Here is a 72,089-nt window from a genome sequence, read left to right as displayed (position 1 = left end):
ACAGCCCAACACTGTGGCATTTAATTTCAAAAGAGGGAACTATACAAAATTGAGGGGGTTAGTTAAACAAAAGTTAAAAGGTACAGTGACTAAAGTGAAATCCCTGCAAGTTGCATGGACCCTTTTTAAAGACACCATAATAGAGGCCCAACTTCAATGTATACCCCAAATTAAGAAACACAGTAAAAGAACTAAAAAAGAGCCACCGTGGCTGAACAACCATGTAAAAGAAGCAGTAAGAGAAAAAGACTTCCTTTAAAAAGTGGAAGTCAAATCCTAGTGAGGCAAATAGAAAGGAGCACAAACACTCCCAGTTTAAGTGCAAGAGTGTAATAAGAAAAGCCAAAGAGGAGTTTGAAGAACGGCTAGCCAAAAACTCCAAAGGTAATAACAAAATGTTTTTTAAGTACATCAGAAGCAGGAAGCCTGCTAAACAACCAGTGGGGCCCCTTGATGATCGAGATACAAAAGGAGAGCTTAGACACGATAAAGTCATTGCGGAGAAACTAAATGGATTCTTTGCTTCAGTCTTCATGGCTGAGGATGTTAGGGAGATTCCAAACCTGGAGCTGGCTTTTGTAGGTGACATATCTGAGGAACTCTCACAGATTGAAGTGTCACTAGAGGAGGTTTTGGAATTAATTAATAAACTCAACATTAACAAGTCACTGGGACCAGATGGCATTCACCCAAGAACTCAAATGTGAAGTTGCGGAACTATTAACTAAGGTTTGTAACCTGTCCTTTAAATTGGCTTTGGTACCCAATGACTGGAAGTTAGCTAATGTAACACCAATATTTAAAAAGGGCTCTAGAGGTGATCCTGGCAATTATAGACCGGTAAGTCTAACATGGGTACCAGGCAAATTAGTCGAAACAATAGTTAAGAATAAAATTGTCAGACACATAGAAAAACATAAACTGTTGAGCAATAGTCAACATGGTTTCTGCAAAGGGAAATCGTGTCTTACTAATCTATTAGAGTTCTTTGAAGGGGTCAACAAACATGTGGACAAGGGGGATCCAGTGGACATAGTGTACTTAGATTTCCAGAAAGCCTTTGACAAGGTCCCTCACCAAAGGCTCTTACGTAAATTAAGCTGTCATGGGATAAAAGGGAAGGTCCTTTCATGGATTGAGAACTGGTTAAAAGACAGGGAACAAAGGGTAGGAATTAATGGTAAATTCTCAGAATGGAGAGGGGTAACTAGTGGTGTTCCCCAAGGGTCAGTCCTAGGACCAATTCTATTCAATTTATTCATAAATGATCTGGAGAAAGGGGTAAACAGTGAGGTGGCAAAGTTTGCAGATGATACTAAACTACTCAAGATAGTTAAGACCAAAAAGATCTCACAAAACTAAGTGATTGGGCAACAAAATGGCAAATGAAATTTAATGTGGATAAATGTAAAGTAATGCACATTGGGAAAAATAACCCCAGCTATACATACAATATGATGGGGGCTAATTTAGCTGCAACGAGTCAGGAAAAAGATCTTGGCGTCATCGTGGATAGTTTTCTGAAGATGTCCACGCAGTGTGCAGAGGCGGTCAAAAAAGCAAACAGGATGTCAGGAATCATCAAAAAGGGGATAGAAAATAAGACTGAGAATATATTATTGCCCTTATATAAAACCATGGTACGCCCACATCTCGAATACTGTGTGCAGATGTGGTCTCCTCACCTCAAAAAAGATATTCTAGCACTAGAAAAGGTTCAGAAAAGGGCAACTAAAATGATTAGGGGTTTGGAGAGGGTCCCATATGAGGAAAGATTAAAGAGGCTAGGCCTCTTCATCTTGGAAAAGAGGCGACTAAGAGGGGATATGATAGAGGTATATAAAATCATGAGTGATGTGGAGAAAGTGGATAAGGAAAAGTTATTTACTTATTCCCATAATACAAGAACTAGAGGTCACCAAATGAAATTAATAGGTAGCAGGTTTAAAACAAATAAAAGGAAGTTCTTCTTCACCCAGCGCACAGCCATCTTGTGGAACTCCTTACCTGAGGAGGTTGAAAGGCTGGGACTATAACAGTGTTTAAAAGGGAACTGGATAAATTCATGGTGGCTAAGTCCATAAATGGCTATTAGCCAGGAAGGGTAAAGAATGGTGTCCCTAGCCTCTGTTCATCAGAGGATGGAGATGGATGGCAGGAGAGAGATCACTTGATCATTGCCTGTTAACTTCACTCCCTCTGGGCATCTGGCATTGGCCACTGTCGGTAGACAGATACTGGGCTAGATGGACCTTTGGTCTGACCCAGTATGGCCGTTCTTATGTTCTTATGCATCCGTGGATCACTGGTAACTCGCTCCCAGGGCAGGTCATTCAGCAGGAATTTTGGATGTGCACAAAACACAGACAGGATTGGTTCCTATATGGTTACAGAACTGCAGTAAAGTGGAACAATTTTCAGCTTGTGTGATTGGAGGATATCTGGATGCATATTATAAGACTGTCCTCCATAAATGAGGAAAAGCTGAAGTGCCTTTATTATTCTTTTGTTCCGTTCTTTCTTTCTATGGGGAATTTGCCAATGCAATATCAGTGTCTTCCTTTTAAACAAACAAAAACCAAAAAAAAGGCCATGGCTGTTGAAAATAGCAATTCCAGTCCTAATAACCACTGGGAAGCATTTCTTGCTCAATTTTATCCTACCTTTTCTACAGCAAGTTACAGTGGATCAGTATATTTGATTTGGGAGAAATGAAGTAACAGCTGCCCAAACTGAGCTTGAGCACTCCTGAATTTTGAGGTGTTCAAATCTGGAAGGCAGGTGCTGTGTATGTGTTGGGGTGGGGGGAGGGCGCTGTGGGCTCCACAGAGGAGCCAGGCAGCATGTATGCAGCAGCGTGTCTGGCGCTGCGCAGAGCCAGACATGCTGGTCTGAGTGGCACGGTAAGGGGGCTGGGGGGTTGAAGAAGGGGTAGGGGGTTCGGGGGGGCAGTCAGGAGCAGGGAGAAGGAGGGGTTAGTTGGGTCAGAGGTTCAGGAGGGCAGTCGGGACAGGCAGCGGTTGGATAGGCATCGGAGTCCCAGGGGTTTGTCAGAGGACAGGTAGGGGGTGGGATCCTGGGGAGAAGTTGGGGGGGTCTCAGGAGGGTGCAGTTGGGGACAAGAAAGGAAGCTCAGATAGGGGGTGGGTCCTGGGGGGCAGTTAGGGGCAGAGGTCCCGGGAGGGGGTGATCAGGTGACAGGGAGCAGGAAGGGGGAGTTGGATGGGTTGGGGTTTCTGGGGGGGCAGTCAGAGGGAGTGGATGGTGGCAGGGTGGGGCTTCCTTCCCCCTGGAGTGTCCTGTTTTTTGAATGATAAAATATGGTCTCCCTACCATTCACAGCACTCACAGCATGCTGCGCATGAGGTCCCCCTCCTTCCTTTCCAGTTGGTAGTGACCAAGGGAATGCTGGGAAATGTAGTTCTTTCCCTTCTCCAAGACTGTCTCTATATGCAGGGAGCTAACCAAGGAACTACAGCTCCCAGAGCCCCCTGGTGGTTCTTAGCTCCCATCCACCCCTGCAAATGGGCTGCCCCAAGCAGTTCCTTGCTTTGCTGGTGCCTAGAGCCGCTCCTGACCCCAGGTTAAGAACCACTGCACTAAACTGATAAGATCTGCATTTTAATTTAATTTTAAATGAAGTTTCTTAAACATTTTAAAAAACTTGTTTACTTTACATACAACAATAGTTTATAGACGTATAGAGAGAGGCCTTCTAAAAACATTAAAATGTATTCCCGGCATGCGAAACCTTAAATTAGAGTGAATAAATGAAGACTTGGCACACCACTTCTGAAAGGTTGCTGACCCCTGGGCCCGATCATGTCCTGTTCATGAGTGGGAGATGCCCTGTGTGCAGATCTCCCCCCTGCCTGCATAGAAGAGCATTCACCAACCGTTGTGGCATTGTATCCCCTCATAGCTCCAGGACCTAGCACAGGGGCAGGAATCTGAGCAGGGACAGACTAACATTCCAGTTCTCCTTCACTAGCAGATTCTACCATACAGCACCCCAGGGGAACATTCTAAGTAATGAGCAAACTGGGTTTGTAAATATCCTAGAAACATGTCTATTTATATTGGTTTTTAGAAGTACCTAAATCTTGGGCCCAATCTGCCTGACCAATGTCTCTTTAGATATTGACTAACTTAAAGATTTGCTTCCATCCATCTTCCTGTCAAAACCAGGATTGTTCCCTGCTTTCTAGTGTTCGCCTCGGTCTCCTTTTAAATATCCCGTGCAGTGAGGCCTGCAATTCTTCCCTCAGCTAGGTCATTGTGTAGCCTAAGAAGCCTTTTAGGAAGCCCAATGTAAAGCCTGGATCCCTGCAAGGAGTTCTGTGTGGGAGGATCCTGGTTCTCACATGGAAGGACCTGTGGTAGGATTGGGTGCTTCATGTTTTCCCATTGCTTGTAATCATGCCCCACTGCACCACCCTGCGCTCTTCTTCCCTCCTGGGGGATTGATCCTTCTTCCCCTGAACTCAATTGCAAAGTTCCCATTGACTTCAATAGGAGCAAGATCTAGCATTTTGTAAACTGTCTGGGGCCTGGACTGCTTCTTTGTGCTATTTACAGGGCCTCGTGTAATGGGTATGTTTACATGGCAATCATGGGGTGTGATTGCAGCTCATGTAGACAAACCTGAGCTAGTTTTACCTAGCCAGCCCAGCTCAGATACCTGAGCAGTGAAGCTGCGTCACGTCAGCAGGGGTTGCACCAGCCCTCCGAAAACCCCACATACTTGCAGGGCTAGCCCACGATGCATAACTAGTTAGATTAAAGCTAGCTCAGGTGTTTCTACATGAGCTGCAGTCACACCTTGTGATTGCAGTTAGGTGTATTTATAGGGGCTCACACAAGAGGTGTGTCTACATGGCAGCCAGGGGAGCATTTGCAGCTGCTGTAGATACCTGCATATATAGACGTAGACACAGCATACATACACCAACAGAAGTTCTTCTGCCTGAATAGGAACATTCCCTCCCAGAATGACGCCGACACTTCTGTCTGTGTCTACATTGGGGGTTTTGTTGGCATAGCTCGGCCAGGGTAAGTTTTACATGTAGACCAAATCTTGGACAACAATAAAAAAATCTGGCCCCAGGAGGGGAGAGGAAGGTTGATTCAGTGTTTAGGGCACTAGCCTAGGATTTGGGAGATCTAGGCTCAAGTGCCTGCTCTCAGTCTTCCTGTGTAACTTTGTCTGACGGGGTGGCACTACCCTACCTTGCAGGGATGTTGTGAGATAAATACATTACAGACTGTGAGATGCTACATTACTGTGGTCATGTAAGTACCACACATAGATAGGAGGGGAGCTACGTTAAAGGAAGGGGAACTTAGGCTGAATATATCAGGAATTTCTTCCTACCAGTGGTGCTATTGGATCTGCAGGATGAACCATTCTGAGTTTCCTTCCCATGAGGGACAGGCTGCCAAGAAGGTTGGGTGTGGCATCCAAACCCTGGATATCTCTGGGGGAAGGAGATAGCAACCCGCCAGAAGGGTCTCCCTGCCTTATGGGCGGCTCATTCTCCTTGGGTGCCAAAAACTATTGTCGGCTGAGGTGCAGACATGGAATGGTATTAAATGCTGCTGGGAGTAATTTGAATGCCAGTGCTGTGGGTGTGTGGTGGGGGGGAAGCATGCTGTGGAGATGGGCTGTTTCTTTGCTCTCTGCTGCACATCCCTTCTGCATCTACTGAGCCTCTCCACATGGGTGGGAGGTGGTGGGGGGAGCACACTCTGTGGAGCTTTTGTTCACCCCAGTAAATGTGCAGGAGGGAGCCCCTTGTTAAAACTCTGTCCCCAAACTGAAGGAAAGGTTCCTGGCACCTGGCAGAGTCGCCTCTCTCTGGGTACTGCTGAGATTTCCCTGCCATAGAAGACTTGTCGAGGAGGCCCACAAAAATGCTTCCCAAGAGTAAGTGGTCTTTGCATTTGCACAGCAGCAGATTTGTCTTCACCCCTATCTTCAGCCACACAGACTGAGCACAGGACTAGACTAGCCACCTACTCAGGGTACTATGGGTAAAATAGGACAGATCGCCAGTCCTTTTCCCTCCCTGCCCATGAATACGTGTGTCTTTGGGACATGGGCATCTAGAACAGCCCAAGGAGGGACTCTGCAGGTAACCCACCCACCCCGGTTTCTTTCCCCTCTTTACACACTAGTGGAGAGGAACAGAGATCGCAGTCTGTGAGTCTACAAAGGGGAGGTGGAAGCCATTTAAACTAGACTGGACAAAGCCTGTATAGGAGGAAGAATGGCCCAATGGTTAAGATGTTAGCCTGGGACTTGGGAGGCCTGGGGTCAATTCCTTGTTCTGTTACAGCTGTGAAAAGGAGATAATGGTACTGTACTGTACCCTTACAGGTTGCTGATAAATAAATTAGATTGTGAGGCATTCAGTTACTACAGCAATGGGGCTATACAAGTCCCTTAGATAGAGCCATGTCCTGGTACTGCCGACCCCAAGCCTTCCAATAGTGTGAGGCAAGCTTAAAAATCCTGATTTATTTTTTAAATCCCTGTTGGGTTCCCTTTCTTTACCTCCTGCATTTTGAGCCCATAAGTTACACATGGGTCAAAGTGTGGTTCAGCTTTTCTCCTCCATCATGAGGGCTAGAAATTTAAAAAAAGAAGAAGAAATCTGAGATTCTTCTTCGAGTGATTGCTCATATCCATTCCAGGTAGGTGTACGTGCCGCGCATGCACGTCTGCCGGAAACTTTTTACCCTAGCAACTCCAGTAGGCCGGCAGGTCGCCCCCTAGAGTGGCGCCACTATGGCACTAGATATATACCCCTGCCGGCCCGCCCGCTCCTCAGTTCCTTCTTACCGCCGTGTCGGTTGCTGGAACTGTGGAGTGTGGCTTGCTGACCTCCACGTCCCTAGCTCTCCTGTTCGTCTTCGTCGTTTGATTGTAGATAGTTCTTAGTTGAGTTGTACATAGTTCTTTAGTCTAGTAGTTAGTTAGAATCTTGTAAATAGTTATCGGACGTTGCCTGCGGGTGGGCCGTTGCCCTCCCCGGCACCCGGCACCGGGCCCATGCCTGGCTCGCCGGGTTTCAAGCAGTGCTCGGCGTGCAAAAAGCCGATGCCTACGAGCGATCCCCACGACGCGTGCCTTAAGTGCCTGGGGGAATCGCACATCAGCGACAAGTGCCGCATTTGCAAGGCCTTTAAGCCTCGCACCAAAAAGGAGAGAGACCAAAGACTTCGCGCTCTCCTCATGGAAGCGGCCCTGTCTCCGGCACCGGCGACGCAGTCAGCCAGTTCTACTACGGCACCAGACTGCGCCGGCACCGGCAAGACTCCCCGGCACCGACCATCTCCGGCACCAGGAGCAGATCTACGTTCCTCGGCGTCTGCGACACCATCAAGGCAGGCCCGAGCGGACCGCCCGGCACCTACCTTAGCCGCGGCACCGCCTGCAGGACTGCTGTCGACTCCAGGCTCCGAAGGTCCGTCGAGTCCAGCTCCACCTAGCTCCCCCGTAAGATCAGGGGTCGAGCTAAGGGTCCCATCAACGCCGGAGACTTTCGACTCAGCTCGGGACTTAATTGCACTTACGGAGCCATCTCAGCCTCAGCCGGCACCCCCGAGATGCATAACTTCCAGGGGTAAGCCGATGCTTCGAGCGCTGTCTCCCGAGTCCCGGCACCGATCACCCCGGAGGTGCGAACGCTCACGCTCGGGGCGCCGCTCGGAGTCCCGGCACCGGTCGCCCAGACGGTACCGGTCGTACTCGCGGCACCGATCACCATCCGCACGGTCCCGGTCGGGCTCATCTCACCACCGGCACCGAGACTCCAGGAGCCGTTCGCCTCGGCGTTCGGCCCCGCGGTCGACCTCCCGGCACTGAACCTGTGGCAGGTCCCGAACCCAGTCGACCTCCCGGCACCGCGCTGGTGGTAGGTCCCGGTCTCCGCTGCCGGCCCAGCACCGCATTCACAGAAGGTCGCGGTCCCGCTCCCGGCACCATCATCGCTCCCGCTCCCGGTCGGGATCTCGGCACAGATCATCACGCCGTTCCCGGTCCCGATCCCGGTACCGATGTGGGTTGCGGCACCGAGCCTCGGCACCGAGGGGAGCGTCAATCACGGCGCATAGGGCTGCATATCAACCAAGCTCGGCGCCCCCCTGGCCTTCTAGGGAGCCGTCGGTTTCCTCCCACACTGACAGTGTCTATGCCATGGCACAGGACAGGCACGCGGCCCTTTTCCAAGATCCTCCTCCACAAGAACGAGGGCCTCCACAGTGGGGGTTTTGGACCCCATGGGCATACTCTCAGGCCCAGGGTTCACAACACATTACCCCCCGCCCTATGGCGGAGCGCAGACCACCAGAAGCGGCGTCGTCTAGACCCCCTCACTCCCCGGAGACGGATGGTACTCACCGGGACCCAGAGCTCCCTCCGGAAATGGAGGTGCAGCCCCTCATGGAACCCCCCGTGGACACCTTGTTGCCGGGGGTCTCCTCGTCCTCGTCACCGGATGAAGCAGTGGCGGGCACCTCGTCCTCCAGTCCCCCCCCCACTGGATTTGAGGGCGCACCAGGACCTCCTCCGCCGAGTGGCACAGAACCTGAACTTGCAGGTGGAGGAGGTGTCAGAAGTTGAGGACCCAGTGGTGAGCATCCTTTCATCCGATGCTCCCACCAGGGTGGCCCTGCCCTTCGTAAAAACGATCCAGACTAATGCCACTAACATCTGGCAGTCACCGGCCTCCATCCCTCCGACGGCTAGAGGGGTGGAGCGAAAATACATGGCCCACTCAAAGGGCTATGAATACTTATATGTTCACCCGACCCCCTGCTCGTTGGTGGTCCAGTCAGTGAACGATAGGGAGCGCCATGGGCAAGAGGCCCCAGCGCCGAAGTCGAAGGAGGCGAGGCGGATGGACCTCCTGGGCCGCAAGGTCTATTCGGCGGGGGCGCTGCAGCTCCGGGTCTCAAACCAACAGGCCCTCCTCAGCTGCTACTCCTTCAATTCCTGGGTAGCGGCGGGGAAGTTTGTGGAGCTCTTGCCCCAGGATGCACGCCAGGAATTTTCCACCATCCTGGACGAGGGCAAGAAAGTAGCAAGAACATCGCTACAGGCCTCCCTTGATGCTGCTGACTCGGCCGCTCGGACCCTAGCTTCGGGGCTTACGATGCGCCGGATTTCTTGGCTGCAGGTCTCTGGCCTTCTGCCGGAGCTCCAGCACACAATCCAGGACCTCCCCTTCGAAGGCCAGGGCCTGTTTTCAGATAAAACAGACCCTAGATTGAAGGATCTAAAAGACAACAGGGTCATCATAAGGTCACTGGGCATGCACACCCCGGCGACACAACGTAGGCCGTTCAGGCAACAAAACCAGCAGCAGCAGCAGCGGCCATACTCTCAATTCCACCCACGGCAGGACCTTTCGAGGCGCCGAGGCAGGAACAACCGCCGTAGGCAGTCTGGTGGGCAAACGGGGCAGAACCAAGGCTCCACCAAGGCCCCTCCAGGACCTAAGCCTTCATTTTGAAGGTGCGCCCAGGGGCGCAGTACCAGTTTCCCCTCCGGATCCTTCCCTGCAGTTTTCCAACCGCCTTTCCTTTTTCCTCCCGGCGTGGACCCAAATAACGTCGGACCGTTGGGTCCTGCGTACGGTGCAGGCCGGTTATCGCCTGCAGTTTTCTTCGCCCTCACCCTCCCACCCACCTTCCCCGTCCCTCTTCAGGGACCCCTCTCACGAGCAATTCCTCCGTCAGGAGGTGCACGCGCTCCTTGCCAAGGGAGCCATAGAGGCGGTTCCGGACAACGAGAAGGGCAAGGGGTTTTATTCCCGTTACTTTCTAATCCCCAAATCCAAGGGCGGCCTCAGGCCCATTCTCGACCTGCGGGAACTCAACAAGTATATCGTGAAGTTTAAGTTCCGCATGGTATCCCTTGGAACCATTATCCCTTCCCTGGATCCCGGAGACTGGTACGCCACCCTCGATATGCAGGACGCCTACTTTCATATCTCGATTGCCCCCCAACACAGGCGTTTCCTCCGCTTTGTGGCCGACCGCCACCATTACCAATTTGCAGTCCTTCCGTTTGGCCTCTCTACGGCCCTGAGAGTCTTTACAAAATGCATGGCAGTTGTTGTCGCACATCTTCGACGTTGCTGCATCCACGTCTTCCCCTACTTGGACGACTGGCTGATCCGAGGCACGTCGGCGTTACAGGTCCGTGACCATGTCGACAGGATCTGCACCCTCTTTGCGACCCTGGGCCTCGTAAGCAATGTGGACAAGTCTACTCTACTTCCCACGCAGCGGATAGAGTTTATCGGGGCCGTTCTAGATTCTACCCTGGCCAAGGCCTTGTTACCCTTGCCCAGGTTCCAGTCCTTGTCGGACATCATTCTACGTTTGTGAGCGGCCCCGATGACCTCTCTACGAACGTGCCTGGCCCTCCTAGGCCACATGGCAGCCTGCACGTTTGTAACAGCATTTGCTCGACTCCGCATGAGACCTCTTCAATCATAGCTCATTGCGCAGTATCGGCCTGCCAGACAGTCGTTGGACACAGTCGTCACCGTCCCTCAGAGTGTGCTGGACTCTCTTCGATGGTGGCTGGACCAATCGGTAGTCTGTGCGGGGCTTCCGTTCCATCCGCCCCAGCCTTCGGCATCCTTGACCACGGACGCCTCCGATCTGGGATGGGGGGCTCACTGCGGCACCCAGAGAACCCAGGGCTTGTGGACACCACAAGAGATCAACCTCCATATCAACGTACGGGAGTTGAGGGCGGTCCGCCTTGCTTGTCAAGCGTTTGTCCATCTCCTTCAAGGTCGTTGTGTCGCGGTCTTCACCGACAACACAACGACCATGTTTTACATCAGCGAGCAGGGCGGCACCAGGTCCTCTCCTCTCTGTCTCGAGGCAATACGTCTCTGGGAGTTTTGCATAGCCCATTCGATTCACCTTTCCGCCTCCTATCTCCCGGGAGTGCGGAACACCCTGGCGGATCAGCTGAGCAGATCCTTCCATTCACACGAGTGGTCCCTCCGTCCGGACGTCGCCCTCTCACTCTTCCAGAGGTGGGGTCATCCCCGGGTGGCCCTCTTCGCGTCCAGGGTGAACAGGAAGTGTCGAACATTCTGCTCCTTCCAGGGTCGGGAGCCAGGATCTCTGGCGGATGCATTCCTGATCCCATGGACAGCCCACATGTGTTATGCTTTCCTGCCCATCCCGCTGATTCACAGAGTTCTCATCAAGGTGCTCAGAGACAGAGCCCGGGTGATCCTCATAGCTCCAGCATGGGCCAGACAGCACTGGTAACCCATGTTACTGGACCTCTCAGTAGCCAACCCAGTTACCCTGCCCCTTCATCGGGACCTGATGACTCAGGACCATGGCAGGCTCTGTCACCCACACCTTCTGTCTCTTCACCTGACGGCATGGCTCCTGCGTGGTTGACAGACTCTGAGTTGCGATGTTCCACCCCGGTTCGCGAGGTTCTCATGGGCAGCAGGAAGCCTTCCACCAGAGCTACTTACGCAGCTAAGTGGAAGCGTTTCTCCTGCTGGTGTTCAGAGAAAGCTCTTCGTCCTACGGAGACTCCTGTCACCACTCTCTTAGACTATATCTGGTACCTTAAGACCCAGGGTCTGGCACTGTCATCCCTCCGAGTACACCTAGCCGCCATCTCTGCGTTTCATCCTGGAGTGGACGGCTGTTCAGTCTTCTCTCACCCTATGGTGGCGAGATTCCTGAAGGGGCTGGAGTGGCTCTATCCGCAAATTCGCCCTCCGGCCCCTTCATGGGACCTCAATCTGGTCCTGACTCGGCTCATGGCCCCTCCATTCGAGCCATTAGCTACTTGCTCCCTGCTCTACCTCTCGTGGAAGACCGCCTTCCTTGTGGCCATTACCTCAGCTAGACGAGTGTCAGAGCTGAGGGCCCTCACAGTGGACCCACCGTATACCGTCTTCCACAAAGACAAGGTACAGCTGAGACCTCACCCTGCCTTTCTTCCCAAGGTGGTTTCAGCTTTCCATGTGAACCAAGAGATTTTCCTCCCAGTCTTCTTTCCCAAGCTCCATTCGTCACATAGGGAGCAACAGCTTCACTCACTAGATGTCCGTCGAGCACTAGCATTTTATGTGGACAGGACCAAACCCTTCTGCAAGTCCCCCCAGTTATTTGTGGCAGTAGCGGACCGGGTCAAGGGGCTGCCGATTTCCTCCCAAAGGTTATCTTCATGGGTTACCTCCTGCATCAGGACCTGCTACGACCTGGCCCAAGTTCCGACAGGCCGTGTGACTGCTCACTCCACCAGAGCACAGGCATCATCGCTGGCTTTCCTCACCCGCGTCCTGATCCAAGAGATCTGTCGGGCGGCGACCTGATCATCGGTCCATACATTCGCTTCCCATTACGCCCTGGTCCAGCAGTCCAGAGATGATGCGGCCTTTGGTTCGGCAGTGCTCCAGGCCGCGACTTCTCACTCCGACCCCACCGCCTATGTAAGGCTTGGGAATCACCTACCTGGAATGGATATGAGCAATCACTCGAAGAAGAAAAGACAGTTACTCACCTTTGTAACTGTTGTTCTTCGAGATGTGTTGCTCATATCCATTCCATACCCGCCCTCCTGCCCCACTGTCAGAGTAGCCGGCAAGAAGGAACTGAGGAGCGGGCGGGCCGGCAGGGGTATATATCTAGTGCCATAGTGGCGCCACTATAGGGGGCGACCTGCCGGCCCACTGGAGTTGCTAGGGTAAAAAGTTTCCGGCAGACGTGCACGCGCGGCGCGTACACCTACCTGGAATGGATATAAGCAACACATCTCGAAGAACAACAGTTACAAAGGTGAGTAACCGTCTTCTCTCAGCACTCCAGGAGCTGGGGCTTTTGGAGAAACACCAAATATGGTAGGACTCATGTGCTGGCAACATTAACTCCAACTTCTTACTCTCATTTATTCCCCTCAATATGGTTGTAGGGCATGTATGGCTGGAACGCATTCTTGTCCATGGTCCCTCCCCCTAAGCCCAAAGTTCTCATGTGTGGTTGCACAAAGTACTAGGAGAGAGCAATCCTGCATTGACCACAAGATAGGTGGGCGAAAACACTGATTGATGGACCTAGCACGGTTTTTCCAATTCTGATTTCTGTGAGAGTTTATGAAGAGCTACCTTGGCTCATGGATGTAGTTGACACAAGAGGAAAACTATTTCAAGGACATCTTTGTGTGATCTGTACGTAAGAGCGTTTGTGTTTGTTTGTTTTTTAACATTCACTCCAGTTTGAGTGTTTCACTTTATTAGTCCAGTTCATGCCCCCTAGATCCATATGTGGATGGATCCTTCTGGATGGAAAGAGAGCTTGGTTTTCCTGCTTGGCTGATTTTCCCATCTCCAGTTGCTGTGGGGCAGGAGATAGAAGTGGGGGTAGCTGGGGAGGGTGTCTCTTGTAATGTGGTTCCCATGAAGTCTCACTATACAGAAACTGGGGATCACAAGAGCCACAGCTGGGGGGTTACAAAGCTTCTGCATGCCCCAGACCTCCTGAGGATCCAGTGTTGGGGATGACATTTCTCTGGGGTTGGGGTAAGTAACCCCCCCACCTCCTGTCCAGAAAAGGTGACGTGGTGTTTAACACAGCAGGGAACAACCTGAGCTGTTGATTCTGTCACCCTCTACTAGCGTTGTCTGTTCCAAATCCTGGATCTCTGACATAACAGAGCAGAATAACTTACGTTGCTACAGACATGGGCCAGGGTTCTGTGGGTTCATTTTTAAATGCATCTTCCTCTAAAACCCACTGGTGTAAACTCCATAAGTACTACGTCTGTGTGTTCAAAGATGGCAGGCTGGCTGACTCCACTGTTCTAAATGACTCTCTGATCCCTACCACTATCATTGGCTTTGAAGAGAGCAGGCTCTGGCTTGGGATGTAATTTGTAAGCAACTGAAATGGACGATGGTATTGGCTGAAATTGTCAATTCTTGGGACAAACTCCCCAGAGCGCGCCTGTTTCCCTTTGCCATTCTTCACAGAAGAAAATGAGTCCTAGTGGAAAGCAAACCTCACTTTTTCTATCCATGAAGGACTTTTAAAGGTCCAGGCTGCTGCAGATGTACAGTGAGAGAACTCTCTCTGGCATGTTTCTAGTTGTCCTGGGTCTGCTGGAACAGGATAAATGGTTGGGGGAAACTGGAGGAGTGTATGGAGTATGAGAGAGGGGTGAGGGTTCCTTTCCACCTTGGGGATGGGTGTGAAGCCCTTCAATCACATTAACATTGGCACCGATCTCTGGGTGCCTGGATGGAGCACTAGGTCATTCTCTGGGCTCTTTCTGCAGCAGAAGCCATGCAATCGTTTGTTCTCTGCAGCACTTGTGCCCTTCCTACTGTCCCTTCTCCTCCCACCCCACAGGGAGTTAGAAATTAAAGTTGCAGTAAGCAATACCGAAACGCTGAATTCTAAACACTCCCACGCTGTGGGTATGGTCAAATCTGACCTTGGGAAGGGCTAAATCTGGAATGGGCTGAACCAAAATCTTGCATCTAAACTCCCCTGCACCATGATTGGAGGACTTCAATAATTCAGACACAGGTTAAGGGTTTATTACAGGAGTGGGTGGGTGAGATTCTGTGGCCTGTGTTGTGCAGGAGTTCAGACTAGATGATCATAATGGTCCCTTCTGACCTTAAGTCTATGAGTCTAAACTGCCCTGCACTTCATGGAGTCAGCCATCTCTGATACGATTTGTGTGTCTGTTTCCCTGCCCATCCTCTTCTTGGGTAGTAAGCTCTTTGGGGCCTGCAGTATCTGTTACTATGTGTCTGTGCACTGCCTAATACAAAGGGGGGGCTGATCTTGGCTGGAGTTTCTGAGCACTACCACAATAAGCTATTTTAAATGATTTGTAACAGGGCTTTTCCCTCATGCCAATGCCTTGTGCTGCGTTACAGATTTCAGTGACAAAGTCTTGCTGTATCTGCTGATGAACATGGGATGCCAGACCTTGGTGAGAGCCAGAACTCTGTCCAGGTTCTGATTTGGCTTTTTCTTTGTGACTCACTAGCCATATTCCCACTCTGTTTCCTTCCAGTAACACCTCTGTACCCAATCTTCCTCTGCCTTTCAATACTGGGTTTTTATAGAGACATCTCGTGGATCATTGTATGTACTACAGGGCATTCACATTTCAGCTTGCAAGACCAAGGAAAATAGGCCAATCAAGGATCTTCTCTTTTTTTAGGCGGCGGGGGGAACTTTATTACAGTTGAGAAAATATATGTCAGTAGATTCTACTTTGACTCATTAGAACATGTGATTTTAAATCTTGTACTCAGATACCATGTGATGGGTGCATTACAAATTAGACTGCTCACATTTACATCACTGAAGAGCACAGCAATATTTCTAATTCCTGCTCTCCCCACAAACATTTTCTTCCTGTTTCTTCCATATGAAGCCTAGTAACAAAATAAAATGTATCTTCTCCCTATAGTAGTGGTTTTTGTATTTAAATATCTTATGCCCATCTGTGTCAGGGTCATAATCTCTTCCCATCCTTCAGCTCACTAATCCACACAAGGGACTCCTCTGTCCCATTTTATTGTGTGCATACAGTGCTCCTATGGATATCAGTGGAAAGACTGCAGGCTACACAGGGAAATCCAAGAAGCACGTTTGAGATGAGACACTTATCCCTGATTTTTGTCTTGCTTTAGAAAGTTTAAAAAGAAAATCTCTTTAATTCCGGCCCTCAGATCTCAAATCTAGAAATGGCTCCAAATGCTTTTTTGTTGTCCTTTTTAAGGATTTTTTGATTCACTTACCCCCACACTGAAATATCATTGGTCCGTTGAAACAGCTTGACAGATGCCATGTTTAAAGAAAGAGAGTGGTATTTGGTTCCACAATTGCTCTTCCCTAGTAAATCCAAATGGTGGTTCTTTTTAGTTAAGAACTCTTGAGAGTGTACAGCATTCCTAACGAGGAAAAAACAGATCAAATCCAACCTGAATTACATTTGTACATATGCTACAGCTAAAAGGGCATGCAAGTTGTCTCTGCTAACACATAGATAACTTCTAGAGCACTGCTTCATCATGCAAATAATGTAGTTGTCTCTTCTTGTTTGTGTTTCTTTTGGGCTCTGGTTAAAGTATTTCAAGATGGGATTGTGAATCCTTTTCATATGCATCTTGCTGGCAACACAACACTAAGAAATAATTAGCTCAGATTTTGAGAAACTGAGTCCAGCAATTTTTGAATAGGTCCTTTGAGGAGATTCCCAATGGAGCAAACCTATCATCTGCCTCATTAATGGGAGAAAGGGCTTGGATGTATTTTCTTTCCTATCCCTTACTTTTGATTTCATTTGGGGCTTGTCTTTAAAATGACTGCAGTGGAATGATAAAGTGATCAGATATTCCCATTGAGCACCCTTTAATAATGGGGTACAGCTTTGCCTTGACTGTAGGACTGACTTCTGGAGTTACTTATCTCTATATCTTGGGTTACAAGCTTGATGCATTCTAGATTTGGGCTGTCTTAAAGATACTCATGTTTTTCCTTCATCCTTTTGCATGGTGCTTAAGTGCTGCAGTAAAACAAACTAGCAGTGGTAAAAGGCTATAGAAGTCATATCCTAATATCTTACATGTAGGTAATGCCTTCCATTCGAAAAGATCCCCGAACTCTTATACATAAACCATAGCTACAGACCACGTCATCTGCCACTGAAATACAGCCCTGTGATACGCATGCTCAGTTAAATACTTTCTTGAAAATACTTGTTCTTCCTACTTGGTCTGCAGTGAGACAGCTGCCTAGATGATTGTCTAGAGCTTCAGATGTATTGAAATGTTGAGGATCCAGAATACAGCTGGCCTTGCATACCTTTAGAATTTAGAAACCAGGGGTGGGGTGGGGAGGGGGGAGGTCATGTTGTGAAAGTTTCAATCTCAATCAGACCTTTACTGGTACAGAGGGTAGCTGGGGTCTTGGAGTTCAGTTATTTATTGGTTCCAAGGCCAGAAGGGACCATTGTGGTCATTTAGTTTGATCTTCTGAATCAGGCCATAGAACTTCCCCAGAATAGTTCCTAGAGCACAGCTTTTAGAAAAACAGCCAGTCTTGATTTAAAAATCAAGCCCATTATTAAATATTTGTTCGCATGTAACTACTTATAGATTGTAATTGAGTCCTGCCTTAACCTTCTTTTTATGAAGATAATTAGATGGATCTCTTTGACTCTATTGCTACAAGGCATATTTTCTAATCCTTCAGTCATTCTCACGGCTCTTCTCTGAACTCACTCCAATTTATCAACATCCTTCTTGAATTGTGGACACCAGAACTGGACACACTATTCCAGCAACGGTCACACCAGTGCCAAATAAAGATGTAAAATAACCCCTCTACTCCTACTTCAGATTCCCCATTGTGAGCCTTGGATACATAAAAACCTTTGTGGCCACAGCGTCCTAAAAGTTCATGTTCAGCTCATAATCCAGCATGCCCCACATCTTTTTCAGAGTCACTGCTTCCCAGGGTAGAGTCCCCCACCCTGTAAGTTTGGCCTATGTTCATTGTTCCTAGATGTAAACATTTACGTTTAGCTTTATTAAATCCATATTGTTTGCCTGTGACCAGTTTACCAAGCAATCCAAATCCCTCTGTGTCAGTGATCCTTTATTTTCATTATTGGCTACTCCCCCGAATTTTTGTGTCATCTGCAAACTTTATCAGTGATGATTTTGTTTTCTTCCATGTCATTGATAAAAATATTAAACAGCGTGTAGAGCCAAGCATTGATATCTGTGGGACTCTGTTAGAAAAACACCTGTTTCAAGAATCCCCATTTACAATTACATTTGGAGATCTACTATTTGATGCTGGATAATGTCATCTTCCCCATAATACCTAACTGTAGCACTCCACCTACTGTTAGAATTATAGAAAGATGTCAGTCATCAAGCCGTAAAATACAGATTTTCTGAGTACTTCTCAAAGAAATACTGTTTCATCAAATTCTTCAATTACTTCACCGCAAGAAATTATGCTACTACCAAAACTGAAAAGTTATAAAATGGAAGTAGCAAGGCATGCAATTACTTAAAAAAAAAAAGTGCATTCTTAAACTGTAACATTTTAACATGGGCACTCTTTTCAGCACTGGCATGGGAATTCCTAGTCCCATGTAACTCTTTCTGGAGACCTATTATGATATAAGTGCATTCAACACTATATTAAGAACGCCACTTAGTCAGTCAAGCACAACCCCCCAAGAAAAGAGCAACAGATGTTTGTAGAAATCAACTGTTTACCTACCTACTGTGAAAAAATAAATATGAGCCCATTGCAAAGTTAGGTTTGTGAAACAAAAACTTCATACAGGCACTTGTCTGTGTAGCTGAGTAACTCGAGATTTAAAATTCACTTGAAGCCTGTGTTCAGCACCAAATATCTACAGCGATATTATGCAATTATAAGACAATTACAAAAAAAAGCCGCTACAAAATGTAATTGCCATGGTCTGGTATTGACTGCTGATGTTTATATACATATACTAGTGAGTTGTCTATTACATTGAACAGATTTAAGAATTTCCTCACAGTGACAGTACGGTGTATTTGATACAGGAAACACTGGTAAGCTACTTGTTAACTTCTTATCAGCTAGCGACCCCAACTATGGCAGCAGCCATGCATCAGAGTCAGCCCAGCGTTACTTCAGAATTGGGATGGCAGGAGAACTGTTTTCTGATCACTTTGCCGTATGCACCTTATCATGTGCCTGAGAGTGCAAAGAGTTACAATGAAGTTCTTCTAGTTCAGAGTGCTTTCCTCTACCAATGTACACTGGAATGATTATGCACAGCTATTCCTTTTATATTTGTCAGAGTGCCAACTGTATACATGCTGTCAGCTTCTTATAAAGCTGGCTATAAACTTTTCTCCTATCGAAAACTAGAAGAGCCTCCATCTCAGAACTACCCCTTAGTTTACTATTTTATATATATGGGCTTGTCTTGACTACGAGAGGAGAGAGTTTTTAAAAAGGTGCTTGCTAATAAGTGTTAATACCTTAGCATAGACAGGCAACTTGTGTTTTACACACTTTAGCTGGTCATGTTGTGGCACTGGCTCCACCTCGGAGGGTTCACCTCCACCAGCAGAGATGTTTTAAACTATAACTTGCTGTTCTGTAAGAGTATGTATGAAGACAAGTTAGCTAATGCCTTTTAACTAACATGTTTCAGAAATGCACTTTTATCCTGGTCTACACAAGCCCCGCAAACGTGTTCACTGACACATCCATGTACCAATTTAACAAAATAGCTTTAGAAAGTGATCCCATTTCATAGTATCCACACAAGTGGACTATGCTGATTTAACTAGTTTTTAAACCGATTTAGTCACATTGGTACAACTTGTGTGCGTAGGCAAGGCTTGGTGCTCGTGCAGTTCTCCATCTCTGATAAATATGGGTCTATAATAATGTTTTAAAGCAGAAATATGGACCCTGATTTCAGCAAGGTGCTCAAGTACATGCCCATCTTCAAGCCCATGAGCCCTTTCAATGAAGCCGAAGTCAAGCATGTGCTGAGAGCATCTTGCTGAACAGAGGCCTATGTCAGAAAAGTAACTAGAAAAATGACTAGAGCAAGACACTCATTGTATCGCTGTTTCAAGTGAAAGCCTGACTTTCTAGCTTCTAGCACCACAGATTTCTTCCCTAGTTCCAAAGTTCAGCTATCAGAACTTAACTGGAATGTTGTGGACTGTGAATGCTTGAACAGAGCTCCTTGTTCCCCCATAGCTGCATGGTACCTAGTGGGCTAACAGCGGTTAATTCTAGTTTGTGTTAGCAAAGTGAGTTAGATACTAATTATATGGTGACTATTTGGCCCTGTTCAAACATGAGCTATATAAATTTCTTTCACAGAAGATCTTCCAGCCTAAAAGAATTTGAACTGATTATCCACTTGGTGTCTAGCTACATGTCACAGATCCACAGGCAGCAGATATGCTGAGTTCAATAGTGCCATTTTTACATATCATATGGTCCGAAAATATCCTTACTTTTTAATTACATTTCAAAAAGACTTCTCCCACAGCAAGAGCACTTCCTAGCTTACCTCCATCCTTCTCTGAAATCATAGTAGACACTCAGGACCCATAATGTGTGCTGGGATTTTTTCAGTTATAATACTCCTCTTGCCATGTAAAGATCCAGTATGTGTCCTTTTCTCAGTGGGCAAAAAGACATGCGTGGCCAGCAGCAGCAGAGTCGTCTCCCTGTGCCGTACTCATGGCTACTATGTTCTGCTATATGAGCAAAAGAATGGAAATTCCCCAGGTGTACCCAGGAAATGCTTGGTCTTCCCCAATCCTCTCTCTACATTAGCATGCTCGTGTGTATTTCTGACGATTGAACTATCAGCCAGATTAATATATTCCATGCTGCTGTCTAAGCCAAAGATTGGGTATAGGTGTGCCAATAAAGAGCGAGTTAAATTACAGTCCCTAGCAGGGCCAGAACCAGGTCATGATTTAAGCTCCATCAAGGCTGGTGTATGGGTTCAAGAAATACTTACCTACATCACAAAAGCTTGGAGATATAGATAGAATTCAGCTGGGTCATTTAAGTATTGCTTATCTCTGTATAGCTAGGTGCCATACCAGATTTATAAAAGCCAGAGGGACCTATCCAGGGATACACTGTTTGAAAACTTTAACCCACTCAGCTCTGCAAAACTGAGGGGGACTGTGGGGCTGTTAAAGAGATTTTCCCCTATTTGTGGTATTTCAATACTTCTGCTTCTAGCTCTACTAAATCCAGACACTCAAAGGGATCAGAAATGTTAAAATACTAGGGTGAGTGGAAGGGGGGAGTAACCGAAGTCTCTCAAACATCACACAGTTTTTGGTGAAAGGTACAAATCTAATTCTCCCACTCCGCCCACCTTTGGTTCCTCCATCCAGAGACCCAGTGGGCTAATTTATCCTTATTTCCAAACCTCTGTTTAGCTTCACTTTTGTTTCTGCTTATTTCTGTCACAGACTGCTTTGGACAGTTGGTTCTCTGTTCAGCAACCTTTGTGTAAAGAAATCCTGACTGCAGCTTTGTGTATCAGTCCCTTATTCAACCCTTAGCCATTGCCTCTTATCTTAACATTCAAGGGCTATCTCAGGTAATGTATTGATGGTGATCAGTTCCCTAGAAGATCTTGCAGTCTGCTTTAAGATATTCAGTTATCAATGTACCTGGATTGCCAGCTGTGCCATTTCTTCTGCCTCTGAGATCCTCTCCATTTTGGAATAGTGGTCAAGCTTGCAGGACCCAAAAGGGTCCTAGGGAACTACAATAATGTTTCATTGTCAAATAACAATGGGGTGATGGTAAGTTTGTCCTGGAGGTGGAGACTGTTTTGTTTCTGTAGCTAACAGTAAAGGGTTTGAGCTGTGTGCAGAGACAGCGTGAACAAGTTAAGAGGGGGAAGTCATTACGGCTCAATGAAATATGAGTTGATCAGAAAGCCAGGCTAAGGGGCTCAGCTTTGGGAAAGTCATCTTTCTTTAAAAATGAGTTTCATCAGTTGCTGTAGACTTGTGGTGAGGATTAGCTGGTTAGAGTTTTTATAGGTGCTTTACAAACATGAAAGTGCTGTACAGATCCTAGAGTATGTGACAAGCTGGACAGGGGGGTTGTGGTATGTGCCGGACTGTTAGAACTGGATGTGCTCGGCTTTGGGCCATAGCGCTGATGCTGCTAATGGAGCAGCTGCCTTAGCTTCAATGGCAGAGGTCTGTGCTTTAGGACCAGGGTGATTTGAATCCTAGCCCTGCCATTGTATTTTGGTGGCCACAGTCTGTGGTATAATGACAGCTGTGAAGTTCCTAAGTGGCCACGAATGTTACACGTTTATTATACATCTTGAGCCTTGGAATAACTCTGCAGGACGTCCACCAACACAAACTCTTCTGGTATTACTTCACCCTCATTTTCCCACTTTTTATCACAGAACGCTGCCTGGTCCCTTAGGTAAGAATAACACTGGCGCCCTCTGCTGCTCATAGCTAACATAACAGAATATTTTGGCAATACAGTACTGAAAGTTGCTTTTGTTTATAGAGCATTGCAGAGGAGGAAAACATTTTTTTTCCTGGACATTGTGGGGGAAGCAAGGGAATATTGAGCAAAAGTGAGATGCAACTTCCTCCAGCAGAGGTGGAAGAAGCAAAGTTTGTCTAACAGAAGTTGCAATGGTTTAACTAAATCAATTGGCCTGTGTGACACATCACCTCCATATTGGTGCACATAACAAAATTCATTCCACACATGGACATAAAATATTAGAGAGAACAATGTACCCAGCTGTAAGGTATTAATACTATAGATGTCATTTGTTTCTTGTTTGGCCCTCAAATCATACTCTGGATATGATTCAGGGCTTTGTGGTAAATGACCTTAAAGTGAATAACCTGCTGCCCAGTATTTCTTGGACAAAACAAACTCTTGGCCTTGTGCCACTAATTGTTTAATAAAATGGGAAGGCAGAGCCTATTAAATCTGAACCAATGAGAAGGAAGGAGTAGTTGTTTTTTCCCCTCTCTTGGTGCAACAAGTCTTTGTGGCTATATGTAAAGGGACTGTTGCCCCCTTACTAACATTCAGTGGGAGTGTTTGGTTGCTAGCTCCCAGCACTAAAAAGGGAGGGGTCGATGAGAAATCTGGAGCCTGAGACTGACAGTTTCCAGGAACAATGTGGAAAGGCCAATGCTCCAGGTCAGCCTGATTGACAGGGCGGGCAGGCTAATCAAGGAGTCAGGAGGCCAGGGTGGGTCCCATCCTCCCTGTGAGCTGAAATTGTCTGAGTCAGATGGAGTGGGGCTGAGCTAAGGAGAGAGTAGGGACCCAACCTAAGCTGCTGGGAGCAGAGCTGCAGCCCAAAAAGCCAGAGCACAGCCCAGAGAGAGCAGACCTGCCCTGGGAGCAGAGCTGCAGCAACCACAGCCAGAGGGGCCAGACAAGCAGCCCAGGAAGCAGGTGAGAGCTGAGAGAGAGTCACAGAAGCAGCCTGCAGAGCAGACCTGCCCTGGGAGCAGAGCTGTAGCAACTGGAGCCAGAGAGGCAAGAGAAGCAGCCCAGGGAGCTGAAGGCAGAGCAGCAGCAGCAGCCATGCTGAGGCAGTGTGGAGCTGGGGCTGGAGCAGTCCAGAGCTGGGTGCGGTGAGCAGCTGAGGAGAGCGAGGGGGACCCTGGGCAGTGGGCCCAGCACAGGGAGACGCCTCAGCCAAGAGGCTCTGCAGGCCAGACTTGGAGGGGGATCATAACCCTGACAGAGCGGGGCTGATACTAGGGAGAAGGGTCCCTGCCACGCAGAGCCTGAGTGTGTGTGGCCACTGCCAGAGCAAGTGTCCAACCCACAGCGTCCCTGTAGCACAGCCAGGGCCTGAAGAGGAGGCCTGGGACCTACAAGGAACAGACTGTGAAGTGCCCTGATGTCCAGAGACACTGTTTGTGATGGTTCCTGCCACAGAGCAGGGTGATGTGTTTTCCTTTAATCTTTTCCATTTTTCCTTATTCTTTTTTTAAATTAATTGTTAATTAAATAACTTGTATTTGCTTTAAATTGCATGATGTGATCAGTGGGTCAGGGAGGTGTGCAGTGCAAAGAGAGTACCCCGGAGTGGGGACACCCTAGCCCCTGTCCTGGGTGACCACAGCAGGGTTGGGGGTTGAGCCCCCCAGGAATCCTGGGCCCAGCCTTGTTGGGGTTATGAGGACTCTGCCAGACAGGAGAGTGGAAGGGGAGTCCTCAAGGGCAGGGAGTCCTCTGGGTAAAGGAAGTGGGAGCGAGGACTCACATCCTTTCGCCAGCCCACTTCACCGGGGTAGTGCAGAAGCCAGGAAAGTTCCCCACAATAGCGGGGCCATTCCCCGCTTACATATAGAATGCATGAAGGGGAAAAGTGGGCATGGATTAATAGGAAAAACACTATGTGCAATGTGATTTACTCCACAAAAGTTCTGAGTGCTGAGAAAAATAGTGCACTGGACTATATCAACCTTCTAGGCGCTGGAGGAGCAAAATGTGCTTAACATCTCTATTATAAACCCCTGACATTCAGTCTATTTGGGTTAAAACATGATTCCTTAAGTCAAGGGCCTTAAAAAGTGTAAACATATGATATCTATGCAGTTACTTTTATCCACCAAACTTATAATCTCCTCAAAGAATTAAATCAGGTTTATTTGATGACACCCATTTTCCATAAAACCGTGTCTACTGGCATTGGTTCTATTGCTATCCGTTAATCCTTTATTCATAGAATCCATTATCACCTTTTTCATTATTTTGCCTGGGATTGACTGGCCTGTGGTTGCCCTGGGGGGTCATCCTGCTTCCCCTGTTGGAATACGGGCACAACATTATCACGCTTCTAGCCTTCTGAATTTCTCAGATGTTTGAACCTGGGTCTCCCACGTGCCAGGTACGTACTTTAACCACTAGGCTATTAGGTAAAAGAGCAGTGGCACTTAAGAACATAAGAACTCCCATACTGGGTCAGACCGTGCTTCATCTTGCCCAGGATCCTGTCTCTGACAGTGGCTTGTACCAGAGATTCTTGGCCACTGTACAGAATAGGACAATTATGGGGGTTGCCCTGAGCATGGGGTTGCGTCCTTAACTATCTTGGATAAATGCCATTGATAGACCTAACCACCATGAACGTATCCAGTCTTGTTTTTGAACCCACTTACATTTCTGGCCATCACAACATCCTGTGGCAATGAGCTTCACTGATTAGTTATGTACTGCGTGAAAAGTACTTCCTCTTGTTTGTATCAAACCTGTGACCTAATAATGTCACCAGGTGACTCGTAGTTTTTGTATTGTGCAACAGGGTCAATAACATGTCTTTATTCACTTTTTCCACACCAGTCATGATTTTATACATCTCAGTGGTATCCATCCTTGGTAGTCTCTTTTCTCAGCTGAACAGACTTCATCTTTATCCTCTGTCCTCTGTAGTAGCTGTTCCAGACTCTATCACCTCTGCTGCCCTTCTCTGAAATGTTTCCATTTCCACTATATCCTTTTTGAGAGGGGGTGCCTAGAACTGCACACGGTATTCAAGGGGAGGTGCTCACCAGGTATTTACATAATGGCATTGTGATATTTTCTATCCCTTTCTTAACATTCTGTTAGCCTTTTTGCCCACTGCTGCACATTGAGTGGAAGTTTTCAGAGAACTATTCACAGTGATGCAAGATCTTTCTTGCATAACGAAAATTAATGTAAAACCCAGCATTGTATATGTAGAGGTGGGATTATTTTTCCAGTGTGCATTACTTTGCACTTACCTGCATTGAATTTCATCTGCCATTTTGTTGCCTAGTCACCCTGTTTTGTGAGATCCCTTTGTAACTTCTCCCACTTCCTCCTCCATAATTTGTGTGTGTGATATATGACCTGGCTTAGTCACCTGTCACAGACCTGGCTGGGCTCCCACTGTTCGTGGCTCACCAGATTGCTGTGAGGGGACGAAGTCATTGAATCCCTGGGTGTTTTAAACCCGAGTCAGAACAGAGCTTGGGCGCTGTCCCAAGGCATAAGTTTGGGGAGAAGATCCTTTTATCTAGCACCCTCTCCTGAGAGTGTGCCTACACAGTCCTGCTGTTCACTCTCTGGAAGTAGTGCTGATTCCTCCGCCTCCCCCTGTAGCTTAAACATGCCTTCTCCCAGAACTTCACCCAAAGATTTCAGACCATCGGTTTCTCACACACGGACACACACACACACACTTTGCACAGAAGTCTAACGCATTATTCCTCTTTACTTAATCATATGAGAAATACACAGATCTACACAAGAATAATAAACCCTACATGCATTTCCTTGCCTCAGTTTCCTCACTGCTCCAGGGAAGTCCTGAGGCTGGGATTGGAGTCCTTTGGGCCCACCCTGTCCAGCATCCTTCTGTTCCAGTGCATGGCTTATGTTCTGAAACTTGGAGCCTTCTCTTCCTCCAGGTCAGCTTGTGTCCTTTGACTTGGTCAGTCTGTCTGCTTCCCTCCTCCTGCCCAGACTTCCTGAGCACAGCTCTCCAAGTCTTCTTCCTGTGAATGCTTTCATAACCCTTTGCTTTGGTCATCACCTGCTGCTTTTCTCCTGCTTTGGAAACTTTCCACTGCTCCACTTCCCCCCTCCCATCAGACAGAGAAGCATGGGTCTCCTTCCAGCTCAAGCAAATTCCCTTAGCATACCTATCATCCAGTCAAAACCCAGCTGCTAAAGTTAAGTTCCCCTCACTGGCGTCCAGTTTGTGTGTACCTGCTACAGGCCCTGTCAGCAATGGTGAATACTTATTGAGACTGGGGTGTTCCATGATACAGCAATTCCATAATAACTTTGTAATGTCACTTAGAATTCATAAGCTGCACTGACAGATCCCCACAGGAACTCACTCCAGGAGACAGTTCAAGACTGTAACTCCTGAGTGGAGGAGGCATCTCCCTCTGGCCCCCAGAGGTAGGCACTTAACTCCCTTTGAGGGGTGGGGTGTAGGCCACACCCCTCTGCTCAGGATTTCTTATTGGCTAGGTTAGGCAGCTCCCTGCTCAGCGTGCTGTTGTTTTTTAATCCTATTCTTAAAGGCCTAATTCTCCCCCTGAACTGTACAGGCAGTCAGGATGCCTAAACCGGGTTGTGAAGTCCAGTAGGCCCCAGAGCACCTAAAAGTCAGGCAATGCCGTGCTCAGTGTTACAGTGCCCGTTGGGAATCCCAGCCCTTAGCGGACAGGCAACTCAACATGAGCTCCCAGTGTGCTGCTGTGACAAAAAGGCTAATGCAATCCTTGGGTCCGTGAATGGGGATGGTAAGTGGGAGCAGCGAGGTGATTTTACCTCTGTGTGTGACATAGGTGGGACCAATACTGGAATACCGTGTACAGTTCTGGTGTCCACATTTTTGAAAGGATGTTAAAATATTGGAGTGTGTACCAAAAAGAACCACCAAAACGCTTGAAGGGCCGGAGATGACCCCTTATAGCGAGGGGCTTGGAGTTCAGTCTGTGAGTTTGGCAAAAGATTGAGGTGACTTGATTACAGTGTGTAAGTACCTTCCCAAGGAGAAAATACTGACTCTGAAGGGCCTGTCTTCACTGCAATTACACCTGTGCCTGGCCTGTGTCAGCTGACTTGAGCTCACAAGGCTCAGGCTAAGAGGCTGTTTAATTGGACATTTGGGTTTGGGCTGGAACCCGAGCTCTGGAACCCTCCCTGCTTGTTGGGGGGTCTCAGAGCTCAGGCTCCAGCCTGAGCCCGAATGTCTACACTGCAATTAAATAGCCTCTTAGCCCAAGTCAGCTAACAGCCCTACTGCAGGTATTTAATTGCAGTGTAGACACCCTAATTCAGAAAAAGGCATAACAAGAACCAATGGCAGGAAGCTAAAGTCAGACAAAAAAGAGGAGAAACCAGGCACACATTCTTAACAGTGAGGGTGATTAACCAGTGGTACAAACTACCCAGTGAAGTGTTGACTTGATGGTCTCTTGCTGTCCCCAAATTGACTGCATGCCTTTCTCGGAGATATGCTTTAGCCAAACACAGGTGGTTTTCGTCAAACACAAGTAATTGTGCGTAATACAGGGCTAACTGAGTGTTAGGGAGGAGGTCAGACTAGATCAGTGGCTCTCACCTTTCAACTGTACCCATTTCAGGAGTCTGATTTGTCTTGCATACCCCCAAGTTTCATCTCACTTAAAAACTACTTGCTTACAAAATCAGACATAAACATTCGAAAGTGTGACAGCGCACTATTACTGAAACATTGCTCACATTCTCATTTTGACTATATAATTATAAAATAAATCAATTGGAATATAACTATTATTCATACATTTCAGGGCATAGAACAGTATAAAGAGGTCATTTGTCGATATGATATTTGTTTTGTACTGACTTCGCTAGTGCTTTTTATGTAGCCTGTTGTAAAACTAGGCAAATATCTAGCTGAGTTGATCTAACCCCTGGAAGACCTCTGCTTACCCTGAGGAGTACCCATACCCCTGGTTGAGAACCACTGAACTAGTTGATCTAATAGTTCCCAGCAAAGAGGAACCATGAATTAAAGAAGAAAGGAAAGGCACCAACCTGTTTTCTAGCTCACCTTTGGAGGCTGGAAGCTAATGGACGAGGGGTAAAGTGAAGGATTGAATCCTGCCCCTATTGACTTCAACAGAAGTAGGATTCAAAGTGCAAATGAATAAATTTCAGCAGAGAACAGCTGAGGGGTACAGTGAACACAAGTTTGCGCTGCTGCTTGGGTCTAGATATGGGGATCTGGCGCCAGCAATGGCACAAAGCAAGCCTTTTTTATTGTCAAGGACTCTGATCTCCCTGGGTCCCATGGGGAGGAGGGTATTGTACTGCTGATGGCCAAGAGCGTTGTCAGCTGTGAGTGGCATTGCTGGCCTGCTCTTTCCAGCAGAGGAACAGTGCGAGTGCCGGGAGCTGCAGCCAAAGGAAGAGGCAGACACTGCAGAGCCAGTGGAGGTATTCACTAGATGGAGAAGCCAGAAAGGCCTCTCCTTGTTCATAGCAGGGGGTGGGGGAGGGGGAGAAATGATGGATGGAGAGAGGGCAGCGTGCAGACTTCTAGAAGCAGCTATCACAGGCACACACCTTCCATGTTTGGCTTTAGACAAGACAAAATGCTGCCTGTGTAATAAATATCTGACGCTTGTTCAGTTATCGGCTGAAGCTGTCTCTGCAGTATGACAGGAGCAGAGATAAGTACCAATCAGTTACAGCTGGGATTGGGAACGATGGGAAGTCTCACTGCTTACCTGTAATTCTTTACCAAGAATAGCAGTGTATTTCCATGCTGGTCATGTGGCCTTTAGAGAGCATCATTCAGGCTCACATGGGCTCCAGGGTTGTGGGGGCTTCAGGCAGTGACATTGGGGCTGAAGTTAATGGCAGCAGGATTGTAATGGCATGTCTGAGTCATGTGCACCTTAGGCCTCGTCCAGACTAGGGGAGGAAAATCGATCTTAGATACGCAACTTCAGCTACGTGAATAACCTAGCTGAAGTCAAATATCTAAGATCGAATTACTCACCCGTCCAGACGGCCCGGGATCGATGTCCGCGGCTCTCCGTGTCGATTCCGGAACTCCGTTCGGGTTGATGGAGTTCCGGAATCGATGTAAGCGCGCTCGGGGATTGATATATCGCGTCTAGACTAGACACGATATATCGATCCCCGAGCAATCGATTTTAACCCGCCGATACGGCGGGTTAGTCTGGACGTGGGCTTAGAGAAATCGTTTGATCAGAGACAGGAATTCACAAATCTAAATGCTCAGTCCCTTGCGTCTGATGAATTACTTAATCCCTTTCTGTTTCCCATCTGTAAAAGGGGAATAATGCTACTCCTTTACCTTCTTACAGATATGATTAGGTAGTTATGGGTAAAATGCCTTGAAGTTGTAAAGCAAGGGTTCTCAGCCTTCTATACTGGGGACCCCTTTCACATAGCAAGCCTCTGAGTGCAACCCCCTTGTACATTAAAAACACTTTTTTATATATTTAACATCATTATAAATGTTGGAGGCAAAGCGGGGTTTGGGGTGGAGCCTCACAGCTCGTGACTCCCCCCGCCATGTAATAACCTCACAACCCCTAGGGGGCCCGACCCCCAGTTTAAGAACCTCTGGTGTAAAGCAATGTGTGTTATCAAGATTGGTCAGTCTGGTGATGGTATATGAAGAATTTTTTATAGCCCTGAGAACCTGCAAGCCAAACTCCTGATAGACTGACCTTGCTGACTTTCATGCAGAAAGGGAAAGGCAAAAGGTAAACAAACAAATGGTGACAGGCTGGCTTTTAAGGATTTGCTATTGAAGGAGTCTGGGGTGTAGTTGTAGCTGTATTGGGCCCAGAATATGAAGGGACAGGTAGGTGAAGTAATATCTTTTGGTGGACCCACTTCTGTTGGTGAGAGAGACAAGCTTCTGAGCCACACAGGGCTCTTCATCAGACCCGAAGCTCAAAAGCATGTCTCTGTCATCAGCAGAAGTGGGTCCACTAAAAGATATTTCCTCCCCCCCCCCCCGTCTCTCTTGGAGGAACTGTAAGGAACAGAAGTACTGAAATCTACCTCCTTCCATGATAGGATTGTGTGACAGGCCCATCTTCCCCTTTAACTTGCATCAAACATAATGTGTTGGGGTAAAAGGAATGAAACACTAGTGTGGCCAAATCATTCCTGGTGTAACTCCACAAACAGTGGGGATTATACCATGCCCAGAAAGCTGGTTTAACTTCAGGGCCCAGGCCTGCAGCAGGCTTTTACCCTGACAAAACACCCACAGAGCCCTGGGTAGTAGCATGAATTAAGTGGGCCAGGTCAGCGCTGTAGGTCTGTGGGCCAGGTCAGCGCTGTAGGTTACTCAGCAGGCGAAAGTGGCAAAGTAGTGTACTCAGTGGTGTGCCCAACAAGAACGTGTTCCAGACAAAAGATGGAAGGTGCAAGATAAAATTTCTAATTCTTGCTCACTATACACAGGTTCTTGTAAGAACCTGAAAGCCAGCATCAGTGGCTAGCAGGGAATGGCCCTTTCCAAAAGGGAATCCCTGGGTGGCAGCACATTCATGCAGTTTTCAGAAGACAGTTCAGCATGTTAAGAGTAGAATATCTGTACTTCAGTGCCTTCGCCTTGAATAACTTCAAATAAGTACAGGCAACTAGTATTTAAAAAAAAAAGTTGGTTGGTTTATACAGTGCTTTGAATGGAGCTGTGTATAAGTGCAGATTTTTTTTTTTGGTTGTTCCTTCAGTTTCCCCCTATTATGGTTACATAGAATGGTCATTCCTTCCCCTGCTGTTTGGGGACATTATTTAAATCTTTATCTCTGGGATATTAATCTTTGAGCTTCTTGCCCCCAAGGGAGAAGACTCTGTGGTTTTGAATTTTGGAATCCAGTTTTAGGCTTTCTGCCAAAAGAGACTTTTATACATTTTATTTATGGCTTTAAGCTGGTCTATTTGTAATTTTCTAGTCTGTATGTTTACCATAAACTACACTTCGTATTTCTGGAGTTATCTGTCCCTCCCCCAACAGATTTCAGAGAGGATTTTGATAGGGACAGCTTGAGATGGGGAGGAGGTCTCTTTCAATGAGTTAATAATATGGGGCACAATGAGAAAGCTGCTTGATTTGTCTCTGTCACAGGAAAGGCTGTTCTGCTTTGAGATGCAATCTTTAGTTTTCTCTCACACACTCTAAAACTAAAGTGTTACATTTTTAACCTCACCCTCCAACTCTAATTGGTTTTGAAAGGAGTGTTGCACAAACTTCATCTATATGAGGCACCTAGAGTGATAGGCACCCTAGAAATACCTTATGGACTATTTGGACTTTGGCTAGTATGTGGCCAGCTTACAGAGCAGCGAGAACCTCCTCCTGCCTCTTGAAGGGTTGAGACTTTTTTCGTTTCCAAATGCAGGTTTTTATTTGTCTTTCTCCACTTGAAGCTATTTGTTATACAAATGGCACTTACAAAAAATAAAAAAACCAAAACCATTAACAAAATTTCAGAGTGAGATGTTTTCAAAGCCACAACACCCAATAAAGGAGACTGAAAAATTCTTGACCTATTGTCACATGGAAGAAGCCAGAGCAGGTGTTACATGGTTCAAACTGCAGCTAGGAGTGGGAAGAGGGCCACAGTGGATACAAAAGCCAGCAGGCAGTATGTGCCAAGTCACAGGATTGTTCAGGATTTCAGCACTTGTTTCTTTAGAGGCATCTTTGTCCCTAGAGTTGATTGGTTTAAAAACAATACTGATAGACATCACCCCTGAATTTGAAAGAAGGCAGATGAACCCAGAGGTAGAGTCCTGGCATCACATTAGGAGCAGAGATGATAGGGAGCCCATTTCATCCCCACTCAGATTAGGGGTGCCAGTTACTCTCTATTCAGAGAGTTTAGCACCAAGCTCCTATGGGAAGAACCCTTGTGCTCTCAGGGTCTGAGCCTGTACCCTTGACCTCAGTTGTCACAGGATCAGGGTTATAGTGAAAATTATCTAGTGATTGCATCTGCCTGCAGTTTCTGCCTGAGTTATGAATGCTAAATGAATCATCACCCCTTGTAAACACATTCTTGGTTAAAGGACATGGTATCAACACAGGTAGCCATCTGTGCCGGACCAAGCACATCATGGGTGTAACTTGGCCCTCCTACAGGGTTTAAAAATTGGCTTTACTGGGCAGAAACTGTCAGCATGCCTGACCCTGAGCCAGGGCAGGTTAGGGATGAGAGGACAGTTCAACATCTTGGCCTATTCAGTCCTCTCTAGGGCTGTTAAAGAGAGGAACATAAGAACTGACCCACTGTATCAGAGCAGTGGTCATTTCCAGTCCACTATCCTGGCTGTGCTGGTAGCCACTAACAAATGCTTCAGATGAAGAATCGCTAACAACTTTCCGTTACAGCCTGGCTTATGCCCTGAAGCCGTCAGCATTTACTGCTTCTGCAAAATGTTCTATCCTCTTTAATGCAGCTGTTGTAACTGTGGAGGCACTAGTGGCAGCTCCACAGTTAAGGATGAGCCTACATAGATTCAAAATAATATTGGCCATTTAATTGATCCAAGTCTGTGTACTAAGAATTTGAGACCAACTCATTATCCATGGGCCAGCCCATTGTTGTTAACAACTTCTGGGTAGAATCAACTTGAACTGTTCTTCAGCTCCCTTGGGGGAGGGACTGAAAGGTCACTTTCGGGGGGACCTCTGAGTCAGTCACTTCCTTTCAATTTTTAGCCACAATGCTGCACAGTGCATTGTAACCACTGATGTTTATTGCCTGCCTCTTCAATTAGCTGGACCTCTGTATAATTACAATGTTAAGCAAACATGAAGCATCCTTCCACATACAACCATAACCTCAGTAAAATTATCTGCCACAGGAGGTGGTCCATCTACTAGGTAGGTAGATAGAACTAATGTGTGTTTTTTATAGTGCTTCCCATCCAACGAGCTCAAAGCAAATAGCCAATCAAGCCACCTAGGAGGTGGCTATTGTTGACCTCATTTTAGTTGGAGCTAGTGTTACCAAGAGCTGCATCCGTACCCTGCCAGCCAGTGGACCCCTCAGCCCTGGCCTAGGTTCCCTGTACATTGCATGGACACAATTACGTGCCAAAGAAAGCGATTCACAAGCCAGCCTGCTGACTGGGGAGCTGCCTAAGCTAGGCAGTAGGAAATGTTGAGGAGATCATAGCTGTGACCCCTGTCCCAGATTTAGGTACGTAAGCCAGCTCAGCGCTTTCTCATGAAGAATGATGGTGCCAGAGGGTATTTCCCAAGCTCTCCTATTGAAGCTGCTCCACTTCAGCCCAATGACTAATTTATACAGAGGGATGGATTTTAGTCTAGCGATTAGCACACACTCCCAGGAAACCTGTCTCCAGTCCCAGCAGCAATATCTGTGTCATACATCTGGAACAGCTTCAACAGGAGACAGTGAGATTACCCAAGGACACCCAGGCAGGTGGGAGGCCTGGGTTCAAGACGCTGCTCCAGAGCATAGAGGTGAGATCTGAATCTTGGTCTCCTAGGTCCTGGGTGAGCACTAGGGTCTTGCCCAGAAAGGGGAGAGTGGTGGGGCTCCTCCATCTCCCCTGGCTCGGTTTTGTGTAGGACCTAATTCACAAGGCATGCTCTTAAGTGGGCCCTGAGAACACCTACCAGGATCAGGTGCCACAGTATGTTCACCAGCAGAACCTTGGGAGTCTAGGGAATTTTGATGCCTACAGGGTTAGATGGTAGAGTTTTGAGGATCTAAATTTTGGAGGTGGATGCCCAAATCCATTTATGAAGCTGATGACTAATACATAAAAGCTGCACTAAGGCTGGGCATAGCTAGGACTCCTGCATTATAACTACCAGACAGTGCTGCTTCCTACTGAACTGAGTTTTAATAGGAAGATGGAGACACTGGTTCAGACTTGTCATCAATAAAGGTGAAACACAAAGTGGCTATAGTCTGTTTATTCATGGAAATGTTAAATCTGTAAGACAAAGTTAGGCTTCAGTGTGAAGTATGGGGCTGGAGCCACATAAACTAGGGGTATGTTCACATAAACACTACAGCAGTGCAGCTGCACTGGTTCAGTGTAGACACTACCTATGCCAGCAGAGGTGGTAGATAGACTGATGGAAGAACTCTTCCATCATTGATGTAGCACTCTCTTTACTGGGGGTTAGGTGGGTATAGCTTCATCTCTTGGGTGTGGATTTTTCACACCCCTGAGAGACATAGCTATCCCATGTAAATTCCTAGTGTAGACCAGGCTTCAGCATGTATACAGAAGCAAGGTAAGCTAGAGGATCACACTGCATCATGGTGCATAATGCAAGAGAATTGAAAAGGAGTAGTTCCAAGCAGATTTTTTCTTTGGGTACCTGCTAGAGCAGTGATCAAGTTTGTACACAGCAGGAATCAACCCAATCAGCTAAGATACAGAGGAAGTTTTCTGCTTTACATTATGTAATTTTAATCCCCCCAAAGCTACATATATTTTTAGCCCTCAGTATGTTTGACATTGTTTCATAGGAAGTAAACAAAAAACAACTAACCTCTCATTCACAGCAGTGTCTTGCACAAGTATCTCTTCAGGTAGCAGAATCTACAGAAAACCATTTTAATTTTGGTTCAATTACTTACAAAGAAGTATTAGCAGTTGCTGGAGGAATATATATTTTAGGACAAGTTTCTCAATACTAGAACAGTCCGTCTAAATTCATATTCAGAGAGGTTTTAAGTTAATGTTGGGGTAGAAATATTAACTTCGATTGCTGAATCATGAGGGGCTGAGTCAGACTTGGGGTATTTTTTTTTTTAAAAGGGACAGAAGGTTTCAAAACCAAACTAGGATGTGTGCAGTGCTACTCCTTAAGATAATGTGGGCTATGGGGAAGAAAAGTTCCAGCAAGGCTTCAGTGCCAGAGCTCAGACAAACCGGCAAAGAGCAGGTACAGTACCCCCAGCAGGTGCTGGAGCACGGACTCGGAGGGAAAAGTTTTAAGTGGAGACACACTCTGGCTTGGTTTTATACCCTCCTCCCAAAGCGGTTTCTCTTCACCTGAACTGCACTCTGTGAGCCCTTTGTGCTCCCTTCCTTTGCCTAATCCACTCAACATTTAAAAAAACATTATGGCACAAACACGCTACTTGACACCGTCACATTGCTTACTCTGTTAGATCCATGTCTCTAGCGACTTTACACACCTCAAGGCAGGAATGGTTGGTGCAGTGTCTAGCACAGTAGGACATGGTAATAAAAATACTCATTATGTGCAGACAAGCTCCACCCCAGAGGGACATTAACCTTCTCCAATGCACATCCTCAAGCAAACTGTCCACACAGCCTTGTGGTTTTTAATTGATAACTATTAGCAGGCACAGGGCAGGGTATAAGTATAGCAGAACTGAAGAGGAGGGGAGAAAAGGTTGCTGTATACTGTGAATCTTTATAGACAGGAAGGGCATTTAAAAAAACCACCACCATGTCTACTTGAACAGCCATCTACAGTAGTAAAGTTAATAAAAAGCCAACAGGGTTACAGATAAATGTATTTTAATTAAGATTAAATATATTATTCCAAGGTATTTTAAATCGCACTTGTACTGTACTAAACAGCCAGAGGCAATTAAAAAAGTTCGGAAACTGAAAAGTTCTGACACCCAACACGCAACAGTAAATGCTGCCATTTAAAGCGACATACACCGCTCCCAAGAACAATTTTTATATATATATTTTTTAGAGAAAAGTCAAACTTTTTTGTAAGGACAAAATCTAAATCAAAAACTGGAAGAAATATTAGTGCCTGCCTTTATTTTGTACATTTTTAAATACAGGTTGGTTTTTTTAAAAAGCAAGGTACTTCTTAACTCCATGGCCTATATACTGTATGAACACGAGCAGAACATTTTACAAGTGTTTTGGCTGGAGCAGCACTAGCTAGCTATAAGCTAGTAGTGTGTTGCTGAACCAAATGCCAAGACAAGTTAAGCATTCTATAGCTTCTCTCTCCACAGTTGGTATGAGAAAAAAAGTGAATCATGTACATAAAAACCACAGATTCAAAACAACACCCCCCCCAAACGCCACCATCCCTATTGGTTATGGAACTGTACAAGCTGCAACTAATCAATGGAAATCCTACTGCAATAAGTGATTTGAGAAAGATGCAACAGTAATCAAGTGCATTACCCATGCAGAATGCGCAGTTCACCTTTAGCATACCTGAACTCCCTCTCACTCTTTCAAAGCAAAGCTCCATAGAAACATGCACTGTTACTGCAGATACGCACCAGTTAACCATCGGTATTTGTTTTCAGAGCACAAACTATGAAAATGCTTCAACAGCATCTATGAAATATGGCACGAGAGATTAAAGCTAAATTAGTTAAGGATCTGCAGGGACATTCTGCTTTTCCCTGAAAAACATAATTACAAACTAGAATTAAAGCATGGAGGGTTTTCACACAAGTACCCCCAGATTCAACTAAAATGGGTTGTTCCTAGCAGTGATTTCCATAATATTAGTGCAACATTAATCCCTACACTTCACCAAAATGATTCAGATAATTGTTTAAATGCACTATGTGCAGATTTAGGTTTACAAAAAACACAAAGCAAAGCTGAGAGTTGTGCAGAAAACTGATTTCACTTTGAAGTCTACCCGTACAGCAAATCAGCAAACAAGATAAGAATTTATTCATCCTCTGGTTCAGTGCCAGAATCCCACCAGGGCTAGCAATAGGTGGAGGGGGCACTCAGATTCTGCTTTGTGTCACTAGTTACATTTATTTTCAATTGCTATCCAGGGTGTATCTTCGAATTTTGAAGTCAGACAAGAGGCTCCATTTTTACAGCACTGTTGTTTTGATCTAGACTATGCAGCCCCACTGAAAACAAATGCCATTCACTTTTATTCACTACGCTGTTTTAGGAAAGGGAATAAGTTACCTCTTGCATGACGACAGAAGAGAGACAACTTGTTTCAAGTTTTAATGGTGTAAAAATCTGACATCTGAATACAGTTTAAGGGAGAGACTTGCTACATTGCAAATCGTATCTGATTCTGCCCATTAAGGATGAGACTCCCTCTAATAACAAATCATCATAAATTCCCAAAGCACACAGACCAGGCAACACCATACCAACAACTGTTCAGACACTACATGCTTGTGTGTGTAAGTAACAGTTTGGAGGTTTTGTATATGCAATTAGTGTGACTTTAGTCTAGGCACTGGCAGCCAGTGATTTCATTGGCTAACCTCTTGATGCCATTAAGGGCTGGGAGATCCTGTGCTAAGCCCAATGTGATCTTCATTACAATTGTGCAGCAGAAAAATCCGAGCTTCTAATGTTAAAGTTCACACACAAACCGTATAGATACACCAGACAGGGTAAAATACAGACTCAAAAGATCCATTATGTCTGAAGAAAATTCCGAATAAAATGATGTCTTCTGCACAGCCCCAGCCTCCGACACTGCAACATCTTTATCTAGTATAATAAACTCTGTAGTAAACTATTTTTGATCTCCATAATGAGTAGGAGTTGTCAAATTTAAGGAGGTAAACTCCTCTCCCTGGGTACTGGTGGCTGCCAGCATACACTTCTTCATGACAGTCTCGTCTGTATACAGGCACTATTTCATCTAGCTGAGGCTTGCTGGCATTCTTTTTGGCTTTCTCTTCACTGTTTTCTGTAGTGGAAAAATAAAGATCAGTCATTAAATATACTGGGAGATTTTATGCAAATAAAGAATAAAAAAATTCTTGCTTGTTTTTTGTTTTACTAGCCCAACAGGGACCAGGAAGACACAAATCAAAGTTATTTCAGTAACAAAATAAGAAGTATGTTTAACTATTTGGGAACTTTTTTTTTTAATTTATTTTTTAGGAGGGAGGAGGGAGACTGAGGAACTAAGCATTCATGAGGAAGATCTGAGGTAAGATTTCTAAAATGAAGCATGGAAATTAGTCTCTATCCATTTTACAAAAATGAATGAGTGGTACTTTGTGGTGACATTACATTGCTAAGAAGGGGAAAACCAGCTTTTAGTTCAGTTTGATCATGGGTTTCTTCATCAATCATGCACTTTATGAATCCACTAATGTTAAATGACAAACAGAGCCAGGGCCTGATTTTCAAAAGGTCCTGAGCCAACACAGCTTCCATTAAAGTCAATGAGAACAACTGGTGCTCAGCATCTCAGAGTTGAACCATAAGCAATTTTACAGCTTCTTGTCAGAGGATCTCAAAGCCCAGTTACTTAAACTCCTCTCTTGAGAGCTGCTTTTGCTCAAGATCAGAGCTAATACAACATAATGAAAAGACTCAGGGACTGTTGGCACAGTAAAATAAAGGTTAGCTGAGCTAACTGTTGAACTCCTGACAACAGTTAGGGTGGCTGACCTCCTGTTACTCATGTGAGCTGAAGGACAGCCCATTAAGTGAGGTGGCCTAACCTAATGACTAGACCACAGCTGGCTGAATTAAGGTCATAGCCTGAGGCATTTCCAGATGTGGTTCACTCAGTTGTAAAGTATTCACGGGTCATTTTGTTCACTTGTCTATGCAGAGCAGTGGTGTACCCGCAAGAAAATCCCTGTGCACAATTTTTGCAGGCAGGATACAGCACACCCGAAGGTGGCCTAGCAGTTCAGTGGCAGAGGACAGATGGTTGGGTCACAAGCTCCTGCAATGGCATGCCAGACTCCCCAGTGGCTGAAGGACAGGACCTGGGTCCAAGCCTTTGGCCATCCGGGTCATTGCAACATCAGGTCTTGGAAGAGAGGATACTGAGGTTAATTTCCTTCCTGGAAAATATGTCAGCAGGGCAGGAATTGCATCCTTTAGGGGAGTATTAAAGATATATGGAGACTTTCACCACCATGTCTTGAGTTTTGGTCTAACATATAGAATAGTGGAAGTGGGTATTTCATTGCTTGAGTCGTTTGATACTGGAGACTAGACAGTAAAGAATACTCATACATCAGAGACAGGAGAATGAAAGACAACCTACTAAATCTTTTCTATCTCTGACTTTTAAGAGTGGTATCTCTCATGCTCCCTCACATCAGGCTACTTTAACTCACTTGCACAATCACTTGTTTTGATCATGCCATATCATCTACAGATGAAGTTTTCAAAGGGGCCTCTCTACCCAACCTCCATTGCTATCTGAACATGTACAAAAGGCTCCTTTTCTAGGTTTCAAATCACTGCACATAAGGCCCGCAATGCCAATAGGGAAAGGCAGGAAACCATCAGCTTTAGCAATGTCCAAAGATCGATTACAAAGAATGCTTTCACCATACTGTGTGGTTACTTCTCAAACTGACACTTGGCATTGTGATCTTTTGTGTTTAATTTTTTTTTTATTTTTTTTTTTAAAGTTTTATGAAGGAGCATTTCACTTAGCAGTGGCTTATCTTATTACCCTAGTTGGCACCAAGTGTTATCTGGGTTAGTATCTAGCAGAAGCAGGGATGTCCAGATTTGCCTACCACATAGTCATATATTCGGAAATTCAACAGCCTAAAGGTCATGTCCTAAAACAACGGTTTCCCTTAACTTTCAATGTGCAGATGCAGCCCCACAGGTCCCAGCATTACAAGCTTTGCACTTTACAGCTCCTTCTATCAAAGAACTCTCAGTGCAGAAATAAATTTTGCCTCTCAATAGCCATATCCAAGATGGTATGTTTTACCGATTAGGAAGTCAAGAGAGTGGTTAAGTGACTTGCTCAAGGTGACAAAGTATCAGGATGAGAAACAAAATCCAGGCCTCCCCCCTTTGCCTTGATCACAAGACCAAGATCATCCTTCCACCCCAGCATGCAATGTTTGAGCACCTTGTTCAAGATGGAGCATACCAACTCCCACAGTCTACATGAGCATCACTACAGTGTTTAAGGAACTTTTTTTTTTAAATCACTTCTCTTACAGCCCCCAGATTAGAGGGAAAAAAAATCAGCTTATCAGCTGAGCATTTAACAGCAGCAACATTTGTTTCCCTTGGTGTGTCTTTCACACCAAAAGAGAAGAGGACAAGAGAGTAAAATAGAACCATAAAAACTGGCAACAGGGACCAAGGCATAAGCACAACAGAGAGACACGCACAGAGCCATGGCTCCTGAAGCCAAACAATCACCAGAATTGAAGTTTTCACTTTAAAAAGTTGTATTTCAGACCTTGTGGTTGCAAAATAAAAGCTTGAAATGTAAGCCAAGTGTAACCACGGCAGTGGTGTCTGCAGACAGCCTGAAGAAATGATTCTAAAGAGGTGTTAACCTCCTCATTTATTCCAATGCGGTGTTAACTTTCAAAGCCCTACTGCTCTGGGAGGACCCCCTACACACTGAGCATTGTGTAGTACCCTTGCTGTCAGCCCCCATTGCAGCTCTGTTGGGGTGTTGGTGGCAGGACCTCTTTGCTTGGGTGGCTAAGAACATTCCTCTCTCCTCTGGGCATTTCCCCAGCCTGCTTAAGGAGCAGCGGTCAGGACAGGAGGGAGGCTCTATCTTGCCAGAAGAAGTAGTAATAGTGACTCTTCCCTAAGCCATATGAGTGGCCCCTGCCAAGGGGTTGTGGGGACCAACACATGTGCAACTAGGGCCATGACTGCCTTAGCCTGGCCCCAGGCAGATGTGGTACTTGAAACAACTATTAACTAAGATTTGGAAGGGATAGATTTCATTTTTAGAGGGATACCAGCTGTGCAGAGTGCGCGCGTGCGCGCACACACAAACAAAAAAAGACCCTTACATTAGAGTATGGCCAACAGACACCATTAAAAGCGTATATAAAATAAGCAAATATACCTTCATCTTCATCCTCATCATCACTGGATTCGCTGACATGCACACTGACTGCAGTGTTAGGGGAGTCTGTCCATTCAAAATATACCCCAAAACCAATGTCATAATTGTCTGTAGCAAACTCCCAGAAGAGATATGACCCCTCTTCATGAGTTGGTACTCTGACTGTAACCACTTCTCCTCGGCCTACTGTGATCACAGAATCTGCATCTTGTCGGATCTTCTCTTTGAAGTCTTTTATCTGAGGTCGTGTCCACATGGATGGAGCTGCTATCACTGGAACAGATTCTAAAAAGGAGGGAAAAAGCATGGAAGGTGAATGACTTGCCTCTAAAAATACAGCTGCTTTAACGTTATGCAATAACATGTCACTTCTGTAAGACATGGCACCACGCAGCCTCTGCAGGACAAGTCTCCAGGTTGCTTCCTAAATTGAGCTTTCATGCTACTACAGGACAATGCCCTTTTAACAGAGGTCTAGCAAACTCACATGCAATACATCATGAAGCCTGCATTGTAACACTGTACATATTACAAATCTGCCCCTTAGAACTAAGTCTGGCTGACTGTTTCATTCAATTTGCAGCTGCCTGCACATCTAAGCTGACTAACAATACTATCTAGCTTTATTTAGGCAAAATTTCATTCAAAGACATCACTTCAGGGCAGAGCAATATGGGTTACTATTTCAGTAAAAGGCACTGCTTCTATGACAGCTACACACGGTTATATAAACCCTTTAAACAAATCCTTGAAATGTAACTCCTAAACATGCAAGCTGTTTTATTTGATATGTGCTCAGTATAACTGCTCCACATTTTTCACATAGGACCAAAAACCCACCCTCTAGTTTCTTGCTAGGGCCTGCCCAAATCTTACAAGGATTTTGGATGAAGGTGGGCAAGTGCCACTGATAAGGCCAGGAATAGTGATTGACAGAACTGGGGTGTGGGGGAGGGAAGCTGGTAGTGAGTTGATTTTCCTCCTCCAGCTCCACAGACTTTTACAACAGGGCTGTCCATGTGAGCCCAGGGAACAGTGAGAAGCTGCAGTCTGTTTGGCTGGAAGGGGGATGGATCTGGATCATGGAGAGAGCAGCAGCGGCAGGCGGAAAGGAGAACACAAAAGTTACTCCTTTAGAGTCACTCCCTTTAGGTACTTGGTCCTAGTGTCCATGAGAATATGCCCCCTGGCACATTCAACCAACAGGTCCCTACCCCATAAGTCCCACTTGTGCAATCTATCCTATACAAAGAGAAGCTCTGCAACAGAACTTCGACCTTACATTCCTTCCCTCTACGGTCTTGTGTGTCAGTTATCTTCAGCTGAAAAGGACTGGATGGGGCTCTTTGGGGTTGCTGCATATTCATCTTTTTTCATAGGAACTGAGCACACTGCCTTTATACCCAATCCCTTCTGCCCTAGGAAAGGGAGAGAGTGCGCCCAAGAACCATATCTAGCTCTGACATGGTAGTAGGGAGTGCTAACTACAGAGCTACAACCGCAATACCAGAGAGAGAGAGAGAGAGAAGCAACAGGTCACTTACCTTATAGAACTGGGAGTTCTTTGAGCTGTGTGGTCCCTATCTGTATTCTATTGTAGGGGCGAATGCACTCTATGCATCCCGAGTTGGAGGATTCTTGTAAGCAGTGTCCGTTGGTCCGTGCATGTGCCCTTCCTCTCCTTGTGTCTCAGACCAAGAGATAATGGGCAGAACAGACCAACTGCCTCTCCAGTCCCTTCTCTACTATGAATCCAGGAATGATCCACAGCAGAGAGGAATGTGAAATACAGATAGGGATCACCTATCTCAAAGAACCTCCAGTTACTATAAGGTAAGTAATTTTTCTTCCAGTGCTGGCCCCTATGTGCATTCCGCTGTTGTTGACTGTCAGGCAGTATTCAAGTAGGAGGAGGGTGAGAGAATGCAGGCAGCAGACTTTCCCAAAGGATGCATCAATGGAGGAGTCCTGTACCAGAGCATAATGTCTCATGAATGTGTGGCTGGAACTACATGTGGCTGCCTTGCAAACATCCAGAATAGGCACTTCCTGAACCACTGCCACTGATGTAGCTTTGTGCTCTTGTAGAATGAGCCCTTACCTCAGGAGGAAGAGAAAGAAGTGACAGCTGGTAGCAGAGTAGGATACAGCCTGAAATTCATTTAGAAATCTGCTGGGAAGAGACAGCGTGGCCTCAAAGTCATTCTGCTATAGCAAAGAAAATCTTAGATTTTCCAGTTGGTTTTGTCCTTTGTAGGTAAAAAGCCAAGGCCTGTTGAATGTCAGCAGAATGCTGTCTTCTCCTCAGATGTATGTGATTATGGAAAACCACAGCTGATTGACTGGCTTAAGGTGAACTCTGAAAGTACCTTGGCAGTGAACTTTGGATGTAGTCCTGATAGGACTTTGTCCTTATTACATATAGAGTATGGCGGATCCACCATTACGGCTCTGAGTTCCCCCACCCTTCTGGCTGAGGTGATGGCCAAAAGGAACATAATTTTTATTGATAGGTGATAGATGGAACATGTTCCTAGTGGTCTGAAGGGTGTTTCTAGTAGTTTCAGAGTGCTGAAAACAAAGATCAAGTCCCAGCAAAGGACAGGCTTCCTTACTGGTGGAAAGGTTCTGACTGGGCCTTTCAAGAATCTGTTAGTCAATGGGTGAGTGAAAACTGAGTAACCATTGAGGGTGGATGGCATGCACTGAATGCTGCCAGGCAGACTCTTATAGGACTGAGCAAGAGCCCAGTTTTGAGCGAGATGATAGCTCAAAATAAGGGGAATATCTGCCTACTCAGATATGTGTTTCATCTGTATCCATATGGGAAAACACTTCCCCTTGGCTGAACAGCATTTCCTAGTGTACTTTTTTCTGCTGCTAAGGATGGCTTGCATGGCTTCAGAGCAAGAACATTCTAGGTTGATGCCCATCCAAAATCCAAGCCATCAAATAGGTTGAGATGCTTGATCTTGCTCTTCTCCTGGGTCAAGAGTGCAGGAAAGGACAGGATGCTGATCAGAGGGTGAGATGATGTAAGGAAATTTGGGAACCCAATCTGTCTGGCCTAATGGGGACAATGAGGCTGATTCGTGCCCTGTCCTGTCGAATTTTTCATATGACTCAACATAGAAGTGGTAAGGGAGAAAATTCACAGCCAGATGCCCTGACCAGAGGAGAAGACGACGATTGCCCTGAGCGTGTAGCTCTAGAACACCTTTGGAACAGCAAATGTTGCATTTCCATTTGGTTTGGGAGGCAAATAGTTCCCAGGTGGGACTTTCCTACTGAGTGAAGATACTGTTCACTACTGAATCATTCAGCTCCGACTTGTGATCAGTGGCAAAATGCCTGTGAGGGTGTCTGCCAACACATTCTGAGTTCCCAGAAGGTAAGCTGCCAACAAGGTAATTTGATTCCTGACACCTCAGTTCCATAGGGGGATAGCTTACACACAGTGAGAAATGGATCTTACCCTTCCTAGTTTACTGATGTAAAGACAGACAATTGCCATATTATCTGACATTATGAGGACATGCTGGGACTGGATAAGTTGCAGAAAGGTCTTGCACGCTTCTTGCACTGAATGATCCAGAGATTGATGCACATCCTGGTTTCTTGGGGCATTCAACTGCCCTGTGCTATCTGGCTGTCCACACGGGCCCCCACTCCTATCTAAAGAGGGAGGCATCTAATGACGGTCTTTTCCAGTGTGGGGTATAGGAAGAGAACACCCACACATACTTGACTGGGATCCCTTCCATCAATTTAGAGATGACATTATTCTGGAAGGAACTGTCATTAAGATGTTTGCGTTGTGTTTGGTTGGTGAACATGCTGTTTGGAGTCATGCCTGTAGGCAATGTAAGAAGAGTCTGGTGAATGGGATAACAAGTGCATGAAGCCACGTGCCCCAGGAGGGAGATACAAGTTTTGAGTGGTGCTCAAGAGTTGCGCATAACCTGGTCTATCAGGTCACTCATGGAGAAAAACCTATCCATTGGTAGATAAACTCTTGCCATGACTGAATCCAGGGTCGCCCCTGTAAAGTCTATGGTGTATGTCAGAGGGAGGATAGATTTTTTCCAAGTTTACACTGACTCCTAAAGAGGATAGGTGCTGAAGCATTAATGAGGCCTCCTGTGTCCTCACAAAAAGAAGCAAATAACTGAGATAAGAGAAGACGGTGAGGACATTCCAGCTGACTTTGGTAAATACCTTGAGGTGCAGGCAGGCTGAATAGGAGCACCCTATATTGGAAATGGTTGGGACCCACCACAAATCTGAGAAACTGCCTGTGGTTGGGTGAACATTCACATCAAGAGCTGTAAACCAAATGTCCTTTTCCAGGAATGAGATTATTGATGCCAATGTGACCATGTGAAATATCAGTTTATGAAAAAAGTGGTGGAGACTGTAAAGATCAAGAAACGGTCTCCAATCTCAATTTAAGCAGAGATGCATTGGTCATCTGAAGCACAGTTAGAGGAAGACCGGCTCTCAGGCTTGTGAGAGCATTTCCTGCCTGCTGACAATGGATCCCCTAACACCAGCATCAGACCTCATTGTGGGATGTATTGTGGCCTTCTCTGTGAGGTGCCTTCTAAGCAGAGCTCCTACGCCTCACATGTACAGATAGAGACGCAGGCAGATATTGCACCTAGCCAAGATGGGTGCCTCGCCAAGGCAGTAAAGGCAGCATGATGGTCAGGAAACAGTGTTTGAAGCCCAGAGTTTTGGGAATAGTCCAATATCTGTAATGGGATATATGGGAAGTTTCCCCAAGGCAGGGAACATATCAAACTAGAAACACTCTTAAAGTATAAACTTTCTAAAAGTATTAAAAACTATGTACAAAATTCACTGAAGGCAAACTTGAAATATTTACAGATCGAAGAATAATGACAAAGCAGCAGCTCTGGACCCGGGAGGTTCTGACCCAGGCTATACAGTGGCAAGAAGGAACTGGAGAGGCGGTTGGTCTGCTCTGCCTTTTATACCCTCAGTTTGAGACACAAGGAGAGCAAGGGTGCACGTGCAGACCAATGGATGCTGCTTACAGGAAATTCTCCAACTTCAGGTGCACAAAGCACATGTGTACCCACAGGGGAATACACATAGGGACCAACACTTAAAGAACTAGGCTCTAACAAAAGTCTCTGGTTTCTTGTTTAAATTAAGGAATCTAGTTTTAGTCATACCTTTTGGTCCATTCTCTAGTGCTTCTTCCAACGCATCTGGCTCCAACTCTTTTTCCGGGCTGTCTGTATTAGCATTGGCTTGTCCGTTAATAGATGGGCTTTCTCCTGAGGCAGCTGCATTCACCTTTGGCATGGTAGTCATAGAAGCCCCTGCTGCTGCTGCTGCTGCCTCCTGCTGGTTTTGTAAGGCTGCCTACAGTTAGAGACACTAAGCTCAGTAAAAACAAAGTAGTCATCTTGGGAGTTTTTCCTTCACTATCAAAACATCTTAACCAATTAACATTTCAGAATGTAGACCAACATTTTTCCAATCTGGAGACCTAAAATTAAGCATTTACATCAAGTGGCCTGATTTTTAGATGTGCCGAGCATACACAGCTCCCATTGCAATCAGAGAGTTACATGGAGTCAGGCTATTTGGATCCAGATGCTGAAAAAAGGTTTCAATTGAAAACACTGACCATTTTCAAATTGACTGGAGGCAGCTAGTGGTAATTTGTTTTCACACCTAATTGGAGAAATGATGAAGTGGGCTTTAGTCCACAAAAGCTTGTGCTCAAAATAAAGTGTTAGTCTGTAAGGTGCCACAAGTACTCCTGTTCTTTTTAGTAATCACTATAGTAATTCTGCTCACCAAAAAAATTATTTTTAGAAAAGGCGCACACAGAATTTATCACATTTACTGGCCTTTAATATTTAGCCGGTTGAAAGGGTCTCTTTTGAAATCTAGTCAACTTTTTAAAAGCAAAAGTAGTACTTGAGGGCCATATTAAATCCCCTGCCAGTTTATGGGTTTACAATATCAAATCTGTGTGAATTTGAGACTAAGAGCAAAAGAAGCCCACAGAACTAAAGCAGACAGCAGCTATGGAATGCAAGCCAGAAAAATGGCATTCCAAGGCACAGACTGAGGATGCTTTGCACACAGAACAAAGCCTAAGCACTTTACCAGCTTCAAAAAAGGTCTCAATGGGACGTAAGTGCTACATAGATTGTGTGTGGACCCTTTGCAAATGATTTAATTCACCGAAAGAGAGGGAGAATTGTACCATATAATAATTTATAGTTACATTTGGAATTAGCCAGTGGGGAAGTCTTTTGGATGTAGCAAGGAAGGTTTAATTCCTGAAGAAAAATTGGAAACCCAACCAATTATAGAATTGGTGGGAAGAGCAGATGTATTTATATTTATGCTCATCAAGGGATCAGATTTATATGGTACCAGCCTTTATGAAAAGCAAAGAAAAACAAGAGATGGCTAGCAACAGATGTGATCTGACTTCTAATTCCTTAAAAGACTTTCCTATGAATGGGTCTGAATTAATGTCTTACATTTCCAGAATTTCTGCATTTTAATGTATATTTGTTGCCCTCTGAGCCCAGATAACATTGATACGGGCACATTAAACTATTGAAGTACACACATTATTGCAGAGTGCTTAACATTTGACTTCCAAGAACTCTAACAAGGGTTAAGTGATTGGCAAAGTCACTTCAGACAAGTCAAAGGCTAAACTGTCTACTTAGAATATTCTTAGTCAATGGCTGTTGTAGAAAACTACAGGAAGAGATTAACAAAGAAGCTCCGGTATTTGAATCGGATACAGTGTCAGCCAACCAAACGCCACTTTTTAAACTTTCAGAGTCACTACCTCTTTGACCCAGGATAACAAAAGTGCATTAGCACCTCTGATAGAAAGGTTGGATCAGGGATACCAATGACCCTGTATCTCTCAAATATTCTACTATACCTGTTGCTGTGCAAGCTGGACTTGATACAGCTGTTGCATGTACTGTTGATAGTGCTGTTCTTGAAGCTGGCGAATTAGGATCTGCTGCTGTTCATAGTTGCCTGGATACTGCTGGGCTGCATATTGCTGGAACTGAACAGCAGTCTGGGAGTTCAGTGCTGCCATTATTTGTTGCCTAAATTGTCGGGAGCAGAGTATAAAGATTACAAATGGCTGGAGGTATCAGCAAGTTCACTATTTTTAACTGGCCTCAAACACAGTGAACTCAATTCCTTGTGCCAACTAATTAATACAGATGGGACAAAGCTAGGAAATAATGCAACTGAGATTTCTCCCATCTAAAATATGCCAGTTGAGAAAAGTATTAGCAAGAGGCCAGCTTGTTAGTTTCTACTGACTGCTTGAAAACCCCATTTAAAGTGTTAAATCAAGAGCTGCCTTGCAAGGCACACCATGAGTCACCATTTGAAGTCTGATAAACCAGAAGGAAGCGCTAAAAAGCCAGAATATTGCATTTTTCAGATTTTGAGGCCAGAAAAAAGGGTTTGGTCTTCAAGTAAACATACACAATCCTAATAGTCCTCCAACACAGAAGGCATCAAGGACAGAGTGCCAAAGTAGTCCTATGTCAATGCTTTGTGGTGAAGACAAGAGTTCTGTACAAAAGGAGAATATACATTGTGATACTAGATCTGCCTCAAATTCCCTGGACAACCTGTACTCAACCTGATAGGGAAAGTATAACTGACTGGCCAGATTCAGGGGAGGACAGAGAACATTGTAAGATGGAACACTGAGACAATAGCAGGTTTAATTTGTAACACTTTAGGATTATTACATGGGTTAGTTCTGAGTGGATTTGTACTTTCTTCCTTTTCTACAGGAATTAAATAGGAATTTGATCAGACACATGGTCCATTTAGTCCAATATCCTGTCTCCAACTGTGGCCAGCACCAGATGCATCAAGAGAAAGGTGAAAGAACCTCGCAGTAGGCAGACATGGGATAATTTGCCCCAACCCATTAGGTCTCATCCTGATCTCTAATAGTTACAGACTGGCTTAAACCCTGAAGGATGAGGTTAATATCTCTTCCACAAAATGTTTGACACCTCTGGATATTCTTGATATCAATATATGTATTCAATCCCTTTTCCCCGCCCCCTTAAAATTATTTGCATCAACTTCCTGAAGCCATGAGTTCCACAGTTTAATTACATGGTATGTAACCAAATATCTCCTTTTACTGGTTTTGATTTTCCCACTTTACATTTTACTGAAAGTCATCTTATTCTTGGGTTATGAGACAGGGAGAACAAACTCCTGATCTACATTCTCTGTATCATTTTACACACTTTTATGATGTTCCCTCTTATTTGCCTCCTTTGTAAGATGAGCAATCCCAGTTTTCTCAGTCTCTTCATACAAAAGATTTTTCCAGGCCTTTGATCATTCTCATCACCATTCTCTAAATCCTCCTACTTCTAGACTATCCTTTTTGAAAGAGGTGCCCAGTACTGCCCATAGCATACGCGATGAGGCTGTATCACTGACTTATACAAAGGCATAATAATATTCTTTATTATTCACCACCCCATTCCTCGTGCATCCCAACATCTCGTTTGCTTTTTGACCACAGCTGCACAGGGAGCAGAGGTCTTCATATACAGCGGTTAACAGTTACTTTAGAACCCTGTAAAGTGTCATGGCAGGTCCACACTGAAAACACTGGATTGGTGTAGCTGCGAAGCTGTAGTGCTTAACTGAAGATGCTCTCCCATCACCATAGTTAATCCACCTTCCTAAGAGAAGATAGCTATGTCTATGGGAGAAGCTCTCCTATCAACATAGTGTTGTCTACACATAGGAATTACAGTCAGTATAACTGTCACTCAGGGTGTGGATTTTTCACACTGCTGAGCGATGTACTTATATCGACATAGGCCTGTAGCGTAGACCTGGCCTTGAAAAATTCTCTCTGAAATGTGTACTACTTTGCATTTATGGAAACTGAATATTGTTTGTCATGTTGCCCATTCACCTAGCTTTTTTGATCTTTCTGAAGTTCCTCTCAGTCTGCTCTGGACCTGACTAACCTATATAACTGACATCTGCAAATTTTACTACCTCACTACTCACTCCCCTTTCCAAGTCATAAATATATTAAACATTGAACCTTGTACAGAACACGGAGGCATGACGAAATTAGACATTTTTAATCAAAGAGAGGGAAAGGAGTTTTAATTAACTAGTATTCTCTTATGCCCTGAGTATATGATAGATGGATCCCATGTTCTCAGGATTTTGATGTGTTTGTGCTGCTAAATACAATGAAATATATTGGGTTTTTAAAAAAAGTTAAATCTTTACATCATAGAATTTGACCAAATTTTAATCTTGGGCACAAAGTTTCAGCTCTTTAGTGGTCTGATTTTTAGAGGTACTGAGCAGACAAATTCCATGCAAGTAAATGGGAGTTGCAGACACAGCACCTCTGAAAATCCAGCCATTTTAGGCAACAAGGTTTGAAAATTTTGGTGCACGTACGCACAGAACTGAAATTGAGAAACATGATTATACAGGTCTGTCGCATCTCAGGCGGGGGTTCTGTTCCACGGTTATCACGTAAAGCAAAAACCACATATAGTCAGAACCCCCAAGCCTTTTAAATGCCCCCACCCCTGCCTGTCCCGCCGCCGGAGCTGCAGGCAGGATTTAAAGGGCTCCATCAGGCTTCCCACTCTGGTAGGGAGCCTGGAGTAGCCCTTTAAATCCTGCCCACAGCTCCAGCGGCGGGACGGGGACGGGGACGGGGGGGGGTTTAAAAGGTCCTGAAGCTCCACGGTGGCTGGAGCCTCGGGCCCTTTAATTCACACCAGGGGCTACACCAGCCACCTCTGCAGCTGGGAGCCCTCGAGTGATTTAAAGTGATTTAAAGGCCCCGGGACTCCCAGCCACACCCCCTCCGGGACTCCAGGTCTTTCAGCATAAGTTGAAATCGCACGTTAAATGCGCATAAGTTGCGAGAGACCTGTACAACTCTCTTCAAAGTTAACAACTTGGGTTCAATACTCAGTATAGACAGGGCTTCAAATCACAATTCAAGAACCTTCTCATAGGGACACTCAAACTTTCCTCAACTGTTGGTAGCATTAGCAACTTGCCAAGAACCAGAGCGCTGCAAATTTGCATAAAAATGCAGCCCCTGAAACTACAGAGCCCAGAATGAATCACCCTTCTTCACAGCTGCTTCCTCCCTTCACTCGCTCTGTAGAGCCACTGATGCAATCATGTCAAATGAAGAGGGCAAGGCATCTACCATTGGGTTAAATGCTTAATAATCCAAATCTTCTTTTTAAGGCAAACTAAACAGTGATTTTGCTCAAAATGCAGCACTGCCCGCTGGGATCTGCACCTCTGTAAGATGTGTAGCTGCAGTTCTCATTGTAGAACTCCATATGCCATATCTGATCCACACACAGACTGCTCCTGACCAAAACTTTTGGTATTTGTTTATGGTATAACTATTCCAAAGCAAGCACAGAATGAAAGGCAACTATTCCAATAGCATGGATAGCAATTTTCTTAAATTTTGTCTATTCCAACAACTTACTTCTGCTGTTCCATCCGGAGCCTTTCCTCCTCTATTCGCCGCCTCTCTTCTTCTTCCCGTCTCAGTCTTTCTTCCTCCTCTCGTCTACGTCTCTCTTCTTCCTTTTGTAAACGCTCTCGCTCTTCCTCTTCACGATGCCTCTGTTCCTCCTCTTCCCTCCTGTGACATCCATTCAATGACACTTCAGCATCTCCACAATCCTAAATTTAGTTACTTTTACCATTTTGTCATCTGCGGGAAAGTCAAATATTATGTCTACATGACCCTCACTGGGATACGTGGCTTAGTGTTCCTTTTCATATACATGATAAGGCATTCAGTGTTTCACACATTGCCCCATCCCCTCTAACCTGACAGGCGTAACATCCTTCTGAAGATATGGAGAAGAAAGACTATTGTCTGAGCTTTACTCAGCTGTCACCGGATTTGCCACAGATAAAATTCAGAATCATAATTTGATGATCACTCTAACCCACTAAGTTAGTTTGCTGACAAAAGTATGGTAGAACTTGAAGCTAAATGGCAGGAAACTTGAGCTCAGCCACAACCACTCCTCCCTCCCCTATGTTTGCCAACGACTTAGAAACTACTGCAGAGTCTATTTAACAACACACGAGCTGCTGTATAAACCTGCTGTCCAATAGGTCGGGAGGCCCTGCTGCGCTCTGCCTCTTCCACTCCCTGCTCCGCCCTCCCCCCCCCCGGAGACCCCACTGACTAGGTGAGTCTGTCCCTCCTCTCCTCCCCTACACTACCTCCCCCACCTGCTGCATCCCTCCTCACCTCCACCCTCATCCCTCGCAAAACCACACGATGCTGCATAACCTCCTCGCCACCAACCTCTCCCTGGAAGCTGGCAGCTGGGGAGGGGTGGAGGCAGTAGGGTGACCAGTCAGCAAGTGTGAAAAACTGGGACAGGGGGTGGGGGATAATAGAAGCCTATATAAAAAAAGGATACAAAAAATCGGGACTTTCCCTATAAAAATCGGGACATCTGGCCACCGTAGGAGGCAGACACCTAGGCCAACAGTCCAGGGTGGGGCTCAGGCCAGCCTGGGATCCCCTGGCGTGCGTGCGTGCGTGCGTGTGTAAAGAGCAAGGTAGGGATGGGCCCGGGGGACTAGCCTCCCCAAAGAGGGATTTCAGCTGCCACCCATGCCCACTGGAGAATGGTAGGATAGGAGATTTTAGGCATTTGCTCATTATTTTATATTCTAGTTGTTCAGTGTGTCAGAGTTGAAAAGTTATTTTTAGACAGACTCAGTTCCTCACAAAGATATTACAAATGTCAGTAGAAATAGCCAGGCACTCTTAAGGCACTCTAAAGAGGTTTAGTTTTCTTACCTCCTTCCTTCAAATACTCACTTATCACTGAAATGGTAAAAAGGGTTAAGGAGTGTGAATGGTATAAGGCAATTTGGGAGTCGATCACTGACAAAGCTAAGGGCCTGCAACTGAAGCTAGCTGTAGCTTTGCCTGCACACAGAGGAAGACAGCTCCCTTCCACACAAAAAACCCCCCCAAAAACACAACTTCACCTTTTCTTTTCTTGTTCTTCTTTCTCTATTTTATGGGAGGTGACATATGTTGAAAAGAGATGACAACACCTATTAAGGAGCTGTACAAATTCTGCCATGGCTTCCTGTTTTGACATGTTTCCAAGGGCTGCCCATTCTTTCCTGGGAGAAACAAAAAATAATACGCCTAAGAGCATAAAATGTTAGGAGAACATATAACCATCTTCTCAAGCTAGTAGTCAATTCCCAATCCAATAAACACAAAAGGAACCAAGGCTGAAATTAGTCACGTTTTAAGCTATGGTGCACAAGAGACTTGGGACCAAGTGTGTCTATCTCATACTAACTGGAGAAAACAGAGTTTTTCTTCTTACAATTGACGACATTTCAACCGGAAGACTTCATAGCTGTTTTTCCTCCCTATCCTGCAAGGTTTTTTTCTGCTCATCCCTTTTTTTTAAAATGATGTAACATTTATGAAGGGATTTTGTTAAAATATTGCAAGCAAGTCTCTAACGCACAACATTAAACCTAACTATAACTTCACATCATACTTTGAAAATTCCAAAATTCAGATAAACTGGAAACAGGCATTTGATGTATTATCCCCCTCTTGCTTCTGTTCTATGTTATGACTGATTATCTTCAATTGGCTAGATCTATACAATTTATCTAAGCCATTTCTGTTATGCCATGTCACTATTTTGATTAGTTAATGCCCCAAAATCTCATTAGATTCATGAAGAATTAGAGGATGCTGAGCATTCCTGGGTTTCAAGTCTAAACAATTCTATTCTTACATTTGTCTAGTAACTCAGATGTCAGGTGCATGTATCTGAAGAACTCCCCCTTCCACCAATTTATTTACATTTCCAGACAATACAATTTATTTGTTTTGCTACTGTTGAACCAAGATTATGTTAACTGCATTTCTCTTCCTATCTGTTTGAAGTATAGGCCAATGAAAGAGACAAACTACCTCCTATCATTTCCCAGCACATCAAAGAATCCAACTTCAGGGCAAGTGTCCGGATTGTAGGGTCCCAACAGAACCTGCTTGTGTAGTGCCACAAGTTTAAGTTTTTCTTCGTATGTTGGATGAAAGGCTTTGCCATCTTTCTCTGCCAAAGCAAATAGAACAATTTGGAATTAAAATTTATTTATTAAGAGATAAACTTACACCAACCAGTATGAAAGTCTCACAGAACTGATAGGGTAACCTATCCCTTAAGTGTTCTCAATTTTTTGCCCCACAGGAAATTATCTGCCCCTTGACTTGTTAAATACAAGTCATAAGTCCTATTATTTGGTCAAAATTAAGCAAATTTGTCCAGAATAAAAATATTCAGCTGTAGTTATTGCAACAAAATTATAAAGCGTTTTAAATAATGTATCCTAGATTGCATCTTTAGCAAAAAATATGGTAATTAACATCTAAATATTTAAGTTACATAGACCAACACTGAATCAATTGGATCTATACTATTCAAATATTTAGGAGGCTTCTTATTGTGAATTTTTCACAAGCATGCTTCCCAAGTCCCCTATAATGGCATGGGGATGGGTTTCTGTATAAAAGAACTATGATTTTTATTTTACATTCCACAGAGTTTTAAACACTGTTCTGTGTGTCTTAGTGCCTCTTCTGCACCAGGAGCATGGCAGCTGACTGGACTCCAGGTGACTTCTCCCATCTCCCGGCTGGGAGGAAGCTGAGCTCCTGGTGGGGAGCTGCATGGGGCCCTGGCTCTAAGCCTCCCACACTGGCCCTCTTTAGTCAGTGGAAGCACTCTTGGTGAGGACACATACCACTGACAGAAGGAGGGTACTGCAGACATCAGTCACCACAGTAATTACTGCAGTGGTTGTAAGTCAGGGGTAGGCAAGCTTTTTGGTCCAAGGGCAACAGCTGGATGGGGAAATTGTATGCAGGGTCATGAATGTAGGGCTGGGGCAGGGGGTTGGGAGGCAGGGGGGAGCATGGGGTGTGGTGTGCAGGAAGGGACTCAGAGCAAGAGGTGAAGGAAGGGGCTCAAGGCAGGGGGCTCAGGGCAGGGGGTTAGGGTGCAGAAGGAGTGTGGCAGGGGGCTGGAGTGCAGGAGGGGGCTCAGGTCAGCGGCTTGGGGTGCAGGACAGATGTGGCAGGGGGGTTAGGGGCTGAGGGAAGGAAGCTGGGGTTTGGGTTGGAGGGGTTCAGGGTGCAGGCTCCAGACTGGCACCGCTTTCCTCTAGCAATCCGGGGTGGCAGCGGCGCACAGGTGGGCTAAGGCAGGCTCCCTGCCTGCCCTGGTCTCGCGCTGCTCCTAGAAGTGGCCAGCATGTCTGGCAGTGGCTTCTGGGGGTGGGGTGGGGCAGGTGGCTCTGCCGCACAGAGCCCTCACCTGCGGGTACCACCCCCAAAGCTTCCATTGACCGCAGTTCCACGTTCTCGGCCAATGGGAGTTGCAGAGGGCAGTGCCTGCAGGCAAGGGCAGCGAACAGAGTCCTCTGCCCCCACCCCCCAGGGCTACAGGGACGTGATGCTGGCTGCTTCTGGGAGCCTGGCAATCCCACAGGCCAGACTGAAATGCTGACTGTCTGGATCTGGCCCGCGGGCCATAGTTTGCCTTCCCCTGCTGTAAGGCGACCTAACCTAAGTTGATTTAGTGTAAACACGCCCACAGTTTCAAATCAGTTCAGTTACCGTGAATTTTTTTCTTAAATAAACAAATGAGAACCATGGCTGATATACCACTGTGATAGGCAACACTGTAGGAAAAAGAGAAGTTAAATGTTATGTCCAGCTATATGAATTTAATTGTAATTATCCACCAGATAATTTCTGAAAATAGCTCTTGGTCCATGGATCATTTGTGAGCACTTTATTGCAAGTATTTGAATGTTAAAATAGATAAAGTAAATTTGATTCTTAAAAACAGGTTTCTAGTGTGAATACTCAGGTTGAAAATGCTATTTACATACAACGATTATCAGAAAATCCAAGCTAATCTAAATGGAGATGACTGTCCTTAGTCATGATAAGGACAAGGGCACTAAGTTAACATTATGTCTAGGTTTATATGCAAAGTACACTTTCAGACCACTAAACCACATGGGCAAATCTAATAATGGGCAACTGTGTACCTGTAACTCTTCATTGTTGGATGCTGTAGCATAGACAGATTGTGGGCGTTTTTACCATATATTGTTTAACACTGCCCTTAGAATTAGTATCTGAGCCCAGCTCAGAGCACGGTTAATAAAGCCTATTTCTAAAAGGAGTCGAGAATTACAGAACTACATTTTCCCAATGTAGATAAGCCCTCTGATGACCAAACTCCAAATATGAAGTGAAGCTGAAATCTGTATTGACAAAGAAAGTTCCCCAAAGGAGAAAGAAATAAAAAGCTAAATGAAAAAAAAGATCAGACAACTTTCCACTGAGAGATTAAGAGGATGGGGGGGAGGAGAATATTCAGTGGCTCGTTCATAATATAAATGGAAGTACCTAGCAAATGATATTCTTCTGAGTCAGTCAAGAGAATCTGAGCTTCTAGATTACATGCTAGCTGTTTCTTGTTTTAATCGTGTGTGCTCCAAGCTCTAACCACCCATCACACTTAGGCCTTGTATATACTGCAGAGTTTTGTTGGCAAAAGGTAAAACAGTGGAGGCGTACACACTGCAATCCCACTTTTGGTGACAAAATAAAACCACTTTAACAAGAGACATAGCACTTCTTGCACAAAAGTATTGTCAAAGTGCCAGTGTAGACGCTGCCGTTCATTACATTAGTAGACATAACTGGCCTCCCCCAGTATCCCACAATGCCCACTGTGACTGCTCTGCTCATGGTTTTGAACTCTGCTATCCTTCAGGCATGTACTCCTACCCTTTCAAAGCTTCAGAAAGTGTTGACATTCCTCAGCCTGGAGAACTCACAGAGCTGCTGAGAAGGCTGTGGGAGAATTCAGAGGGAATCACAGAACCTTTAATGTGGAATTGGCAGGCAGGCAGAGCAGGCTGCTGCTGCAGGGTGTGGGGAGGAGAGACTGTTCTGCTGTGCAAGGAGGGCTGATATGGGAGGGTATTCCCCTCCCCCAAGTTTGGTAGTTCAGGCTGCTGTCTGAACTTAGAGACAGCATGCTGACACTCTCCCCCAATGGACACACAAACTGTCTCTCTCACATATACACTCCCACAACACACATGCTCCCTGTCACACACTCCCTCCCCCCACATACACTTCAGTTGAAAAGCAGCTGGCAATCTAGTAGGATGCCCAAGGAACAATGGGATTGAGAAACTGCAACACATGATGCTGTACCTGCCCCATGAGGCATTGCAAACCCTTCCAAAAGCACCCTGCAGCCATTTGCACAGTGCGATAGCTACCCACAGTGCACTTCTCTCTGCGTCGACACACTCTACCGACGCAAGGAGCATAGTGTGGATGCACTCTGCAGATACAAGGAGCACTTTAATTAAAGCGACATAACTTTTGTCGACAAAACTCTACAGTGTAGACAAGACCTTAGAACCTTAGCAGTTAAACTGTATCAGATGATGAAATTGAGCAGCTGAAACTGTCTGCACCAGTGTGCATGGAAAGAGCTACAGTCCTCTGAGTCTTGCCAAATAGGCTCTTCAGTGCCAGGTTTGTCAAGCATCCATGAGTCACAAACCTTTGACAGCCCTGAATATAATTACTGGACAGCTCTACATGGTAAAATTAAACTTTTGTTTCAATATATATTTAGTGCTTGTGAGTGGTTCCAGACCAACACTGGACAATTTGTTCCCCTATTTATCCAGAGAAGATACATACCGAAGTCAGCAACACTACAAGCTTCCCCATCCATTTCCATTGATATACCTCAACTATGACCTAGGAAAACTACTCCGATGGCAGAAGGATATGGTCATCTTTATCTACCCCTGTCCACTACAGACTGAACAGAGACCCAACAATTACTCAGACCACTCAAACGCCAGACCGAGTGACTTTCAGTCACTAACAATGTAGGCTTGACTTAACTGATGTTTAAGATGTAAAAGCTCTGTGTAACTGGCCATTATCAATCCCCTAGCCATTCAATCCTCCATACAGCTTTTCTTTATTGTGTTAGCATCTTGATTAAGTGATAACACCCTAGAGATCCACTGAACACTCAATGAGTTGTCCATTGAGACAACTCTTCAAACAGGTTAGTCTCTAGGCCAGGAGTTGGCAACCTTTCAGAAGCGGTGTGCCGAGTCTTCATTTATTCACTCTAATTTAAGGTTTCATGTGCCGGTAATACGTTAACATTTTTAGAAGGTCTCTTTCTAAAAGTCTATAACTAAACTATTGTTGTATATAAAGTAAATAAGGTTTTTAAAATGTTTAAGAAACTTCATTTTAAGTTAAACTAAAATGCAGAGGCTCCCGGACTGGTGGCCAGGACCTTGGCAGTGTGAGGCCGCTGAAAATCAGCTCGCGTGCCATAGGTTGCCTACCCCTGCTCTAGGCTAAAGTTAAAGCCAGGCCTATTAACAATGCATGCAAGACTGTTTAATATTAGTCTGCAAGTATGGCATAACTAAGAGAAAGATTAAACCATTCAAATGAGCTAAAAATGGAAAGCAGTTGAAGATGCAACACACACAGAAACAACTGTCTCCCTTATAATCACAGAAAATTTAATTTACTGTTTCATTATTGTCAAGTAGTATATCTAAAATGGAATATATGCTGGCAAATTAAGACTCAAGAAAGAATGCAATGAAATATGCTTAAAGAAAGGAGTATTGGCGTATTGTTAATATATAGCTAAATATCACGACTGACCATTGCTTTTCATTTTATAACTTTAAATATTGAAAATTCTTCACCGAGAAACACTGCACAAGATACTCATAACATTCCCTCTCAGGCTTCTATTCAATTACTCCATCCATTCTATGGGAAGGAGTCCCATGGGACACAGTTAATTTTGAGTTGTTAGAACTGCCTCAAAAATATGTTTTTCAGTTGGTGTTTTTTGGAAGTGACAAGCCACAATATTACAAGAATGACTTAAAACCTAATTACTGTCTAATCTATGTACAGTTATTAGCACTCACCCTTCCAGAATATGTTGAGGAGGCAAGAAAAGCAGAAATAAAAATCCCAGTTAGAGAAAGTTAATCAAGGTTATCAGCAAGGCTGAGCACCATTCCACTTACCGTATATATTTGTTCATAAGCCGAATTTTTTTTTAGTAAAAAAGGGAAGCACCAGAGAAGGAGGTTGGTTTATGAATGGGTATAGAGAGGGAGAGGTGGGACACAGCCCCTCCCCGCAACAGAGGGGGCAAGGGAAGCAGCACAGCCCACAGAGACAGAAGGGAACAGGCAGAGTCAGAGTCTCTCCGCTTCTGGACACGCTGCTCTCCCCCCAGACTCCGAAGCAGCTGCAGGTCTGTGGCTGGCAGTCTGCCACTGCACCGCCTGGCCCCGCCCACTTGAGCAGGCTGCTGCAACGCCACCGGGCACCGCCCCTGGTGTTCCCCAGCTAAGGTGGGAAGGGATGGGATGGGGAGAGAGTGTGGGGTCCCAGGCTAGGGGTGGAGTCATGTGGGAGGTGGTCACAGGGGTTTCTTCGAGTGCTTGCTCATATCCATTCCAGTTAGATGCGCGTGCGCTGCGTGCACTTCGTCGGAAGATATTTACCCCAGCCAACACTCAATGGGTTGGCTGGGCACCCCCTGGAGTGGAGCTGCTATGGCGCCGGATATATACCTCTGCCGACCTGACCGTCCCTCAGTTCCTTCTTACCGCTCGTGTCGGTCGTTGGAACAGTGGAGTGCGACTTAGCTGATCTCCACCTCCCTAGCTATTTGCTCGTTTCTAATCGTTATTGTGTATATAGTTCAATTTTCTATAGTTCTAGTTAGTTTTATTAGTCCTTTTAAGTAGTTCTTGTATATACTTAGGAGGGATCGGGGATTAGCCCCTTCCCCTCACCTGGTACCGGGGTCCATGCCCGGTTCACCGGGCTTCAAACTGTGCTCGGCCTGTCATAGGCCGATGCCCACAGGAGACCCTCACGACTCCTGCCTCAAGTGTTTGGGCGAATCCCATCTCGCAGACAAGTGCCGCATCTGCAAGGCCTTCAAGCCCCGGATGAAAAAGGAGCGGGACTTTCGTCTCAAGCAGCTCCTGATGGAGGCAGCTCTCACTCCTCCACCTTCGGCACCGACCACTGCACCAGGGAGAAGTGCCTCTTCTGCACCAGAGCACATGGGGGGTGCGAAGGCCCCTCGGCACCAGCCATCAGTGTCACCCAGAATATCAACTTGCTGATAGAGGAGGTTCCAGAGGTTGAGGACCCGATGATAGATATACTATCAGCGGAGGCACCAACCTGAGTGGCCTTACCGTTCATTCGTTCGATCCAAGCTAAGGCAGATACCATCTGGCAATCCCCAGCATCTATCCTGCCCACAGCCAGAGTTGTTGGACGGAAATACATGGTACCCTCCAAGGGATACGAGTACTTATATGTACACCCTCCTCCCTGCTCATTGGTTGCACAGTCTGTCAATGAATGGGAGCGTCATGGCCAGCAAGCCTCTGCCCCAAAATCAAAGGAGGCTAGGCGAATGGATTTGTTGGGTCGTAAAATCTATTCAGCGGGAGTCCTCCAACTCAGGGTAGCGAATCAACAAGCCCTGCTTAGTAGGTACAATTACAACACCTGGGAGGCGGTAGGGAAATTCACAGAGCTGGTACCGCAAGACTCCCGCCAGGAATTTACGGCACTATTGGAGGAAGGAAAGAAAGTGGCGCGGACCTCTCTACAGGCCTCGCTAGAGGCCACCGATTCGGCAGCTAGAACGGTCGCCTCTGGAATCGCCATGCGACGTATATCGTGGCTTCAGGTGTCAGGCCTGACACCTGAACTTCAGCACACAATACAAGACTTACCATTCGATGGCCAGGGCCTGTTCTCACAGAAGACGGACCCTAGGCTACAGAGTCTGAAAGACAATCGGGTGATTATGTGTTCGCTTGGAATGCATACGCCACAGACTCAAAGAAGGTCCTTCCACACCCAACCTCAGCGCCCTTACCCCCCGTCTAGGCCGAGATCAGAATTTGCCAGAAGGTGAGGTCGTGCCAACCGCAGGCATCATTCTGGACCTCAAAGGGGTAACAATATTGGTCCCACCAAGCCACCGACGGGACCCAAATCAAACTTTTGAGAGTGCGCCCAAGAGCAGTGTACCAATTGTCTCCCAGGATCCTTTTCTGTTTTACAACCGCCTTTCCTCGTTCCTCCCTGCGTGGTCCCAATTAACCTCGGATCGTTGGGTCCTGCGCAAGGTGGAGTTGGGATACCACCTCCAGTTTATTTCACCCCCTCCCTCCCGACCCTCCTCCTTGTCTGCCTTCAGGGACCCCTCTCATGAGCAATTCCTTCTGCAAGAGGTACAGAAGCTCCTTACAATGGGAGCTATAGAGGAGGTACCGAAGGAATTAAGGGGCAAGGGGTTTTACTCCCGATATTTCCTAATCCCCAAAGCAAAAGAAGGCCTCAGGCCCATCCTAGACCTGCGAGAACTGAACAAGTTCATGAAAAAGTTCAAGTTCCGCATGGTATCCCTGGGGACTATCATCCCTTCCTTGGATCCCGGAGATTGGTACGCCACTCTTGATATGAAGGATGTGTATTTCCACATTGCAGTTTATCCTCCGCACAGACGGTATCTACGGTTTGTGGTGAACCATCAACACTTTCAGTTTACAGTCCTTCCATTTGGCCTCTCTACAGCCCCTTGGGTATTCACCAAGTGTATGGCAGTAGTTGCCGCCTCCCTCCAGCGTCGTCGAATACATGTCTTCCCATACCTCAACGACTGGCTCATTCGAAGGACCTCAGAGGAACAGGTCACCAGTCATGTGGACATCGTCAGGGACCTATTCATGCAACTAGGCCTGATGATCAATCTGGAGAAATCTACGCTAGTGCCTACACAAAGAATAGAGTTCATCGGGGCCATTCTGGACTCCAATCTTGCAACGGCCAGTTTACCACTACACCATTTTCAGGCAATAGTATCACTTATACAAAGACTTCAAAACTTCCCGATAACCTCAGCTCACACTTGCCTCAGCCTCCTCAGTCACATGGCTGCGTGCACATTCGTGACAAAGCACACCAGACTGCGCAAGTGCCCCCTTCAAACTTGGCTCGCCTCAGCCTACCGCCCAGGCAGGGACGCCATAGACATGGTGGTCACCATTCCTCCGAACATCCTAGGCTCCCTCGACTGGTGGCTGACGCCATCCCTGGTGTGTGCAGGTCTACCGTTCCATCCACAACACCCCTCCATGTCCCTGACAACAGACGCATCATCTCTCGGCTGGGCTGCTCACCTAGGACACCTTCACACTCAAGGCCTTTGGTCGCCTCTGGAGTTGGTGTTACATATAAATGTCCAAGAACTGAGAGCAGTCTGCCTGGCATGCCAGACGTTCCAGCGCCATCTATGGGGTCGTTGTGTCTCAGTGTTTACAGACAACACAACAGCCATGTATTACATAAACAAGCAGGGAGGGACACGATCCTCCCCCCTTTGTCACGAGGCGATACAATTATGGGACTTCTGCATAGCCCACTCAATAGACCTGGTAGCGTCCTTTCTCCCAGGAGCCCGGAACACTCTGGGAGATCAACTGAGCAGATCCTCCTTCTCTCATGAGTGGTCGATCTGTCCGGACATTCTCCATTCTGTCTTCTAGAAGTGGGGGTTTCCCCACATAGACCTCTTTGCCTCCCGAGAGAACAGGAAATGCCAGGTGTTCTGCTCCCTGCAAGGTCGATCCCCGGGGCTCCCTTTCGGACGCATTCCTAATTCTGTGGAAAGGACACCTCTTTTATGCCTTCCCTCCGTTTCCACTTGTCCACAGAGTCCTGCTCAAGCTCCGCAGGGACAGAGCCCACCTAATCCTGATCGCTCCAGCACGGCTGAGACAGCATTGGTACACCCTGTTGCTCGACCTCTCGGTGGCAGACCTGATTCCCCTGCCACTCTGGCCGGACCTCATAACACAGGACTTGGGCAGGCTTCACCACCCGGATCTGCAATCCCTTCATCTGACAGCATGGCTGCTGTCTGGTTGAGCCAGTCTGAATTGCGTTGTTCCGCACCGGTACAACAGGTGCTGTTGGGAAGTAGAAAGTCTTCCAAGCGGACGACATATCTCACCAAGTGGAAGCGCTTCTCCCACTGGTGCACTCAGCGTAACTTTACCCCCGGACGCGTATCTGTCCCCATTATCTTAGATTATTTATGGACCCTCAAAGAGCAGGGCCTGGCAGTCTCTTCTTTAATGGTGCATCTTGCAACTATTTCCGCCTTCCACCTGGGGGAAAGTGGCAGCTCAATCTTTTCTCACCCCATAGTTTCCAGGTTCCTTAAAGGATTGGAGCGACTGTACCCTCAAGTCAAACGCTCAACCCTTACCTGGGATCTAAACCTGATGTTAGCTAGGCTTATGGGTCCCCCCTTCAAGCCTCTAGCCATGTGCTCACTGCTGTATCTTTCCTGGAAGACAGCCTTTCTCGTCACTATCAGCTCGGCTAGAAGAGTCTTGGAACTTTGAACTTTGACAGCGGATTCCCCATATACAGTATTCCACAAGGACAAGGTACAACTGCGACCTCACCCGGCATTCCTCCCTCAGGTGGTGTCTGCCTTCCACGTTAATCAAGACATCTTTCTCCTGGTCTTTTTCCCGAAGCCGCACTCGTCGCGTCGGGAACAACAGCTGCATACTTTGGATGTCCGCAGGGCTCTCGCCTTTTATATCGAGAGGACCAAACCCTTCCGACGTTCGCCTCAGCTCTTCGTAGCTGTCGCAGAGCGGATGAAAGGCATGCCGGTCTCTTCCCAATGAATTTCATCTTGAGTGACATCCTCTATCCAGACATGCTATGACTTAGCTCACGTTTCAGCTGATCATCTCACCGCCCATTCTACTCGGGCTCAAGCCTCATCTGCCGCTTTCCTGGCCCATGTTCCCATCCAGGAAATATGTCGCGCTGCTACCTGGTCTTCCATCCACACCTTTGCATCACACTACACATTGGTTCAGTAGTCCAGAGACGATGCAGCCTTTGGCTCAATGGTCTTACATTCCACAACATCTCACTCTGACCCCACCACCTAGGTAAGGCTTGGGAATCATCTAACTGGAATGGATATGAGCAAGCACTTGAAGAAGAAAAGACGGTTACTCACCTTCGTAACTGTTGTTCTTCGAGATGTGTTGCTCATATCCATGCCAAATCTGCCCTCCTTCCCCACTGTCGGAGTAGCCGGCAAGAAGGAACTGAGGGACGGTCGGGTCAGGAGGGGTATATATGCGGCGCCATAGCGGCGCCACTGCAGGGGGCGCCCAGCCAACCCACCGAGTGTTGCTAGGGTAAAAATCTTCCGACAAACGTGCACGCGGCGTGCGCACACCTAACTGGAATGGATACGAGCAACACATCTCGAAGAACAGTTACAAAGGTGAGTAACCGTCTTTTACTCCCCTGACCCTCAGTTTCTCTTCCTCTCGTCTCAAATTTCCCCACCAGTTGCTGTCCCGGTCCATCAGGATAAGCAGCTGGTGCGCCGGGATACTTTGTTCACTTAGGTTTACTTCCATGCATGCGGACGCTCAAGGTAAACAAACCGTCTCAGCCCGCTAGCAGCTTATCCTGATGGCCCGGGAGCCAAAGTTTGCCGATCCCTGAATTATATGGTCAGTTTTTGAACGGGTCATAAAAAATTTCCATTTTTACTTATCCATCTTCGGCCAGTCGGCTTATAAACGAACCAGCCTATGATCAAGTATATATGGTACATCTGTAGATCGCTAGAGCAGGTAACACTTTTCAAATTCCAGAGAACAAGAATGTACCCACAAAACTCATTGGCAGGACAATTCAGCCATTTCTAGTAACCAACTGCTATATACCAAGTAACAGAACAGACTAGGTCATACTTCTTATCCTGAAGCCTCTGGGTGTGTCTAAAGAAAGAGACAGAACTTCTTTAGCATGATTTGAGGGGGAACAGACAGCTGTGGTCAGAAGACATTAAGAAACAGATTTGGGCCACATCTACATCACGGTGGCTGCAGCTGTGCTTTCTACAGTGACAGAAGGGGTTTCTCACACCCAAGAAATGCAGCTAGTTGATCAAATGTTTAAGTGCAGACCAGGCCTTAGGATATCACTGTAGCTTCCTGATAGTAAAATGAGTATTGTTTCTTTATGCATAGATGGTGCTGCACAGCTGATCATTTCCTGAAAGATAACAACTCTCTTCCTCACAGACTGGTGTATACTGAAGATTGGGGGGAAAAGATAGACATTTCAGGCAGAGAGATTTCCATCCCATAAAGCCAAGTCTACATTAGAAAGGTTTGCTGGTGCAGTTACACTGGCAAACCCTCCTAACATATGTACAGCTTACGCTGGCAAAAAAGAGCTTTTGTCTTTTGCTGATACAGTTTATATCAGTGGTTCCCAAACTTTTTTTCACCCAGGTCCCCTTTGGCACCTAAATATCCTGGATCCCTTTCATTTCCTAAAACAACAACATGAAACTTATGTATATTAGCTAGGTTTATTATGACAAATGCAAAAGCGCACACACAGTTGAGTTTACTGGTCTCAGGATTCCCTGGGCTCAGTTCCCATATCCACCATAGAGTCCTGAAACCCTACTTCACTTGATCTGTATTTTTGTTTCCCCTAAATGGGTTATTACTTTCTTATCTTGTAGAAGTGTTGAGTCTTGACATCTGTGGCAGGAAAAGTAATTCTAAGCCCTCAAAGAGGCGTGAGGGGGTGTAATTTACTTAATGGGCAATGGCGGTACTACTGGAATGCTTCCACCACTCATGTGGTGCATGAGAGGTCATGCTATGTGCAGGATGCCATTTTGAGAATAAAATGGCATCATCCATATAGCAAAAGTGCCAGAACGTTTTGGCCCTGGCTCAAAGTATAGATCTCCACATAACAACAATGGATCAGCAGAGATCCAAGGATCCCACTTTGGGAACCAATGGCTTACAGGAGTTCAGCGAGTGAAATAAGCTACATCGGCAGAAGCATTTTCATGCTAGTATAATGGTGACCATGCTAGGGCTTTTGCCAGAATAGAGGTGTCTCAAAATTCTCACACTCATAACTGACACTGCTATACTGACAAAGGTTTTGAGTGGAGACCTGGCCTAGGAATATGGAATATTCTCCTAATGAAAGTGATGGAAGCCCTAACACTGGAGAAATTTTAAAGTAGATTAGACAAACAGAATATACAGTAGAATAGCAGGGAACAATTTTGCCAGTAACAGGGGAGATGGAAAAGGGATTATATCTAGTCCATCCCTAATGTCCCTCTTTGGTAAAGAGTAAACAAAATTGCCTTTAATTTTTTAATCCTTACCACTCTTAGTTACATACTATCACATCACAAATAAAGGTAGAGTTTTTTGATCTATATAAACACACAACAATGAAAAACCTTGGCAATCATGGTGATAAGTATACCTCTACCCCAATATAACTCTGTCCTCAGGAGCAAAAAAATCTTACCGCATTATAGGTGAAACCACATTATATTGAACTTGCTTTGATCTGCCAGAGCGCACAGCCCTGCCCCCCGAGAGAGCTGCCTTACCATGTTATATCCAAATTCGTGTTACATCAGGTCGCATTATATTGGGGTAGAGGTGTAGTTACCTAATTGGTACATCTGCATTGTAGCAGGGAGCTACAGTTCCCAGCTCAGATAGACTAAGCTCTAGTCTACATTACAGACCTATATTAGTATAACTATATTGCTTAGGGATCTAAAAAATCCACACCCCCAAATGACTTAGTTATACCGACCTAACCCACCATCAACATGGCTACCGCCTTTCGGGGAGTTGGATTAACTATGCCGACAGGAGAGCTCTCCCCCATCAGCTTAGAGCATCTTCATTAAAGTGTTACAGCAGCGCAGCTGCATCAGTTGCAGCTTTTTAACTGGCCTAACACACTAGCTCTGATCAAGTGAATGCTCTAAAAACAGCAGTCTGATCATAGTAATATGGGCAGCCACCTGAGTACAATCTTGTCTGAGACATTAGGTATGTGCTTAGGTGGCTAGCCAAACAGCCACCACCCTTCTGCTGCGACCGCATTGCTATTTTTGGCAAACTACCATGATCAGTGCTAGCACAAGTATGTCAGCCTGAGCTGGGAATTACACTTTCCAGTTGCAGTGCAGATGTACCATAGAGCTTTTTGATCACAATTAAGTTTTATGGAAAGAAGAATCAAAGACTGCAGGGTTAGCTAATCATGTACCAGAAATGTATAATCAGGAGCAACACTTGGATAAGTAATTTCCTATTCTCTAGGGTTGCTTATTCTTTGGTCTCCTGTGGCAACTTCCCTGGTATTCCAACTTATGCCCTCTCCATACCAACATCCGTATCAGTGCCATCAAGAGTAGCAATTCATGACACAAGGTTGCCATTACCTGCTTTGTGTTGGGTGTCTGAACAGTGAGCAACATGGGCCACGACGTCTTATCAAGTCTTCAGAGAGGGATAGAAGAGGTTTTCCCTAAGAGTTCAATGTTCATGAAAACTGCTAGACCAACCACCTAAGTCTTCTCTAAATCAACATAGTATAGCTTTTGTAGAGGGATTGCAAGCAACATAGCCTTCCTAACATTAGCCTTCCAGCATGCCTCAATTCTGACCTGGAGCAACAGCTTGTGCATCTACTTGTTAGCCTCTTTTCTGGGACTACCAATAAATGGTGCCAATGTGAAAATGTGTTTTACGATGTAGATACTTAAGCCATTGGGAATGGAACCGAGACCAATTCATTTCAGTCATTCCATAGTCACTATCCTATTTCATATCTGAATCATTGACCTGAACGTTAGTCTCTGTAGCCAATTACTAATACACAAAATGATAATGTTCAGACTGCTACATTATGGTGAATGTTTTGCAAAGAAAAAGGAGTAGTAATGACGAAGGGACTATTTGGACTTCGAATGAAAATCATCAGCGGTTGGGGGAGGAGAAGGGGAACCTCAGGTCATGAAGTTCATCCCTATGCCTAGACAGAGGTGGTTCTCTAGACTTAGTTTTGGTTTTTTAAAGAAAAACAAAATCCCACAGTGCAGACTAAACAATGAATGCTGGTTGAAAAGAATACATGACTTTAGATTGAACCAAGTTTATCCTTTATAAAACTAAGCTTTTACAAACCTAAGGCCAACAAGCACTTTTAAAAAATATTGAAAGTTAAAACACTGCAGCACAAGAAACCAGATACTAACTAAACACAAAAATGATACTGGCTTAATTAATTTTCCATTGTCCAAACTGAGAAATGTATTCAGCACCTAAGAGCATAAATAAGTGTCTTTTTCTGAGAGAGATCACTTTTAAGACAGTAGGTCATTAGTAGTAAAACACAGGGTGGATAAAAACCAAAGTTTTTTGTTATTTAAATTCTAGTGTTTTTTCTCTAAATAAACCTGTTTAAAATTAAATCCAAATGTAATGCAGATGCTGTTAAGGCATAAATCTATTATAATCTTTTTAAAAAATTAAATAAAATAAATAAATATGCTGAATCCAGGAGCCTCTATCAAAAACTGACTTAAATGCAGCTTTTCTATACAAAGAATCAGGTGGAGGGGAAAAAAATCTAATTTTTGAGGTCAAGCTTTATAAATATAGCACAATAGGCTATGTACTGTATCAAGGGCTTGTTATGTTTAATAAAATACATTTTATATGCTGTTCTGTGTGTTTAATTAAATTGCAGTTACCATCCTAATGCAGCTTGACACAAATCATGAGCCAAATGTTAATTATCTAGTAAATCATCTTTCACCATTTTCTAACATACTAAAATGTACAATACTGAACTATATAATTGCTTAAATGTATATGTTTATAGTGTACCATCCTAGGTAGCAAAAGATGCATCAAACCTAGCGCAAAAGTTCTATTTAGTTATAACCATTAAAGCATGTTGATTTACCTTTCTTCAAAAAAATAACTTAAGCACAAGTGGAAAAGTTGACAAATAGTTTTAAATTGATGCATTACATTTGGTGATTTAAACGTAAGCTTGTTCACAATGTACGTTTTTACAGTATGTCTTTTAAATAGCCTGGGGAAACGCAGAGTAATAAAACCATAGCCAAGAATGAAAGGCAAAGATAAGGTATCTTCCACACAAGTTTCAAAGTACTTTAAAAAGTGCTCAACAAGCCACACAAGAACCCTGTTAAGTATTATATCCTTTTTATCAGATAGGAATAAGGCAGAGATTACATGACTTGTCCCAGACAACAAAGAGTGACAGTGACAGACTCAGGTATAGAAAACCCAGGAGTCCTGATTCCCAATTCATGCAAACTTACAATTAGATAAAAACTGTCTGCCTCTCATATTTTAAAGAATTAAGGAAATGCCTCTACTTGTTATTGTTTTAATAAGAAAAAGAAAAACACTGCAGAACTACATCTCCTTCCCCAGGTCAGACTGAGAGTATGTCTACACTTAAAACACTACAGCTGCAGCAGTGCTTCAATTCAGCAGACACTACCTACACTGACGGGAGAGGTTCACCTGTGGCTGCAGGTACCTAGCACTATCTACACATGGGGTTAGGTCAACATAGCTACATATTTGGGGTTTGGATTTTTCATACCCTAAGAGACCTAGTAAGTTGATGTAAGTCCCTAGTGAAGACCAGCTCCTAAGGCAATGCGGTGCCCAGAACACAGGCCCCTAGAAGAGATGCATGGGCATCAGCGATAAAGCTCCAGGATGAAGACTGTATTCAACAACTTCATTCCTTTGGCACAATGGAACTTGTACAATAAGGTTAAAGCTTATCTGTCCAGAAGACAGAGCTTTCTTGGGGGCTAACATGAGACTGTGAACTCACACAGGAACTAAGGACCGCCACAAACTTCACCACCGGATATGCAAGGAGTACTTCTTTGACCTTGCCTTCTCTAACATATAGTAACATTTTATTAAAAACAACAAAACAAAATGCTCCACTCCAGACACCTCCCCCTAGGGAGAGGATGAAAGAACAAACATGTGACAGATGTTTGTCACATTACTTAATGCACTACTGGAAGGCACTCAGATACTATGGTGATGAACATGGTATAAAGAACTTGTGCAGAGTTACATCCTTCCCCAAGATAGAACCTCTGCCCTTGGGAGCAATAAAGATGGCAACAGGGATCTCATCTCTATCTTCCAGACAGGCAGAGGTGCCATTAAGGGTCCCCCAGTACTTACCCAAGAAGATAAGTGTGTAGCATAGCTATACTTTATTTCCTGGGACAATGTTTACAGGGAACCCAGAGCAGTGAGCCTTTGAGATGCATGGGGCAGTTCATAGCCCTCAGACCAATAGTTCGGCTGTCTGCAAACTCCAGCAGCCATCACTGAGATCGTGATGCTCAGTCCACATTTTCAAGGTTCTCTTTGCATCATGCAGATGAGAAACAAAATTAAAACTTAAGTTCCAACACAATACATGACCCCAGGCGCTGGAGTGCTAAATATGAGCCAGTAGTGCCTGTTGTCTTGAGCCAGTACTGCTTCTGTCCCTAATATAGAGATAAATTTGCTGCCACAATTTCATATTAAACATGAAACAAAACAAAGTAAAAAAAGCCTCAATTTTAGAAGCTTGTTACAATCCTTGTTAATATAAATTTACTGCTATACCGTAACCTCTTTCCTTCTCTAGTGTTATAATATTTACAGTGGTAACCTGAGATGCTAGAAAGAGGGTTTACAATGAAACACTCAACAGATGCTATTACCAGTAGTCTCTTTTAAGCCCAAGCTAAGTCAGACGGCTGCCCGGCCCTGTGAGCTGCTGCTGCTGCCCGCCCCCTCCCGAGCGCGCACTGGGCTCCTCGCTGTCTCAGTGCCCCACCGGCCCGCACCAAAGGCTGCTGAGTACGGATCATCCGTGGGCTAAATTGTGAGCAAAGGCTCCGAGTCCGAGACAAGCTGCGGCCGCGGCTCCGCTCCCACCAACCAGGACCCGGCCGGCGCCTCGTGCGCCCTGCTCGGGGGCTCCAGTGCACGTGGGGGCGCGGAGCGAGCTCGTTCGCCGCTCCCCGGGGCGGGGGAGGGGGGCAAACCCGGCCGGAGGCGGCGGGGCTCGACAGCAGCCCGGGGGTGGGGTCAGTCACCTTTGAAGAAGCGCAGGGCCAGGCCGTACAGCTCTTCCAGGCCGAACCCCCAGCGCTGCTCCGGACTCAGCGCCGCTGCCTCCTCCGGGGGCCCGGGGCCCGGCCGGCTCCACCCCGCCGCGTTCCCCGCCCGGGGATCCGGCTGCCCCGGCGGGGCGTCCCCGGGCCGCTCCTCGGAGTCGGGGCTCAGGGTCAGCCCGTCAATGGAGACCTCGAGTCGCTCCGAGCTTAGCGCCGCCACCACCGCGGCCGCCATCCTCCCTCAGCCTCCGGCTCGGCTCGGCTCGGCTGGGGCGGGGCGGCCACGTCCCGACTTCCGGTCCCCTCCGACCCGGAACTTCCGGCCTCAGCCAACGGCTCCGCCCCCCCCTCCGTGGGGCGTGGGCTGCTGTAAATGTTTAGAACGTTGGGGGGAAGTGGAGGCGGATGACGTTTCATCTCAGCTTTCAAACGTTCTGTCCGCGCTCTGTCACCCCCTACTGCCTGTTCTACCCTGGAACTGAGAAGCTGCCCGCGCGCGCTCGCATTGAGCTGAGGGGGGGACCCCGTTTATTTGCAAGTACAGATGACACGTGTATACTCTGCGCTTTACAAATTTGGAATGCCATCATCAGAGCCAGCGTCTCCTGGTGATAATTTTATAGCTGAACTACCCTATTAACTAAGTGTAATAAAATGTAGTTTCCAAGTTTTTGATCTGCCACGTTTTGTGCTTAATTCACGGTGTTTGTGTTTCATACATATTTTATTATACAACAGCTGCATGACTTAATCCTTCTAAAAATTAAGCTAAGCGTCTGGTGTAAGAAACTTTGAAGTCCTTATTCTTC

The 72,089-nt window shown here is 45.8% G+C and overlaps 1 protein-coding gene across 1 annotated transcript; it reads right to left on the bottom strand.

Annotated features, from left to right (window-relative positions):
• Positions 1–35,638: 35,638 nt before the first annotated feature.
• ACBD3 (acyl-CoA binding domain containing 3) lies at positions 35,639–71,561 on the bottom strand. Its single transcript, XM_030557389.1, has 8 exons — positions 71,260–71,561; positions 53,979–54,120; positions 53,021–53,161; positions 51,483–51,641; positions 47,871–48,045; positions 46,120–46,312; positions 40,919–41,203; positions 35,639–37,795 (listed from the first exon to the last, which is right to left on the bottom strand). The coding sequence occupies exons 1-8, from the start codon at positions 71,513–71,515 to the stop codon at positions 37,590–37,592; spliced, it is 1,557 nt and encodes a 518-aa protein (XP_030413249.1). The 5' UTR covers positions 71,516–71,561; the 3' UTR covers positions 35,639–37,589.
• Between the last annotated feature and the right edge of the window lie 528 nt (positions 71,562–72,089).

The sequence above is a fragment of the Gopherus evgoodei genome, chromosome 3 (genome assembly GCF_007399415.2).
Source record: "Gopherus evgoodei ecotype Sinaloan lineage chromosome 3, rGopEvg1_v1.p, whole genome shotgun sequence".
NCBI classification, from domain to species: Eukaryota; Metazoa; Chordata; order Testudines; family Testudinidae; genus Gopherus; species Gopherus evgoodei.
This window is presented reverse-complemented; position numbering and strand designations above follow the sequence as displayed.

Coding starts and splice junctions, on each gene's coding strand:
- ACBD3 (XM_030557389.1), bottom strand. CDS start 71,515: ATGGCGGCCGCGGTGGTGGCGGCGCTAAGCTCGGAGCGACTCGAGGTC. Junction 53,162..53,978: donor GTGCTGGGAAATGATAGGAG/GTAGTTTGTCTC, acceptor TGTTTCTCCCAG/GAAAGAATGGGCAGCCCTTG. Junction 48,046..51,482: donor CTCCGGATGGAACAGCAGAA/GTAAGTTGTTGG, acceptor CCGACAATTTAG/GCAACAAATAATGGCAGCAC.